At 35.0% G+C, this 72,089-nt stretch overlaps 2 protein-coding genes across 4 annotated transcripts; one reads left to right on the top strand and one right to left on the bottom strand.

Annotated features, from left to right (window-relative positions):
* Window positions 1-18,218: 18,218 nt before the first annotated feature.
* On the bottom strand, window positions 18,219-43,763 carry LOC128988913 (RRP12-like protein). Its single transcript, XM_054410691.1, has 23 exons — window positions 43,507-43,763; window positions 42,290-42,467; window positions 41,416-41,542; window positions 40,875-41,060; window positions 39,858-39,974; window positions 37,680-37,892; window positions 36,454-36,689; window positions 35,267-35,531; window positions 34,261-34,425; window positions 33,371-33,501; window positions 32,279-32,411; window positions 31,983-32,116; window positions 29,434-29,536; window positions 27,711-27,940; window positions 27,072-27,195; window positions 26,084-26,363; window positions 25,174-25,331; window positions 23,836-24,107; window positions 23,223-23,389; window positions 21,379-21,549; window positions 21,012-21,137; window positions 18,791-18,968; window positions 18,219-18,400 (listed from the first exon to the last, which is right to left on the bottom strand). Exons 1-23 carry the CDS (start codon window positions 43,637-43,639, stop codon window positions 18,283-18,285), a joined length of 3,945 nt encoding a protein of 1,314 aa, XP_054266666.1. The 5' UTR covers window positions 43,640-43,763; the 3' UTR covers window positions 18,219-18,282.
* Window positions 43,764-47,151: 3,388 nt separating this feature from the next.
* On the top strand, window positions 47,152-70,847 carry LOC128988896 (uncharacterized). 3 transcript variants are annotated; one of them, XM_054410665.1, is made up of 11 exons: window positions 47,152-47,377; window positions 49,356-49,483; window positions 51,033-51,186; window positions 53,671-53,859; window positions 54,713-59,108; window positions 61,708-61,826; window positions 61,926-62,055; window positions 67,985-68,181; window positions 68,723-68,861; window positions 69,482-69,627; window positions 70,554-70,847. In XM_054410665.1, exons 1-11 carry the CDS (start codon window positions 47,276-47,278, stop codon window positions 70,626-70,628), a joined length of 5,775 nt encoding a protein of 1,924 aa, XP_054266640.1. In that variant the 5' UTR covers window positions 47,152-47,275; the 3' UTR covers window positions 70,629-70,847. The 3 variants fall into 3 exon arrangements, 2 of the variants coding, with proteins under 2 accessions (XP_054266640.1, XP_054266652.1); XR_008490441.1 differs by lacking the exons at window positions 67,985-68,181; window positions 70,554-70,847 and having other exon boundaries at window positions 68,713-68,861; window positions 69,482-69,571; XM_054410677.1 differs by lacking the exons at window positions 67,985-68,181; window positions 69,482-69,627; window positions 70,554-70,847 and having other exon boundaries at window positions 68,723-68,855.
* The last annotated feature ends 1,242 nt before the right edge of the window (window positions 70,848-72,089 follow it).

The following is a 72,089-nucleotide window of genomic DNA, read 5'->3' as shown; positions in this document are numbered from 1 at the left end:
ACACTATAACTCAAGGCTGTAGTAACAACGTTAAATCATTAAAATAGTTATATCTTCTCATCAAGCATGCATAGAGTACGGTAAGTTAGCTTGTCTGTTTCGAATTTCAAGTCTTTTGGTATGTATAATAGGGGGCCTACTTAATTTATTCATCGAACTCAACTTTCTAAAAAAAAAACCCTTAAATATAGCAAACACTGCATACGTAAACAAGTGTTCAGGAAGATTATAATTTTTGCTAAAAACATATTCATTCTGAAAACCCACAAGAACAGTACCAAAGATAAAAGTTCAAAAAATAGGTTATTGAAATAATTAAATTTGTAAGACCCTTTCAGTCGCAGCGCAAATACAGGTTATTGCCGAATTTTGGGCTCGGACTACGATAAACCCGAGCTCGTGAACCACCTCTTAGTAGCTTTTCAAGAACTTCATGGCCATTATTAATTACATTACTGATTCTTTAAGCGAGTTTAACTTTATCTCAATTATTGGTAATGATAAAATGCAAAATTAACTAATAAATTATTGTGCATATACAGTAAAAGACATGAATGGATTAAGTTTAATTGAAACACAACCTTGTAAAACAAAATCCTGGTTAAATCTGTTTAACAACATATTACTTTTTGAAATTTTCAATTGATTCATGTATAAACCTTTAAGTGAGGTGTGACAAAGCAAAGAACATAAAATATACTAGAGAGCCTATGAAGCTCCTTAGCGTTAAAATAAAATATCCTGAGAAATAATCTTTTATTATTGAGTAATACAGTATCTTGAACTTACCTGATTCAAACTATCAATAGCTCAAAATGAAGCCTATAATTTACTGTATAGTTTGAGTCTGAAACATCTAAAAAATCCTAAACAATACTGGAGCTATTGATTTTTAATCATAAAAAACCTTATAAAACATAATTTTTATGTTGGTTGTTCACCTTGTGTTTGCTTGAAACTCGTCCGATATGAAAAATGAAAGCCGGTATATCACTGGTTCTTAGACCAAAGTATTTAGGATTATATAATTATAACTGGTGAAATACATCTTAAATTGAAGTTTGGTTACGAAAATAAATTAAAGTTATGTTTTTTGGTCGAGTAATACAGTAGAAAAATATAGTCCAATGCTTGATGTGAATTCTGTGCGTGCCTTCAATTTGAGACGTCAATCATAAAAATCGGTCGGGTAGAAGAGCCAAACGAACTCGGAAAAGAAAAACTAATTTTTTTAAATATATAAGATTTTAAAAACGTGTCAGATGGATCTTGATGCTACACGTAAACATAATTCACTTGGACGGAAACGATTATTTAGTTCAAGCTTAATTTTTAAATAGAAAGTCTTATTTGCAGTATGCATCAAATAAATCCCAGTATAATCTGTATTCCATGTTTTCTAAAGAATCCTATCTTGGGAATAAAATTCTTTTGTTATTTTAATTCAGGAAGGAATTTGAGAAAATAAGGAAAAAGTTTAATGAGAAACATTATTAAGGGAAGTTTTAGCAAACGAGTCTGTGAAGAAAGAAAAGTAAGACAGGTTTGTTTGCAGAAGTGATCCCCTTATTGTAAAGAGCAGCAGTAAAAGTTGACAAGAAAGATAAAACTTAAGATCTAATAATGAAAAAGAAGTTGTTTGAATGAGTTAATTTTCTTACATAATGTTTACTCTAATTCTAATCCATTGATGTTTATATTTGATTTGGATATTTTTCCTGATATTAAGTATATTTCTTACGTTTTATCGGCAACGAAAAAAATATTTTGCGCTAGGTAAATTTGTTTACACCATACTACACTGTTTTAACGAACTTCCCACGCAAGAATTTAGTCAGGAAAACAGCTTGTTTGCCAACAGCTTAATCAAATGGAGGCTCATTACGTACTACTGTACTGTAATGTGCTTTTACCTGACACCAACCATCTGATTACTGTAATGTAATATTCGATTTGGTGTAAGATAAAAAAATATTTTTTTTACATTTTATTTAATTTACAATCTGTTCAACAAAAAATAGAACAATAAGCAAATTTGATAAAATTTAAACACAGTAGTTAGTCTTTATCCAACAATAGAGCTAACACACAAACTTTGCATATTTGGTACGTACAAAGTTTAAAGTCTAAAAACGACTACTTAAGTCCAAAACATGGCATCTTTTCAATCTGTATTTATAGTTGCTGTTGTCCAATAAATTTAAAGCAAGGTAGTTAGGATGGTACTCTAATTACTTTAAGAATTTGGCACTTAATTTTGAAATTTCTTCTTTGACTGTTGGGGTTCAACTGTCCCTGTGAATCACTTTGTTATTGACGAACCATGGTGCCTGGAGAATGTGTCTTAGAACTTTAGATTGGAATCTTTGGATGATGTTCAGATTGGATTCAGATAAAAAATATGGCGTAAGATATATTTGGCATTGAGTCATTGTAAACAAAAATATAACCTCTCTTAGAGGATATGAGTTGTGATTGTTAGTCCTTCAGTCGGTGGGAATATATAGATAGGATTTGTACAGATTATTTATTGTTAAATAAGCTTAGAGTAGTGGCATAAAATATCGTAAGTACTGGTCCAAAATGTGTTTACCTGGCTTGTATGGTAATCCCTCTCGTCCGGTAAACACCTTTTTCAGGACTAGTAACGTAATACTGTACACTATTCCTTAACAATGTCACTTCAAATCACTTTCTTTATTATACAAAAAGTTTTCATAAAATGTAGATATTCTATAGAAATAATCTTCTTCCGCTACAAATATCTCATGATATCGTCTAGTGATTATTTTCCAACAATAAGGGTGGATGACGATCATTTCGGTGACTATGTCAATCACCTACAATAGAAAGAAATATCTAATTTGCTTTGAGGAGTCAGATTGAACATTCACAAGTGCGATGTTGGTTAGTGTAGGTAGGCTCTCTCTCGTGTTGATTTGTTAAATAATTATTTGTATTAAAACCTCCAAAGCTTGGCGATTCATTTCAATCAAGTTTGCAGCCGCAACGAACACTTAATTAACAACTTGTCAGACCAATTACAAACTGAGACCAGAGATGTTTGTTTTATTCCAGTTTGCAAAGGGTTAAACACAAATAAAGTTGAAATAAATGCTAAAATAAACACAAACTGTCTCTTTAGAGCCAAAATTTACCATCAAAAGAATTTGGAATCAAGCTAAATATTGATTGCTCGAGTTGATTAATTAAGTTGACTCTGCTTGATTTACATAACAAGCTAGATAGATTTCACTAGCTGATAAAATATTTATGTAAAGTTGTAGTTTAGTACTGTAGTAGGCCTACCTATTTTTGTAAAAACACATTAAACAGGGGTTTAATTTAACAAACTTGAACAAACTTTAGTTTTCATCATACTGCTCATAAACCAGCCATTTTTAGTTCTCTAAATCGTCAGCAAAATAGTCGTTTTCGGGTAATTTCGAATAGGAAACAGAATACCCCCGCCGCAGCAAACCTGCCGACTAAGCGAATTTCCATTTGTCTTAATTGATTTTCAATTAAATATATTTTAATAACATTAAGTTTAACGAGTACCTAGGTTTGCTGCTACAAGGAAACTAATAAAGTGTGTTTTTTTGTAAAATATTGATAGCATAGTACAAAATAAATAAATTTGATCAAAATACAAAATATATCCATAAACAAGCAAACTACAATATTTTACAATAATCTCCATAAGAATAACATGGGAATTATAAATTAAAAATTTTTTAAATTTTCTCCGTTACTGTTAACCGAACAAAAATACTTTTATATACTAAATTCATAGTTTTTTTAAGCTCTTTAAAAAGGTCTAAAGAGAAATTGGGAAATTTTGTGTTTTGAGGGTCAAAAGTGAGAAAAACCAATTTTTACCCCATAAAACCCCCCGTAAAGCCCCGTTCCCATGGTCCGATCATGCTGGTTCGCGAACTCATTCAAGTTTATCCCGCTTTACACTTTTAAACCAAATTTCATCAAAATCGGACAAAAATTACTCAAGTTATCGCGTTCACGGACGTATATATATATAAGTCTATATATATATATATATATATATATATACATATATAAAAATTTGAACGAATGGTGTTTTTGGCCTCTGGGGACATCAAAATGAAAAAGTAAATCAGTCCCGGGTCTAGGTCTTACCGTGCCACCTACGGTAATAGCTACTTCCCTATAGGGAAATTCGCTAAAAAACAAATGGTAGGTTTTTCGGTTCGCAATTAGTGTGCATTATGAAAAAGCTGATAATCACACAATATTTTTTACTAGTGCACCCGTTGCTCGAATTTAAGCAATTGCAAAATTATTACAAGCGTTATTTCAAAACGAATAACAGTCACAATTTCCGTTGACTTAAAAGAGGCAACTCAAAGATAATGTAGCAAATCACTCCACTCCAGCTACCGAAACTGAAAACGAACGCTCTTGTGTGTAGTGTATCATGTGTTGCTGTTTTAGTATGCAATAATTAATACAAATTATTCGTCTGTTTGAGTAAACAACATATTTTCTTCGTGAGGAATACATTGGGATTTTGATGGCCTGAGGGACAAAGCCCGAGGACTTATATTACAGGAATTGGTGAAAGGTGGCGTCTACACTAAAAATACTTAATTTTTACACATCGTTTGTAAAAATCCGTCCATTATAAAAGCAGAAGTAGTGTTTCGTAAACATCCCCTTCACGTATTATACTGTATATATACAGGGTGTCCCGGAACTCTCTACCAATATTTTAGGGCATCGCTCCTGTGTAAGAAACATAACTAAATATCATATTTAAACAGTCCGGAAGTCCTTAGTTACTCACACAGCCACCATTTTGTTTTTTCAGTTATTAATTTTTGTATAAAGAATGGTTAAACATACGAAATGGAAACTTTGAACAAACATTTATGACAACTAGATAAAGCTACCAAAAAATTATCACGATTTTTCAAATTCATAAAAGAAAATGGCGGTCATTTAAAATGTTTGTAAAATCAATGGTTTTTGAGTTATTTAAGAAAGAAAATTTCAAATGGCCGCCATTTTGTTTTATAAATTTGAAAAATCTGCATAATTTTTTTGTAGCTTTGTCTAGTTGTCATAAATGTTTGTGCAAAGTTTCCATTTCGTATGTTTAACCATTCTTTAGAAAAAATTAATAACTGAAAAAACAAAATGGCGGCTGTGTGGGTAACTAAGGACTTCCGGACAATTTAAATATGATATTGAGGTACGTTTCTTACCCAGGATCAATACCCTGTATATGTATTTTTGTAAACAACAGATATGTAAGATTATCTGTCATGTATATTCATAACATACATCAAAAATTAAACAACCCAGAGTAGGATAGAAAAGGATAAACTTAAACTTACCTCCTTAACCTTCTTTATTCTTTATCCTTACCTTCTTTACCTTCTTAACTTAAACTTGACCTTTAGATACAATTCATCAATATAATCAAAAATTAAAATATTTTTGTATTTATAAAATGTGTTTTATAAAGTTGTTAAAAAAGGAAGTAATGATACCACACTCTGTTGACTCGTATAATGTCACTGATGACGGATACACATTTTGATGCTGTTATTCTTTGATCAACTTGTTTCTTTTGGCAAAAAGAAACAACCGACCAATGATTATTTAAATTATCACAATGAAAAAGCACAGTACAATGTACAATTGAAATTCAGGAAAAGGGAGTGGATAAAGACAAGCAATGAATGCGAAATTCAATCAATGGAGGGATGCTTTGTTAAGTAAAGAAAAGATTTGGTTGCTTGGGACTTAACAAAAACTAATTGTACCTGAGTAGAATGGAGAGAGATAATTAGGTTTGGTTTATTGTACAGCCTGATAAACTAAACACCCTGTGAAACTGATTTCCTAAGGGATTTATTTCTTAAATTATAAGTGGGGTTACAAAATGTTATTGATCAGCAATCAAAAACCCCTTTTCTCAATAAATTAAAAAAGGCCGTTTACAAAAGCAAAAAATAAAAGCATTAGTGTTAAACTGTTTTAAAAGGTAGGTAAAAAAATGTTGCCTCAATGAAGTTTTTTTATTAAATCAAGTATCTAGAAAACAATTACCAGAAATGATAAATGTCCCTTGTAACAACCACCGCAAAATAGTTTCGGAAATGTAAAACAATAAAATCTACAATCTTACTGATGCATGCTAGTGCTCACTATTTAAGGTAAGCGCACACTGCGCCGTCACGGCCGTCACCGCCTTTTTACAGCATTTTGGACTGATGTATTTTGCAGTTGAGTTGTTTTGCTGTAAGCAGTGAGAGTGTGGGAGCTATGGATATCGACGAAGACATGGTGGTAGTTGGATTAATTTTAGGAGAAGAGGAAGAGGAGAGGAAGAGGAAGAGGAAAGCGAGATTTTGGATACATAATATAAATAGAAAACGACTAGGTTTTGGTGAATTTCACACATTATTCCCCGATCTTGTAGAGGACGATGACAAATTTTTCCAGTACTTTAGGATGACCCATGAAAAGTTCGAATGTCTACTTCGATACCTAGAGGAGAGTCTTTCTAGACATGATACAAATTTCCGTGCCGTGGGGTGCGCGCACTGGGACAGCACGAACGTCACGGACGCCGCGGAATTGTCCTGAGATTCGCTCCTCCGAACTTTCTGACAGACGTCGGTGGCGTCCGTGCCGTCCTAGTGTGCGCACCTCCATTACATTACATGGGAACGACTTTTGGAAAAGGCCGGCCGTGACGGCGCAGTGCGCCCGGGGTTCAAACATGACTGATTTAGTTTTTCTAATTTTTACATTTTTCAATAATTTTATAAGTAACATAAACTTACTATCACCAAAATTGAGATACAAACGATGAAGTAAAAAAATTTCATATTATGTTTACACTGTTGACTATGATTTCTTTACCCCAGAAAAAAAAACTCTAAATCAATGTCACCCTTGGAGGATTAAAAAAAACCCACCGCTCACGAACAAGCTGAGAATGCCACCTAATGCTATAACTAAATGTTCAAATTATAAATACCCCCACCGCAGCAAACCTGCCGACTAAGTGAATTTCCATTTGTCTGAATTGATTTTCAGTTAAATATATTTTAATTGAGCGGAGCGAGCGAAGCGAGCGTAGCTCTTTGGGATCAACTTCAATGCAACAAATAGAGAAACATCACTCAATAACGGCTGAACGCATTTCAGCCAAACTTAACAAAATTACTTAGACTAATAGTGAGATGGTTTTTAAACAAGCAAATTTCAATTAGATAATACTAATGCAATTTAAAACGAACTTAAAATTTCTAATTTTTAACATTAGGCTTATGGGACTAAAGTAGCCATATGACAGTTTTTTGTTTACAAGAAAAATGTAAACAAGAGAATCATAAGGTATTTCTTAACTTTCTATACATTTCTTTTAAACGTTTTTAAACCATTCCTATGATTTTAATAAACAAGAAAATGCCGTTAAAACATTTTTTCAAGGCGCGGAATTCACTGAAAATTGAGAAAATATACGGAACTACTTTCTCAATGCGCGGAGCATAAACAAGGAGCGGAGGGATACGGACCGCGCTGACTACTTTCTTGGGAACCTATTTGTGTTGCCAGCTGATTAGAATTTAGAAACAGTCAATGTTAGAAATCAGAATCTAATAAGCGATATATCGAACCGCATCGAAATCGATATTTAATCCGATAATACCTCACAGGTTATATTATGTTGAATTACATTGACGGTGCAGTAAGTTATTACACTTATTAATAAAACGCAGATTGAACACTGATCTAATTTCGGCATGTGGGGAAGGTAGGGGTTTATGAGTATTCGTGGTTTATGAGTATTAGTGTTTTAAAGTAAGGTTAGATTAGGAAGGTAAAGTGTAGGTTATAGGTAGGTGATCGGGTTGTTTATTTGTGTTGCACCATATAATTTTTATCTTTTGGAATAGTTGGTTAAACGGGGAAACGATTACAAAAATGCTTGCATTATGGTATTAACAAGCCATCTACGGTATTCTAGCATTGTCTTTATATAAAGTCAATGATTCTAGAAAATTACTACATAAAAACCAAATGAAAAGAACGTTTGGATTTGGACCTTTGACCATAGCAAAACTAACATGTAATTTATGAAATGTGAAAAGTTGTATATCATTAAATACCATTCTAATATAAATAATTCTAATATAATAATCTAATGTAATATTAATAATTGTTCGGCAAATCCTCATTTTAATGGTTCGGCTGAAAATTGAATCTGCATTTTGTGAAACAGTAATTTGGTAATAATTCAGTAATTTCAAATGTTGATAACAGTAGCCTATCCTGTATAAATACTGTTATTTGATTGCCAAGCCACGGGCTATACATATGTCCAGTTACAACCATAATAATAAGTAAATAAATTAATTACCTAGGCTTATAGAAGTCCACTTTTAACCACGTTATGGATAATTGTCAAGGCTTGTCCAGAAGTAGGCTACTAATTTCTAATTATATTATCTACATTGTATATTTAAGGCATTTCTTCCCTCCTTATTATTATTCTGTTTTCACTTAAATCAGCTGAATATGCGATGTTTACTTATTACCACATTACTTATGTTTAGGCCTACATTTCAGCCATTTTATGTTGCACGGTTGAATTTAAAATAAATGTCAAATTTCCCCTCCTGTTGTTATACTTTAATACTCGTTTTTTTATAGTTACTGTTTTTTGTTTTTTTTTACTTAAATACTTTAACCGATTGTAAGAGTGAAAAATGTAGCCCAATGTTTTTTTGTTGTAGGCTACAGTTGCATTTGAATGTTAAATTACCTTTCTCTTTTTTATACTTTACTTTTTGGATGTTAATATCAGATTCCAACTACTGTAATATTTTCATGGTCAAAACTACCATAATGCACTTCTGGAAGAGGTATCTGAATAACAAGATGTAGTAAAAAAATTTGAATTATTATAATTTTAATCAATAAAACCAGCATTAGTACATCTATTGACCTTTTTACATTTAATTACTTATACAAATATCAAATCACGTTTGTTCCGCTCAACTGGCTTTCACCTCTCTGAAAGCAACCCTAGTAACATTAGGTTTAACGAGTACCTAGGTTTGCTGCTACAAGGAAACTAATAAAGTGTGTTTTTGAGTAAAATATTGATAGCTTAGTACAAAATAAATAAATTTGCCAAGTTTGATCAAAATATATCCATAAACAAGCAAACTACAACATTTGACTATATTCTCCATAAGAATAACATGGGAATTTTAAATTTACAATTTTTTTTTAATTTTCTCCATTACTAATAATTGAACAAAAATACTTTTATATACTAAAAAATTTGTTTTTTTTTAAGCTCTTTAAAAAGGTCTAAAGAGAAATCGGGAAATTTTGTGTTTTGAGGGTCAAAAGTGAGAAAAACCAATTTTAACCCCATAAAACCCCCCGTAAAGCCCCGTTCCCATGGTCCGATCGTGCTGGTTCACGAACTCATTCAAGTTTATCCCGCTTTAAACCTTTAAACCAAATTTAATCAAAATTGGACAAAAATTACTCAAGTTATCGCGTTCACGGACATATATATATATGTCTATATAATATATATATACATATATAAAAATTAGAACGAATGGTGTTTTTGGCCTCTGGGGACATCAAAATGAAAAAGTAAATCGGTCCCGGGTCTAAGTCTTACCGTGCCACCTACGGTAATGTGATGGTAGGACGACTTTAATTTTTGGGGAAGAATGAAATTTAACAATAAACTTAAAAATTCATATTGTAAATGATTTTCAATCAATCAAACAATTGTAGAAGTATCAGTTACAGCAGTTGGTTGTGTAAAGTAGATTGCTGAGTGTAAGCAGTTTTGTGCTGCTTCTTGCATTCAGTAGGTTCAATACCCAACAAATTGCTGATTATGGCCTTACCCTCTCTCTTTGCAGCCAAATTGAAAGTACCATCGGTGGTAGACCTTTCACCAATAATTCACTCTTCCTTAGGAACCAGCGCCGGCTGGCCAAGGTAAGGCCGTTATACTCTTTTAATATTTTTGGACTTAGAGCACAGATAGATTTGAAATACTAATAAAAAAACACTTAATACTTGTCATATTAAATTCATATTTTTAATAACACAGAGTTATTTGAAATATTATATATAAATTTACCAATTTCTATTGCCTCTTTGGTTGAATAGTTATTTTGAGAATAATAACATAAACAATTATATTTGATTGGAAATCATATTTTGTCATTTAGTATTTGCCATTCATTGTTCTTGATATAATATCTATATTCTATTTTTCCCTTTATCTCTGTAATTATAAATAATACTTGTGTTGACAATATAATATAGAATTTTGTATAATCGAATCTCGAGTACCTTTCTTTGTGCTCACTGCCAAGCGAGCTCACCCCCCACAATATACACTATATAGTAATAAACTTTATTTAAAAGAAGTAACACATAAAAACTAAACCGTTACAACTGGTGGAGGCGCCGGGTAACGATCCCGGTACCTCTCACATATAATATAGAATTTTGTATAATCGAATCTCGAGTACCTTTCTTTGTGCTCACTGCCAAGCGAGCTCACCCCCCACAATATACACTATATAGTAATAAACTTTATTTAAAAGAAGTAACACATAAAAACTAAACCGTTACAACTGGTCGGGGCTGCCAGGATTGAGTTTTTACTCAATAATTAATTGTTTGATTTATTGTTAATTGTACTTATGACTTTATTTATTATTGGAATTAATTAATCAGATTATATAAAAAAAAGAAAACTTGTTGAATTGTAATTAGATAGATTGTGTTTAAATAGAACAGTTTTTGTATTTGGAACCTATCTGTGTAACAGGGCTTTATAGGAATTAATTAGACCTATGTTTAAGATTGTTTTAGGTGGATGAATAGAGATTTGTTTATATATGTTTAGGTAGCATGTGTGTACCAATTAGATGGATAAGATTTCATTCAGTGAATTAAGGTCGTTAAATAAAGAAGGAGTGATAGAGATATATAAAAAATTAGATACAGTTGAACCTCTATAAGACGAATTTCAAGGGGTACGGGAAAAATTCGTACTATAGAGGTATTCTTAATAAAGAGGGTCGTTTTATCGAGGTTTAATGCTGATGTTATTCTTCTTATAGAGGTTTCTCCTCGCTCCAAGGTTTTTCCAAACAATGACTGAGGAAGGAGGAGGGATGGGTGGGGGTTTCATGTTGAGACAAGCTTCTGTTTGTTTTGAAAACTACGTACTATGGAGGTTAAGATTATGATAAATTCGTCTTATAGAGGCCACGTTCGTCTTGTAGAGGTTTTGTGCTAAGAATATTCGTTGTATAGAGGTTAATCAGTCCTAGCCCATGTCACAAACAAATTCGTCTTATGGAGGTTTTTAAATTAATTACTACGTTGTATAGAGGTGTTTTTAGCATTGACCTATATGAAAGTGTCAAGGGGATTAAAAAAAATTTGTCTTATCGAGGAATTCGTTTTATCGAGGTTCGTACAAACGAGGTTTAACTGTATTCCAGTTCCACCTGAGGCTGATTTAGAATATCTTAGGTCTTATCTAAGGCTAGTTAAAATTAATTTAGATAAGGGCGAACCCTTTACTCAGAGTGCTCCGAGACAATTAAATAGTCCTTATGAAGAAGTAACTTTATACAAAAACCAAGACATTATCGCACATGAGCTCATTAAAAACTACTCTACTGAGAACATTTATGAGGAAGTAGCTGAACCAGCTACTTATGCGGATATAGGTTTAACAGTACAGCGAGCCTATCAACCGTGTCCGAGAAACGTAGTTATGGCAGAGAAAATACCGTGTTTTACCCCCCAGACATTTGGCGGTAAGCCGACTGAAAATGTAAAAAACTTTTTGGCGCATTATGAGCGAGTTTCACTAGCTAACGCTTGGAATGATGAACGGAAATTACAATTGTTAAGTTTTTACCTAAGCGACACGGCGCAATTGGTTTATGAGAACCTTGAACGTGAACATCGGGAGAATTTAACATGGGCCGTGGCTAAGCAACACCTTTTGAATACTTTTGCGTTGGAAACTAACACAGAACTTTTGGAAATGCAGTTAAATACTCGAGTTCAGATGCTAGGGGAGAGTACTGTTCAGTACATGTCAGATATTATTCGACTGTGCTCTCTTATAGATAATACAATGTCAGAGTCAAGAGTTTGTGGTCACATCTTAAAGGGGTTAAACCCTGCAATTCTTCAACAGATTGCCATGTGGGACAACTCTACTAGGGATAAGTTATTTGCTAACGTGACAAAGTATGAGACCTCTGCCTTACTTTTGCGCCACAGGCTAGGTGTAGAGGTGCCCACGACACAAACACATAAACCGGTAGATGAACTAAATTCAAAAATAGAGTTTCTGACAAAAACAGTTAACCAGTTGAAATTAGATCATAATCGTTCTCGCGGTAGATCACACTCTAGGAGCTCAGACTACAACAGGGAGTTCTCAAGAGATAGGGATAGTGGTAGTTATCATCAAGACTATCCTAGAAGGGACCGCAGCTCATCATACGGACGGAATTATGACAGGACCGACCGTCGACCTCGCTCTAGGGATCGGTATAGAAGTCGTTACGATTCACGTGAAGCAACTCCTAACCGAGTTAAATTTTTTGACACGAATCGTGATTCTAAATTCAAAAACTCAAATTTCCGAGACTCAAAAGATGAGAAGAGAAGTTTTTCTCCTCATCCTAAAAGATATAACGAAACGAAACCTTCACAACCATGCAGGCATTGCGGTAAAATGCATTGGTCTGAAGATTGCTGGTACAAGTCCACAAATCGAGATAAGCCAAGGAGTTACAATCTTAACTTTGCTGACGAAAATTCTTATGATTTTGAGGTTATCATGGTTAACACCATGAATGTTGCTACATTTCCCCCCAGTGAGGAAACTCAAAAGTTTTATCAAAATAATGTAATAGAGTTTTTCAAAAATTTACATCGTAAAAACGTTGAGTCATCAGAACCACAAGCTACATTCAATACACATTTGTGCGACACGGGCAAAGTAATTGAACACGAGACTAGCGTCAGCAAACTTGACCATTCAGGTGTTCCTGACTTAGCATTTGAGTCACACATTTTATTTCCCTATCAAACCAGAATTGTAACTAATCTAGCCACCAATGACATTTCTCCTTTAAACACAAAAGGAATCGTGGAATCTAAGGAAATTAACATATTGCTCGATTCAGGTGCTAATGTATCGTGTGTCAACAGCGAACTTTTAAGAGATAAGCAATGGGAAAAAACGGATGTACATCTATCTTCAGCGAGTAGAACTCCTTTAACTGTCCTCGGGAAAACTACTCTAACATTTCACATAGCCTTAATAGAATTCACTCAAGAAGTGTATGTAATTAAAAACCTGAATTGTTCAATGATCTTGGGAAATGATTTTCTTAAACATTATGGGGTGATACTAAATTACCAAGACGGTACCATAACTTTATCACGTGCTGGGGACAAAACAGAAATACCCATGCAGGTTAACAAAGTAGGTAAAACTCGTATATCTCAACAAGATGCAACATCAAGTACTAGTGGAAAGACTTTAACTTCGGATGAATTAAAAGTTAGGACAATGTCTTTAAAAACAAAACCTCCATGTAGTATACAGGACTTGTCAAACGGGATCTCCCCCCTAAATTCAGCAGGGGAAACAAACGCTAGTTTAAGGGAGGTCTTGGACCAAGCTGAAAACAAAATAGATATCAACCCCAAGCTGCCTCAGGCTAAATGGGAGACGGCTAAAGATCTTTTGTATGGTTATAGGGATGTTTTTGTACAAGATTATACTGATTTAGGGACCGCAAAAGTGCCTCCTTATAAAATTAAACTTGAAACACACGAACCTATATCTTTGCCACCATTCAAATTGGGACCTCAAGAACGTGATGAGTCAAACAGGCAGATTGACGCTCTAAGAACTGCAGGTGTAGTGGAAAAATTGCAAACACCATTTTGCCATCAGCATTATCACCATAATGGTAAGACTCATCACAGCCGCGAGTTTAAACCGGGCGATAAGGTTCTGATTTCAGCACCTTTTACAGCTAAGCAAGGAACGCGTAAACTGGCCTCATCCTTCAAAGGTCCATTTGAAGTAACGCGAAACGTTTCTGACCTGTGTTATGAAGTGGCGTTGCTAAAGGGTGGACAATGGACTAAAGACGTAATTAACATTAGTCGACTGAAACCTTATCATGACAGAGCATAAGCTGCTAATCACAAGACGAGTTAGATTATGTTGTATAGTAAATAGAGTGCTTGTATATAGTATAGCTTAAGTTAAAATGATTGAACAGTATGAAAATTTTTCCCCAAATTTATTTTATATATATATTGTTGCTCAGAAGTCTACATACTGTAATGCTGAAGTGTCGCTCGTTCAATCCTGGTATTCTGAACTAAGTAGGGGTATTCAGAATTGAATGAGAAAGGCTCTCGTATAGCACCCTAGGAATGGTAAGCAGAAGGCTTATTCGTCAGGATACATACCTGAGCAACATACTTTTAATCCCATTACTAGCATTAATTAGATTAGTTTTAGCTGTTGCAAATAAATGAATTGTGTAACTGTAGTGTATAGCTTGTATAAATATATAATTTCCATTTTATGTTTTTGTTATAAAAAAAAGAGAAAACTTCATGATCATCTTTTAATTTAGTCACGTTAATATAAATTGTATAGTATGTGTATATAACAGTTTAATAACAGATTCTGTTAACTTAATGAACTTATTTTATTGAAGATCTAAACAGAAAGCCGATCTGTGAAATTAAAAAAAAAAAGAAAAAAAAAAGAATAATCATGAATCTAAATCATAATCTAATTGAGTATATTTCTTTGTTTTTTTTTTTTAGGTTTGTTCAAGTAAAATATTGAGTTTAAAATTTGTGTGTATGGTTTTGTTAGTTGTAAGGGCATTGTATAAATATGTATATGATAATTGATAATTTTTTTGACAGAATATAAAGCATTTTGTTTATAAACGACGTTAAGAATATTTTTTTATAATACTTTCTTAAAAGGTGGAACTGGGTTGTTACATTTAGGTTGTGGGATACTATTTTTTGGGATAGTCATATTGAAAGTATATGTTAGATTTTAAACTTTATTTTAGATGTCAGATGTCATAATAGATCATTAATTTTTTGTAAAACTTAAAGAGGCAACAGATTATTTTCTTCCTTTTAAACAATACAAAAACGGCCTTACCAATTTTTTTTTTTATTACCTGATTTTTTCAAAATAAATTAATTCAGAAATTTGTTATATATATAGTACACTAATTCAGTTGTATTCTCTGTTGCATGCAAATACCACTGTCAGCAGACCACTTGGAGGCCTACCCAGCTGACACACGACCCTACGTGCTGAATCTCTGCAAGGTGTCAGCTTTTTCATTCAACTTCCTCACTACATCAGGTTGTTGACACGACCTTGTGAAGAATCCAGGACAGTGGCACTTAATTCAAGTTAATGGACTTTTTAGGACAATTCATCTTTTGTAAAAAATGGTGACATTTTTATTTATATTTTTTGATACACTCAGCTATTGGACACATATTTTCATTCCTCACAGATAAAAATGTTATAATTTTGGGTGATTTTTTAAAAACTTTTTCTTTAGAAATTATGTATTTATATATGTAGACATGGGGACCATGTCTCCCGAAGGAGGGGGCATGTGATGGTAGGACGACTTTAATTTTTGGGGAAGAATGAAATTTAACAATAAACTTAAAAATTCATATTGTAAATGATTTTCAATCAATCAAACAATTGTAGAAGTATCAGTTACAGCAGTTGGTTGTGTAAAGTAGATTGCTGAGTGTAAGCAGTTTTGTGCTGCTTCTTGCATTCAGTAGGTTCAATACCCAACAAATTGCTGATTATGGCCTTACCCTCTCTCTTTGCAGCCAAATTGAAAGTACCATCGGTGGTAGACCTTTCACCAATAATTCACTCTTCCTTAGGAACCAGCGCCGGCTGGCCAAGGTAAGGCCGTTATACTCTTTTAATATTTTTGGACTTAGAGCACAGATAGATTTGAAATACTAATAAAAAAACACTTAATACTTGTCATATTAAATTCATATTTTTAATAACACAGAGTTATTTGAAATATTATATATAAATTTACCAATTTCTATTGCCTCTTTGGTTGAATAGTTATTTTGAGAATAATAACATAAACAATTATATTTGATTGGAAATCATATTTTGTCATTTAGTATTTGCCATTCATTGTTCTTGATATAATATCTATATTCTATTTTTCCCTTTATCTCTGTAATTATAAATAATACTTGTGTTGACAATATAATATAGAATTTTGTATAATCGAATCTCAAGTACCTTTCTTTGTGCTCACTGCCAAGCGAGCTCACCCCCCACAATATACACTATATAGTAATAAACTTTATTTAAAAGAAGTAACACATAAAAACTAAACCGTTACAGTAACAGCTACTTCCCTATAGGGAAATTCGCTAAAACATAAACCATCCGGCTTAATTATTTTAAAAAGTATGTCATTTGTATACAACATTGAACCCCTACAGATGCTTAGTGATAAGGGTTTTAAAATTAAATTAAATTATTTTCTATGTAAAGGATCCTTCTGTTAAGAGCATCTTTGCGTAAGGGAACGTATGCATACTGATCTGGAAGGCCTTTCCTCTTAACGTCTCCTTGGGCTTTTTTGGATTTGGCTTTGGTTAACATTTATCAAGATAATGGACTGTTAAGGATTTCTGTTGAATATTATTTATTTATAAAATTGATGTGCCAATGTATTTGCATCAAATATTTTCTGGCTGAATAAAGTTCTTATTCTTATTCACGAATAGCTGGTCCTTGTAAAACAACCTTTCTCTACGGAGAGCTCCTTTTTACTCTGGCATTACCTTATTTTCTAAGCTGGAAAACCCTCACAGTGTTTCCACAACATTTGCATTACGAGCGTTATTTCAAAATGAATAATAGTCATAATTTCCGATGACTTAAAAGAGTTGACTCAAAGATAATGTAATCAATCACTCCACTCCAGTTATCGAAACTGATAACGAACTTGCTCTGAAAACGTTCTTGTATGTATCATGTGTTTACTATGAACTGCTGTGATTAATACAAATTATTCGTCTATTTAGTAAACAAAATATTCTCTTCATAAGAAATACATTGGGATTTTGACGGCCTGTGGGGCAAAGCCCGAGGACTTTTAATACAGAAATTGGTGAAAGCGGGTGTCCACACAAAAAATACTTAATTTTGAAACATCGTTTGTAAAAATTATTAATGGAGGAGTAGTGTTTCGTATAAATCACCCTCACGTATTATATTTTAAAAGGATATTTAGAGTTATATATGTGTCCGTGAACGCGATACCTTGATTAATTTTTGTCCTAATTAAATTAAATTTTGTTTGAAGGTGTAAGGCGGGATAAACTTGGATGAGTTGGCAAACCAGCATGATCGGATCATGGGAAAAGGGTTTTACGGAGGGGTTTTATGGGATAAAAATTGTTTTTTTCCCATTCTTGACCCTCAAAACACAAAATTGCCCACTTTTCTCTCTAGACCTTACTAAAGAGCTTAAAAAAAAAATCAGTCTATCAAAGCGTCTCTGTACAGTTATTAGTAACAGAGAAAATTTAAAAAATTTTAATTTTAAAATTACCTACCATGTTATTCTTACGGAGGATATTGTAAAATGTTGTACAGTAGTTAGCTTGTTTATAGATATATTTTGATCAAACTTGGCAAATTGATTTTAGGCCTATACTTAGCTATTAATATTTTACAAAAAAAACACACTTTATTAATTTCCCTGTAACAGCAAACCTAGGTACTTGTAAAACCTAATGTTATTTTATTTAAATAGATTTAATTGAAAATCAATTCAGGCAAATGGATATTCACTTAGATGGCAGGTTTGCTGTGGCAGGGGCAGGGGTATTATATATATAGACTAACTAACATTTTCCCAGATGTCACCTAGGTCAAAAATTGAAGAAATTGAAAGGTAGTTAAAAATTGATTCTCCATTATTCATAAAGTAGTATGCAAAAGTGCCTAGATTTTATAGGATTACTTTCAGAAAGGTTTAATGGGATTTAATGATACAAAACTGAACCTATTTTTTTTATCTATTATATATACAGTTCATACAAAATTACAACAAAAATAAAACATTATTATTACATTTTCTTTTTCTGTTTCATTTTCATCTTCATTTTGTTTTTGGCTCCTATCACTGCTCCTTTCTTCGCACCCTTCAGAATGTTCTTGAACTGCCCGACAGCTTTTGCTCTTTTTCTGAAAGATTAAGAAAAAGTTAAATTTGTATCAAAAATACTCAAGCTGTAATATAAAAAGATTGACCCCGCCATTGGCCACAAAATGAGCAGCATTTCATAAAGTGTATTTCCAATACAATAAAATAACTTGAGATTTTGATCACTTGTTCTTGTTATAAAAAAAAATTGTAACTGATTCAACCTTTACTTAAGCTGATTAAATAATTTAGTGGAAATTCCTTTGGATCACTAAATTTGTAACATTTGCCACTGTAAATGAAATATTAATTAATTTCTTGTTTTCTAGTATTCAGGAAACGAAATATTATGATTAAATATAAAAATATGAAACATAGTAATAATAGTTACTAGATTAGATTGTAAATCAATCATTTATATAAAAACTAACCTTCTGTTAAGAGCATCTTTGCGTAAGGGAACGTATGCATACGGATCTGGAAGGCCTTTCCTCTTAACGTCTCCTTGGGCTTTTTTGGATTTGTATTCAGATCCGAGAGATCCTTTCAGATTTTGTTTGGTACCAGGCTTTGTCTTCTTGATTGGTCTATGAATACCGACACCTCCAGCTGAAAATTAAACCAAGTAAATGAATCCACAAGTTATAAGCAAATTATCAGAGTACCCGTCCTTCATACGGAGTTGGCGTATAAGTATAAAATGCTTATTGCAGTTATACTCGTGCTTTTCGATTGCAATGGAAGAACACGGTATAAGGCCTGCCATACACGTTCCGTCCCGGCCTGGCTTTGAGTCCGGAACTGCACAGTTTGGAGTTTTTGAGACGATTTTAATTTTTTCAACTCTTTTCTAAACACACTTCTTAATTTTTTTTTTTTTTTTTTAACCACCGTGTCCTTTGTGGCTTTTAGGTCCGCCTTCTTCACAAAATCCCTCATTCCCCTGTTGTGGTAGGCTATTCTTTACTTTTTATTTTCCAGATGCATTCATGACCTCGACATTTCTCTATGAATTCGAGTGTCAAGTCTCTTGACCAGGTAGACATGATTAATGTGAAGTACTTAACAAAATCACCACACAACACTACAAAGCCAAAATGCGAAAACTATACTATAGGTCGGCCGCTTAGAAAACGACCTCCTCCAGCATTGGTTTAGCATTAGCGCGCAGGTCGTTTTCTAAGCGGCCGAACTATAACAAATCAACAAACAACACAGCTCCGATTATGCTTTTCACCAGTAGTTGACTCATAATGAAGAAAGGATGCGAATGCGATAATGCTTAAAATGTATAGGGGGAGGGGGAAGCAGCACTGTCTTGGACTGCGGGATTCACCATACATGTTCAATTCGGCCTTGAGGCCCGGCCGGATGGGAAACACTGCTGGACCAATGCTGTTTCCCATCCGGCCGTCCGGCCAACGATCTGCCTGAAGGAATCGACACACACGTTCAGTTTTTCCTTCAGTCCAGAACTGTACAGTCCGGGACTGAAGGAAAACCGGAACGTGTATGGTAGGCCTAAGAAAATTTGGTTCTTTTAATTTACAGTATGCTATAGTACAGCACAACTACCATAGCCATAATCGTTCTACCACTGCACCTAAGCAATAAAGAAAAGTGAAATTCTTGTTTTTCACAGCTTTTTGTTGCTAATTGGTTCAAATTAGATATTGTCATAAATGCAAAAAACAATAGTCCTCCACCCGGTTGTTAAACCTTATAGATTTTAATGTTATTTAATATCATAGAACCAACTTGTGTAGTTGAAACAGCTGACAAAATTACTTTATTCCTTTTAAATTTTAACTAGATAACCTGTTGCTCGAAATCGAGCAAAACTGCAACTTGTAATAAAATAATGAAGAACAAAAACATAAACAGCGAAACCTCAATCATAGAGTCGCTCTAAAGTAATTGCTATGACTGATTATAGAAATGTGAAAAATATTATGTTGAAAAAAATTATAAAAGTAATCTATGGTACAATATTTAAATATAGATCCGTTCTCATACTGCTTTGGTTATCTCTTATGCACTGTAGGCGGGTGCCCTTAATGAGAACGTAGAAGTCAACCGCACACTGTTGTTCACATGTCTGTCAGTGCGAGCGGTACACTAGAGATTGCAACTTCTCTCAATACGGACTCGGCAATTCTTGCAATCAGGAGATTTGCAGCAAGACGGGGTTGTCCTTCGGAATTGATATCTGACAATGGTACCAACTTTAAGGGCGCAGAGAAGGAATTAAGAAAAGGACTTGAGTCTTTTGATAACAAACAAATTAAAGCGTTCTGCGTGGGGAAGATGATGAAGTGGACTTTTCTACCGCCGGCGAGCCCTCACATGGCTGGTACGCACGAACGTCTTATACAATCTGTGAAGAAATGTTTAAGAGTGATTTTAAATACCCAAGCTCCTAAAGAAGAAACGTTGACTACTATCACACCAAATTTCAGCCCAATCCAACCAGTATTTTTCGTGTTTACTTGTCACAAACATACATCCATCCAAACTGCCTCACTTATAATATTATAGTAGGATAATGTATTTACACGTTAAATATGAGAAATGCAAATTTCTAATGATTACTCGTCATATGATAAACTGTAAGCACGAGAGCGTAAGGGGCAACAAGAACAACTCACTAACCTTGATACTTCATGGCGGGCATGGTGGATGATGTGGCGACACTGCTTGTGCTCAAGTGCCTTTTGCGGTTCTGCGCTACTGAAGAAACAGTGCTGCGGGCTTCATTGAACTCATCATCTTCGTCTTCTGTGAGATGTAACACAACCAAACAGTGTTAGGATCATAAATTAGTATAACTACTAGGATTGTACAAACCAAGAGTGCTAGAGACTAAAATGTCTAATAAAATAAAGCTTTTTTTCCATAACCCCCTAGAGGCTTAGAGTACGCTTCTGATGTAGGCTACTTTGTTTACTTAAGTTTTCATCGTTCTTATTCAACTTTGATCATACTGATGTTTTTTATATAGTAGCATGAATGTAAACACCTGAGTCGGAGAGTCCAGGGATGTGTCCTGGCTTCTTGCGAGGTTCATCGTCCGAGTCACTGTGGTCCTTGATGATCAACCTCCCATCAGGAGCTGTCTTAAAAGAACTTTCCTTCTTTTTCTTCTTTTGCAATTCTGACTGCCCAAAGCCAACCTGGTCTGGTCTTGATGCTAAAATTTACAAAATTCGAACCTTTTATTAAGTTGGCAATCCTAAACCATCTATTTTTTTACATGATGTCAATATATTATAAAAATTGATTTCGATAGTTTTCAACATAGCATAGTGATAATTCATTTATATTAATGAATGATTTATATTAGAACACAGTGTCTAATCCGCCTTAGTCACTAACAAGCTACAAGATCGCGACATCTCGTCACTCATCATACACTCATCTCCATTCAAACTTGGCTTAAAATACCTACTTTGTATGGTCACCATTTGATTGAAAAGTATAAAGTATATTCACTAACAGATGACTAATGACATTGAAGAATATTCAAAGGAACAAAATTGTTGTGTAATAAAAGTATAAAATACAACTTTTAGGCTAACAAGAAATAAAGTTAATTCATAATTCACTGATATATTGTAGTTCCACGTATCCCAGCATACTCGCCATCTCGAGAAGGTGAAGTTTGGTACAACTGAACGTCTAACACTGATCTTGAGTAAGATTCGTCACCTACTATAAAATGTTTGTATGTTTCCCACTCATTAGCAATTATACGTACAACTTGCAAGCGGATTTCCCCATGATTATTCTGGTGGCCGTAGTATAAATTATATTAATCAAAACAATAAGTTTCCGTTCCCTACTATGGGTATTATTTCACATTCCATACTCAAACTTAAACTCAATTACCACTTTCCTTCAGATCACTTTGCAGGAAAACTAAAACATTTCAAAAATAAGTTAACAAACACACTTTCCTTGATCAAAATCGTGTGTTTATAAACAGAAACTCCAAGTTTAATAATTGCATACTGAAAGTGAGGTTATAAAAATAATAACAAATGTCTGACAAACATTAAACAGCTGATGAATAATTTATAAACTGTGTATTATATTCTTCAATAAGAATTGTATTGACTCGACCTTTAAAGGGCTGTAGGTCGTAGCCCTTAGACAATACGTAAATTCTAAGGAAGTTCGGCAAATCTACACACTATCCCCTTTAATTTGAGACATAAATCTTGTAGATCGGTCCAGTAATTACTGAGAAAACAGTGTTACAACTGTGTATTAAATATATAGATTCATAATATAAAAAATAAGAGTAAGAATAATAAAAAAAATTAAACTTTGCCTTTGGATTTACAGTAGGCATAATTTAAATTAGGCTAACTCAACATCAAAAATAGATAGTTAGAATAAGATGATAATTAGTTAATTATACATAGGCCTAGCGTTTATTTCAGAATTTATAGGGAGGATAGCACGCTTACCTGAATGGGAAAGTGCCCGATATGGCTGAAAAACATCAAAACTTAACACCATACAAAAACATTAGAATATTTCACTGTCAATAACAACATTTTCCACATATACCTTCTTCAGTTGAAAATGTGAAAAATTAATGTACGTATTTGTGTATTTTGTACTGTTGGCCTAAAGAGTAAAGTTGTGTTTTTCTACCAGATTGGACTCTTTCCCATCCTTGTGAGCTAGCTGTCTGTCCTCATACAAAACAATCCTAAACCTAGGCTCTTGTGCTTTATGTTACCTACATCTTTAGATTTATATCATTGGTTTCATAGTTATTAAATTTTCTTTTTAATTTATCAGGTCTACGTAAATTAAGGTATAAATAAGGAAAAATACTCATCTCATACTTACAAGAAATTTTCTTGGTTGTCGAGATATCAGTAAAATCAACAATATCATCGGCCCCCTCCCTGATGTACACATTGCTCTTCTTCTTGGTTTTGGTTTTTGGTTTATCATCCACCATTTCATCTAATTCCATATCTGAATCGTCCAAATCAGCCAAAATGTCATCAATACTGAAACAGTTAAATTTAAAATCAATATCTCAAGTCAGACTTAAAAGAATTAGGCCTAACTATATTGGACCAACATTTTTTGTGCAGTTATATACAAAAAAGCTACAGACTTTTTTATTAAAAAAAAAATGTAATTGATTACTAACAGTTTGTTTCCTACAAATTATTACATGTTTGTTGAATTCCCACAATGTGCTTTTATTTGTATGAAATAAAATCAACTTATAGGGTCCGAATAAAAACATACAGTAGGTAAAAAATGTTAAGAGTCAGAATTAATTGTGATATAAACAGCTACAATTATTGAAAGACATGTTTTACTACACATATAGCGAAACTTAACTATGCATCTTTCTATAACAAAGAATATTATTGTTTTTCATGCAGAAAATGCTATCACTGAAAAAATAAGAGGGATGTGTAAAAGAATTTATATTAATTTTCACCTCTTCAATTTACTCTTGACAGAGAACTGGTCATCTTCTTCGTCGTCCTTGTTGTTTGCCTTTGCTTCACGTAACTCCGCCCATTTGCGTGTTTTGCGAGCCTGAATTTTGCGCATATTGCGCAACCTCGCACGCATCACTTTCTCTGTCTCCGGCATCAGAGCTATCACATTGTCTGCGCCATACCACCGCACTAGCCGAGCCAGCAAGTCTCTTGTCTTGGTACGGAAATGGCGCTTACAGTCTTCTGTCATGCCCACCATCACTTTCATCTGAGAAAATTGTCAATGGATTACAAACGTGTTGTAGCTTAGTTCCATAATAGTAAAATTGACAAATAAAAAAATATATACCAATGATCAGTCAGTGATTTCATGTCACTGTAGTAATGTAAACTCATACTGGGGAAAAACCAGTGAGTCATCTATCTTAAGGTCCAATTCCTACAGCCACGCGGCCATAGAAAGTGACTGCTTCCACGCAAAGTCAATGCAACCCATTCCTATTGAGCGTCTATCGCCGTGGGACTGCAGCGACTAGCAGTCAAGCCATAAAGACTCTAACCGCGCGGCTATAGTCGCTCCAGTCTCCCGGCTGTAATAAATTTATAGTTTGTACATACAGAGTTTCAGGTGTATACCTTTATGGATGATTCAAATTTCAATTTGATTGAATTGGTTTGTCACCACCTATCCGTTTTCAACCCCAAGCGGAGTCAATACTTGATGTTGTCTCTCATAGAGAATACTCTGAAACCTCTCTTTTCGCCATACCATGAAAATGGATTAGGTTGTTCATTGTTTTTCACCATGCACATTAATATTTCTTCTTCCTCCTCTTCTTCAAGTAATATATACGCTGCCAACTGTGTTTATTCCATGATGTTAAAAACACAACGCAACTGATCTAGTCAATAGGCCCGGGCATCGCAGCATAGGAATTAAGACAAGCGTCTCGGGCCGTACGGCTGTGATCGTGCGGCTGTGGTACAACTACAGCCATATCAGTCACCGCATAGGAATTGGACCTTTATGATGAAAATTTATGTGTAGTTGTGGCTGTTTTATGTAGTTTTCAAATACAGTTATTGTGCCAATTCTATGATTTTATCAAAGATTTCAAGCTGATTCAATCAAACTAAACTTTACTATAAAATTAGAGCTGAGAACTTCACCAGTGCAAAATGTATACAATGTTGTCTTTTTGTAATACAAAAAAAAAAATATTTTGTATGTATAAAAAAGTGGAATCTACTGACTCTAAAAGTTGTAAAAGGTGTGAATGCCAGTTCATGGAAACTTATACGCAAATATTTAACAATTTATCATCTTTACTTACAATGTTTGGCACAGACTGAGCGACCAGTTCATTGTCCATTGAAGTGATGAAGACTTTGAGATAGCTCAGAGCAGAGCCAACGATCTCCCTGGAGGCAGAACAACACAGCAGACAAACGTTGCTGAACACCAGCCTCACCAGATCCTCCGGCATGGTCTCTGTCAAACATTACACACACCACTGTAGCACTAACACCAATATTCTGAAACTCCTGTAGTACTTACAATTAAAAATCATAGGTTTGTTTATTTAACCCCCTAAATATAAGCTTCAACCAAATAAAACTTTATAATTTTTCACGAGACAAGTTCTTAAGGTTTTTCATCCATGGATGGCTATTTTATTCAGAGTCAATCAGTAGTTGTGAGTAATTTGACAAAAAATAAAGGTTAAAAATTAAAATGAATTAGTGATAGTTCAGAGTATAATGGTTTACTACTACAAGTTACAGGGTAAAAATTATTTGGGATATTATTAGCATGGTTTAATGTCTCATATTGTGAAATTTGAATAAAAGTTAACTATTTCCTTGGGCCTCAAAAATATAACTAAATTAGTTGACAATTTTTGCCAAGATTACAGATGTTTTAGATATCACTGTGACCTCTAAAGATGTTTGATTTTGCCATGACCACAAATTTGACCACAATTTTCCGTGACTGCGGAAGATTTTCACGATTTTAGTGTGTTATGGTGGAGATCATTTGTACAATATTATGTACAATTATAATATGATTATCGCATTAAGACTAGTATTTTACAAAATGAACACCAATTTTAGCCGAACCCTATTTTTACCCCACACACAAGGGCAAACATTTTTTACCCAACATGAAGTAAAAAGGCCTGACACGCTGACATTCTTTAGACCCTGTAAACTCTCCAAGTGTACCGATGACAATTGGCTCACCTCTACTGTGATGTGTTATGGCAGCCAGAGCCAGCAAGGTGGCACTAGTCAGCTGTTGTGAGCCAACCAGACCAGCCATGATCATCTCCAGGTATCTGTCCAGCAGACCTCGGTCTGCCATCACGTCAGCCATCTTGTGTAGTAGCTCATATGCGGTCTGGCGACACTTGGCGTTGTTGTCTTTGCAGCACAGCACGGCCTCGGGCACCACAGACGCTATCAGATCCTGTGTGGATGTGCGTGCGTGGTCGAGCAGCAGTAGCAGGCAGCGTAGTCTAGGCTGAATATACACAGATTGAGTACAATAATCTAATTGTTGGTGATCTAGGTTTTGAACACAACTTAGAACTTACTAATAGTAATGTGAGATAAAACTTTGAATAAACTATTGAGGAAATTTAGGTTGTCCAATTTTTTAGCCTAAATTGTTTATAGATTTACTTGAAACAATAGTGAATAGAATGTTAAACATTCAACAAAGTTACCATATCCACTTCTAGATTATTTTAAACACACCATCACCAACTACATTTTGGACGGTACTAAAATGTTTTAGAGTATCCTGGTTTCCTTGGTTTGCTTCATCACTTCTTTCATCAACTTCCACATATGAGACAAGCATCAAGGAATACGGCCAGCACATATAAAGAAGAAGTTTGTTACCTAATTATCACAGTGGTTCAAACTCAAGATATAAACCTTATCTTTGAATGAGTTAGCAATTAGGCTATTGACACCTTATTGATAAGGCAAAAATTCAATTCACACTTCCACCTTCACATATCCAAGGATGCCATACTCGTTGATCCATTTTCACGCTAGGCTTAGAGGGTTGCGGCGTTATTACTTAAGTTGGTGTGATAACTGGGATCTGATCCCAGCACCTTGGAGACAAGTCACACATCCTATAGCGAGTAGTGCCAGCTTGCTCCCCGAGAAGTCATTGTTGGAAAGGATGCTATATCAGTTTCAATTTCAGAATGCTTACCCCTTTACTGTTGACGGCTGATTTTGACAGTGACTCTAGTAATATTCCCTTTATATCTTCAATGTGGTCATCAAAAAACTGCTTGCATCCCTCACTATCACCTGCACACAAATCTTCCAAAATCCTACAACCAAATGAAAATCGTTAATTTCTTCTGACAATGACAAGATGGCCTAGAAAATCTCAGATATAAATAAAATTAAACAGAATTATTTTTCATTTGACTACCAAAGTTTCACTTTTTCAATAGCCATCATGGATAATAGTTACCTGCACATTAGAGAAGAAGTTTTAGGGTACAGACAAACTCATATTGAACTTATTAACAATTTTTAATAATTATAAGAAGCATTGTGTCTAATTGAACTTATAACAGAGTAAACTACCATTTGAGGAACATTGCCTCTAAGAGTGTGCAGCGTCAAAGGACTCTTTCCTTGCTGGAATTTAACAAAGAAGCTAATAAACAATCATAATTATATTTCAAACAATTTAAATCAAAGGTTAATTTTACTTGTTGTAACTGCCAAGTGGGTGATCAACAACGCTCAGCAATTACAAGATAATTTTTACCTTTTTATATAATCAATAATTTCCACAGTATAAAAATATGACAGATATTGAGATTCAGCTATATACCTGTAGTATTTTTTCTGCTCCTTGTGGTCGGAGACTTCCTTCAGTTTGGCGACAGTGCGAGAGTAGAGTTCAGCGACCTTGTGTTTCTTCTGATGTACAGACAATGTCCTGAGCAAGTCCAGCACACTCTCTCTCACAAAGTTATCACCTTTAGCAAGTGAGTCTAGCTTGGCCAGAGCTCTGTCAAACAGCTCACACGTCAGTTCCTCATTGGAGATTGATAAGTAAACCTACAGAAAAAACACACTATTACAATTCTCAGACAATAAACCGAGTCGAAAATGGCAGCCGTTCAAAGATATCTTGAATCTGCCATTTTGAATCTTTGAACGGCTTCCATTTTCGGTTTGGTATTTGGTTTTCAAAAAGTCTGAATTATAATAACGTTGTCCCTGGTTTTAATAGTGTACAGTAAGAGTAAATTGCGGAGTTAACTGTCTAAGAATGAAGTAAACCAACTGCGTGTATTAAATACTGGCTTGGAGTTATAGCGTGATCACCTATATTAAAGTAAACAAAAATCAGCTGTGTATGACTTCCAATGCTATTCTTATGGAGAACATTTTACGTAATATATAATTTTGTGTTAACATTTTCAAAAATCTTGAGATTCTTACTGTTCCTTGCATAATCATTTACCAAGTCGAGTTTTCATATATTTCAAATATCTTTAAAACAACAAATGAACAATTTCACTCATACGACACTAGAGGTAAAAGTAAAATCCATATCAGTAGGCATGACATAAGGCGACAAGCATTGGCAAGTCTTTTTTTGCTCCGACTTTGGAACCATCTACCAAATCATTTTAAAAATTTCCTCTTAATTAATTTAAAAAGAAGTTGATGAAAATTTTAATTAAGCTCTGTTTGTTCACATTAGATCAGTTTTCACTAGTGACTATGAGATGAATTTATTTAATTTACTAATTATAGAATGTTAGAAAATGTTATAAGGTGAAGAAGTTAAATTTTGTTAAATTATGTTTATGTTTAGGTTTAGGATTGATGGACGAGTTAGGGAGATACTAATGTAACACATTATTTATTTTACTAACAATAAAGTTCTTGTATCTTGTATCTTGTGATACTAACAAAATGTATACAAATTTTATCTGCAAGTAAGTTTTTGGACAGATTTTCAGTACTAAAAGTAGAATTTCCATCGTCAGTATTACATGTGATGCTGTCCACTAAATTTTTATTTATTGTATAGTTATGGATTTCACAGATCGAGGTGTTTATTGGCAAGACTATCAGTAGACAAGTTATATTGCACAGTGTATAGGCTCAGTCCCTGTGCCACAAACCTTGATCGTCTCCAGTGTAGCCAGCCGAATGCCTTCCTCATCTGTGCCTAAATGTTATAAGGTGAAGAAGTTAAATTTTGTTAAATTATGTTTATGTTTAGGTTTAGGATTGATGGACGAGTTAGGGAGATACTAATGTAACACATTATTTATTTTACTAACAATAAAGTTCTTGTATCTTGTATCTTGTGATACTAACAAAATGTATACAAATTTTATCTGCAAGTAAGTTTTTGGACAGATTTTCAGTACTAAAAGTAGAATTTCCATCGTCAGTATTACATGTGATGCTGTCCACTAAATTTTTATTTATTGTATAGTTATGGATTTCACAGATCGAGGTGTTTATTGGCAAGACTATCAGTAGACAAGTTATATTGCACAGTGTATAGGCTCAGTCCCTGTGCCACAAACCTTGATCGTCTCCAGTGTAGCCAGCCGAATGCCTTCCTCATCTGTGCCTTTGGCCGGGGTGGTGTACTGGTTAAACAGGATCGGAAGGTAATTCTTGGCAAACCTAAACAAACAATTAGCCTTCAATCAAGCTTCTGTACACTACTTCACTTGCTTGATGCAGTGCAACAGATCACCAAAAAAAATTTCATTTGTACATGTAATATTTAATTCTGTACGGTGTTTGGTAATTCAGATACTATGTTATTTACATTTTTAAGGAGAGCCAATTGGCTGGTTAGGAACTTTTTGAAAAGGAATAGAGTTTAGCTAGCTTACCTGAGTCTAGGAACTGATGAGGTCCCTAACTGGGACGGAATATTAAGTTTTTTTTCTGTGTTGTGTCATGTGTGTTACCAAGGCTAATCCGGACTCTGTCTACCAGGTAAGCTATCTGATCCCTATCCTTGTACATAATAATCCTAATCAGCCAATTGGCCTTTCCTTATCTTCTAAGACATAACACTGATACTTCGTCCACTATTATAGAATCTACTCTCTAAAGTCCTACATTAAAAGAAATAAACCCATTAAGACAGGAAATTCTAGTTTTAAAAACTTGGTTGTAGACCTGAACTGATTAGCTACATATCCTGAAGTCGTCACTATACGTGATTCAATTCCTTTGATATCACGGACGATTAATATCAAACATTAGAAATGACAAAATACATTTTAACAAAAACTAGGTGACATCTACGTTCTCATAGTGGGGACCCACCTACAATACATAAGAGATGACCAAAGCAGTATGAGAACGGATCTATATTAAACACTAGCTGTGTACCCGTTCTACGCACGGGGATCTTATAATATTCAGTTGAAACCTTCTTATATAACGAACAGCAGTTGGTTTGCATATTTTAAGATATGCTGGCCAAACTATTATACATAGCTTCATTTTATGTTGTTTTTTGTTGTTCCGGATCGGTATGACAATCAATAAAAGGTTAAATTACCTCTGTGTCTGCCGGTCGATCCTATAACGGTAGGCTTACTTTTATTTTTACTATCTGATCTCGTTTGCATGGCTCAATCACGTCCTGGTTGAAGTTCGTTCGCTACGCTCACTCACCTGTATGTTGGAGCTCGTTCGCTGCGCTCACTTTCCTTCAGGTTAGCTCGTTCGCTACGCTCACTTGCCTTCAGGTTAGCTCGTTCGCTACGTTCACTCGCCTCCAGGTTGCAAATTAGCTGTTGTCATAAATGTAAAAGAAATAATAGTGCTAGTGCTGCACCCTGTTGGTAATCCTTGTAACTTTAATGCTATTGAACATCACAGAACAGAACCAACTTGTTTAATTGAAACAGCTGTTAAGATTCAATAATTTCATTTCTCATAAGGTTAACATGGGCTTCCAGAAATTCCACGTCAAAAATCGACAAAAACTTGATTTTCAAGGGTTTACTGTTAAATATCTAACTGTCTCATATTCGATGAAATACGTCTAAAACCATCTCATATATGTATAGTATTTGGAAAATAAGTTTCAGGCGGGACAGTGCTATAGTTATTGAGGAGTAGTTGTAATAAAGTGCGTATTTTAGCGTTACCAAGAGAATGACAGATAGACAGACAGACAGACAGACAGACAGACAGACAGACAGAAATTGAGATAAGGTTTGATTCGGTTTCTCTGACCTATGAAATGTAAAAATAACCAAAAAGTTCATTATTCTAAGCAATGTACAGACAAAACTCTAATTTTATTTATATAGATTGTAGGTTAGTTTTATAATTTGTTACAACATAATATTTTTCGTATTTCTATAATCAGTCATAGACTTTAGAATCACTCTTTGATTGAGGTCTTGCTGCTTATGGTTTTGTTGTTTATCATTTTTATTACAAGTTGCAATTTTGCTCAATTTCGAGCAACAGGTTATCTAGTAGATATTAATCATCGTACGTCAATCCTTCAATACAATATAAACATTGCAAACAATAAGCTACCTAGCCAACTCTGCAACATCCTGCTGGCGTTGGTTGTCCCTTGCATAGGTGATAAGTCGGCGCAGAGCAGACATCACCGACAGTCTCTGATCCTTCTGGTTACTCAGCATACTTCCCAGTGGCTTGGCTATTCCCTGTACAATACACAATAATCAACAATACAATATAAACAATGCAAACAATAAGCTACCTAGCCAACTCTGCGACATCCTGCTGGCGTTGGTTGTCCCTTGCATAGGTGATAAGTCGGCGCAGAGCAGACATCACCGACAGTCTCTGATCCTTCTGGTTACTCAGCATACTTCCCAGTGGCTTGGCTATTCCCTGTACAATACACAATAATCAACAATACAATATAAACAATGCAAACAATAAGCTACCTAGCCAACTCTGCGACATCCTGCTGGTGTTGGTTGTCCCTTGCATAGGTGATAAGTCGGCGCAGAGCAGACATCACCGACAGTCTCTGATCCTTCTGGTTACTCAGCATACTTCCCAGTGGCTTGGCTATTCCCTGTACAATACACAATGATCAACAATACAAACAATAAGCTACCTAGCCAACTCTGCAACATCCTGCTGACGTTGGTTGTCCCTTGCATAGGTGATGAGTCGGCGCAGAGCAGACATCACTGACAGTCTCTGATCCTTCTGGTTACTCAGCATACTTCCCAGTGGCTTGGCTATTCCCTGTACAATACACAATGATCAACAATATAGGCCTATGCTACTCTAGAAAAGTTATTTATGTAGTAGATTCCGTCAGATTAAGTACAAAATATACTATATACTAGCTTTGAACATAGAACAGTAAGTGTTTAAGTCATTAAGTGTAGTTTATAGTTGGTTTACCGAGAAGAAGGTGGCAATGTCCGCAGGCTGGCTACAGAAGCTGGGCAGTAAGGCCCACAGCTGAGTCTGCATCAGGTCGTAGCTCAGTGACCGCACTTGGTTGTTCTCGGCTGCAAACTTGGCTGACTGGTTCCTACACAACAACACGTGTTACACAAATATATATAATTATATACAGTAGTTGAGAACACTAAAATAATAAAGCAATGTCCAAAATTTTCATCTTATAATAAAGATTCAACAACAATAAAAGTCTAGAGTGAAGGGGTACAGTGGACCCTCTCTTAACTGGCTCTGAATCATTTGCTGCCTAAATTAATCGCCTTTGCCCAAGCAACATTTGTTGGTTTATCTGCCTCCAATTTTAATATTGGTTGGTTCAACCAATCTTTTCTAGGAATCGTTAGACTAACCTCCCCATCCTTATTATTATAATAAAATCAAAACATGTCAATTCAATTTATTACTAATCCACAAATAAATTATCCCTCTTTTCAAAAGTAAAATTGGCAGTACTATAGTATAGGAGAGAAAATTAGTTTTGTATACTAGTTATCAGTAATAACTGACTAATTCAGATTAAATTACGTTAGTGTTTCTTGTTATCCAACATTAAATTTGGTACATGACTGGCCTAAGTTAAGCTTGCTTAAGATCAACAGTGAGTTTATCAAGACCAATTATCAAAATGACTAATATTTTTGTAATTTTATTAATTTCAAACTGGCATTGAGACAACAGATAGTTGCAGCCCAGAGTTTAGGAGGTTAAAAATCATGACCATAGTCAACCTCTTCATACTACGAACTCTTGCCATTATTGACTCTTCCTGGGCCTGTCGTCACCAGGAAGTGCACTCATACAACACAAGGCGAAGAAATTATTACAATCTTCCTGCTCACAACACAAGGCTCTATGAAGAGAAACCCCCATACACGCGTGCCAAGTTTTTTAACGTCATAAATCATGTCTACACTGCAAGAACTCTAATCAGCTATTTTTTTTTTACAACTTGTATTGACTTCCTTTTAATCTTAAAGATTGCAAATAAAGTATTCTTGTATTGACATATATGTGTAGCTAAATGCTTACCTGCACATAACAGCAAGTGGCATGAATTGGTCGATGAAACATTTCAAAGTTGACTTCTGGATGTTCTCTTTCAGGATGGGTAATATCCAGGATCTTTTGAACTCCTGGGCAGTATCCATGCTCCCCTTCAGCTGAAACAGCAGATTATAAATCTTACTAATATTATAAATGTGAAAGTTTGTGTGTTTGTTTGTTTGTTTGTTTGTTTGTTTGTTTGTTTGTTTGTTTGTGTGTGTGTTTGGAGTTCAATCACGCATAAACCACTGGACGGATTGGGCTGAAATTTGGCATAGCTTAAGCTTACATTCCCGATTAACATATAGACATATTCTTATCTCAAAAATCCTTTCGGGCTCCGCCCCAGTGGCTCTGTAATTCCCAAAGTAAGAAAGAGTATCTTGTTTCATTAACTAGGAAAGAAATATAAATACAGTTGTCCCGCCAAATGTTACTTTTTTTCAACAAAGGCAGTTTAAACCCTTTGAGTGCCAACGTCCGGGGAACCGGACGTTTTTAAAACGAGCCAAAAGTGCCAACGTCCGGCTGACCGGACGTTTCGTAATGATCGAACAGTTGTCATAACAACCGAATGGATACTCGGATTCTTTTAACCCATATATTAACATTGAGTCGAAAGTTACTAGATGCGATACATCGATTTTCGTTGGTCAAAATATCGAAAATTCGATTTTTACGAAATTTTAACCTAAAAATCGCCAGATCGCGCTCGGCATTTTTAGCGCGACCTTCGGGAAAAATCATCGGCATTTTTTGAGCATTACTTTTATTTCTCGCCTGGCACTCTAAGGGTTAAAAGAAATCACAATAATTGTTCATGTATGTTAAAACATAAAAAATTAAATACTGCAAGTATTTTGCAGTTTACTGACCTGTAGTGGAATCGCCCTGATAACAACGTCTGGGCCCATAGAGCGAACTGCTTGTCCAACAGCATGGTCCAACTCACTGGTGAAACAGAACTGGTGGGAGTCTCTTAGATCTGCCAGTTCTTGTAGGCAAGGTGTCAGCCTGTCTACACAGTGCTCCCCACACACCTAGATAGACCAATCAAACACAACTCATTGCCTACAAATTATAAATAGTAATATTTTCATGCTAAGTGATACCAACATATGAAAAATTGCACAAAATTTAAAAGAGAAGCGTAAACTAACTGTTGCATTGAGGTGGAAACCGGCTACAACAGTAGTGAATGAGTAAAGAACAGGAAATTGGTCTAAAATTTAAACCAGCTTTTGATTGTGACAGGAGCTTTATGGAGGCCTTAATTGAAGAACCCTCGTCATTTTGTAATTTGTCACTTTACGGTGCTTACTCCCCAAGCTTTACAGCCAACGATTACTGTCTCAAAAAACCAGCTTTACCAGTTAGCGGATTACAGTGATACACCACTTCCACGAAGGGGGATTTTAACATGAGGTAAGGGAATTCCCAATTTAGTTTGCTCGATGTTCTGCTGTTCTCACAAAAAATGAATATAACAGCTTATTGAGAAAAGATTCAGAAAATATTTAAGATTAAGACGTCTTGGTCCTTTAACCTGTACACATACATAAGGAGCTTTCAGTGTTCCAACAACCATGAACTGAGAAATAAGGGGAACAATATTATTTGCTGTGTTCATTATTGCAAAGGATAGGGTACTTAATTTATTGTATAATAATAATAAAATAACTTAGTTGGACTTATCCTATTGCTATATACAGCTAAGGTAGCTAGATAGATATGTAGGGTTTTGTTTTAGGATACAAGCTAACTTGAAAATAGAGGTTTCCTATCCTCCCGAAACATTGTGTAGTGAAAAACTACAGATATAGGAAAATTCCAATATTTGACCTTAAAATATATTATTAATTGTTTGCATTTGTCAGTGACCTTGAACAGAACTCCGATAACGTGAAGCACGTGTGTCCAGGCAGCATGGTACTGATACTTGAGGCCGGCTTGTACAGTGGCTATGACGTTGGCTACAGCTGTGCGGTGTTGAGGCAGAGCTGCCGCAGGTCCTACCACCTCCTCTACTAGAGCTCTCATAGTGAGTGTAGTGGCAGTCAACACCTCTGGCTTGTCTGACAGCCACAGTGTCGTCAGTAGCAGGAACAGGTGGGGGAGATTAGCCACACTCTCACCTTGGTCCAGCCTATACAATGTACAGTAATAACTATTATACCAACACCGCGGCCGGAGGCTATGATCGTGCATGTATTTTTAAGTTATAAAAAAATGAGTTCATCTTTTTTTTAGACCAGGAGTACTGCTCTTACAAAAGTTATCAATAATTATTCTAAGAGAAACCCCCATCGCAATCATTAAATCAATATGCAAACATACATAAGAAACAATTTTTAAATATTTTATTTCAGGAACACCAAGACTAATAAGTACAGCAGTTTAAGACTTATTTCTTACTAGCTGTAACCCGCGGGCTTTGCCCCGTTTAACTTCTTAATTTTCAAGATTATCTCGTTCGCATGGCTCAATCACGTTCTGGTTGAAGTTTGTTCGCTACGCTCACTCACCTTTAGGTTGGAGCTCGTTCGCTACGCTCACTCACCTTTAGGTTGGAGCTCGTTCGCTGCGCTCACTTGCCTTCAGGTTAGCTCGTTCGCTACGCTAACTCGCCTCCAGGTTCACTCACCTTTTGGTTGCAAATTAGCTGTTGTCATAAATGTAAAAGAAATAATAGTGCTGCACCCTGTTGGTAATCCTTGTAACTTTAATGCTATTGAACATCATAGAACAGAACCAACTTGTTTAATTGAAACAGCTGTTAAGATTCAATAATTCCATTTCTCATAAGGTTAACATGGGAAACTCCAGAGCCACTGGGGCGGAGCCCGAAAGGATTTTTGAAATAAGAATATGCCTATATGTTAATCGGGAATGTGAGCTATCATCATGCCAAATTTCAGCCCAATCCGACCAGTATTTTTCGAGTTTACTTTTCCCATGCACACATACAGCAACCACCTCTTTTTTATAATAGTATAGATAGATAGGGAGATTTCCATACAAACATATCAAGTCTAAAGAATGTTCCCATGAGAGGTGAAATGTCATACTTGTTCAGGTTGATGAATGCCTCCTGCATGACGGCCAGCCAAGCCTGGGTGGGCTGAGCATCAACAGCTGACGGTTGGTAGTCGTACAACGCTGCGATCAGTTTAGCGTTTAGTTCAGCTGGCAGCACTGCTGGGGACGGGCGAGACACAAACAGTCCGTGTAGAGCTTGCAGTCCACAGCTGTTGATCAGAATGTTACCCAGAGTCATCACTTTCAGGATAGTCTCACAACTTGTCTGAAAAATAAAATTTGATTGTTATAGCCAAAAGGTAAATTGATGCATTTTGGTCCATTTATTTCTTGTTCCCCTTACGTTTTTACATGCTGATCTTGAATGCATCCATCAGTCCACCAGAACTACATACACAAGGCTATTTGATATACCATAGACACCTGCTAATACAGCATGAGCATATTCAAGACAATGGCAGTGATCGATTGTTAATCTAAAGATTGGTTTTCTTACATGAATAATAGAAATATAGTTAAAGTAGAGAGTAAAATTGTTATTAAATGGTATGTAGCCACATTTCTGAGTTCTGTTGTGATTTTTCAATACCTCTGACCTAACACGATTTCATTCATGCAAATTAATCGTGTCAAACATACCTGTAAGTGTAAGTGTAATTCAGGGTAAAAACGAACGTTTACACTGAAAGTTGGTTATCAAATGTGCCATATAACCGAATATCAGATCAGCAGAGTTTAACTGTAAAAAAAACAATGTAAATACAGGTATGTACTGAAACCTGTAACCTTACTCTAATTATTTTATACCAAAGTTGAGATTATAATCATTGACTATTGATACAACTAAACATTACATCCCCATGTTAAAGTTGTTGCCAGATTTTTAATCAAATTGTCATAGTTGATGTGAGCCACCGAGAGATAGTGATAATGTACATTACTAATTTCTGTCGAATACACAAACTTTTTTACCAAGTCAAATTGATGGAACGACTTACTGTGAACTTTTTCATGACCCATCAATTATGTTAGCAACAAAAAAAAGGTAGAAAAAAAATGTTGAAAACAGGGCATTCTTGTAACTGGACACAACTATGTTCTTTTTGGTACAAAAATAATTGGCTGCAGCTGGTCCATATTCATGGGATGTCTACTTCAGTATCAAATAGTCAATGTTTTAATCTACCAAATCCCTTCTTTCAATTGATTGTACAATGCCCTTGCCCTTGGATACATTTTTACAGAGTTTGGTTACCTTGAGGTGGCTTCGAGGGAATGTAGCCAGTATCTCCTTGAGCATGCCCAGGACATGCAGGGTAGTCGTGCCAGCACCATGCTTCTCCATCTGCCTCACACAGAAGTCAGCGACGATGGTGGCCGCAGGGTGGTGGGGTGGCGGGTTATCTCCCTGCATCATTGAGCTCTTCTTCAGCACGGAACCGACAGCTTTCTGAGCAGCTTTCCTCACCTACACAAGTCACAACTGTGATATTTTATGTCACTTTAAGTGTGACTTGCTTTAAAAGTTAGCAGAAATCAGTGGGCCTTATTTATATCGACGGACTGGGCAGAATGAATCAATTCAACTACCAGAACTTATTTTTTAATTCATAAAACTGGCAACAGCTTTGACATGGGAATTAAAACTCTAATTCTATCCATATTAGAACTTACCACTCACCAGTATGTGGTTTTTGAGTGTTAACAACATTTTTGGTGACCTTAATCTAAGCTTATACGAAACAAAACTACAGGACAATCTACACATGATCATACATCATAATTATGTATCCAGTATCGCCATAAGTATGATGTAATAAAATGAATTTTCTAACTGTTAACAGATCATACCGCTTAGTACTGATAAGGTCTGTTTAATGAATTATGAAAATTATGGAATAACAAAAATAAATTTAAGAAATTGAGCCGTGACTACTTTCCACCGGCAAATGTCACGACTTATAATCAACAGTCAAATTGTTTTTTGTATAGTAGGTTAGTTTGTGTTTCAACTTTTACTGTTCCAACGACCCTCAACAAGGCTGTGTCTTGTTCTTCTTACTCCCACCGCCGACGTTTCATAGGTTGTGCGACTGTTGTAAGCACTGCATCGGCATAATTTTGCATCCTTTGGCATCTTAATTTTGTGGCATGTTTATGTTTTCCATGTACTTTTGCCTTTTTATTATCTCTGTGAAGATATTGTCAACTATGCTGTAGATTAAGAGCGTCCAGCGCGCTTGATGGGGCCCGTGAGGAGTGCTTTGGACTGACACTTCAACCTTGGCGGAGAGGGTTTTCCATCTTGGCTAACTTTGAACTATGGCCGCCTCTCCGTCCTGCTTTGTCGCCCCCCCCTCCCCCTCCGGTGCTGTCGGCCCAGGAGTTGGACCATCCGCCTGTGGCGGAGAAGCATACGAAGTCCTGGCCTACATGGGACCTTGGCCCTCTTCTCCGCCCAGATTCATGGCCCTCTGTACCGGCATACTACTGACACCGCAAGTTACCGCAAATCCTGTTACCATTGTTATTTGTTATTTATTTTGCTACAGTTTATTTGTTGTTAATTGTTGCTGTTGCCGTATGGACTTGAGAAGTTTTATTTAACGTTAAATTTTTCTGAGCACAGCATTTAAATTATTGTTGTTATTCCTTCAAATTCTTTTTACTAGCCTACTTTTATTGTTATTGCTCTCTTTTAAATTTTTATTTCAGTTAGACTTCTTTAAAAGTTTTTATTCTATCCAATTTAATTTCTGGGGCCCCTAAATAATTCTAGTGACAATTTCATATGCTTTCATTAAAAGAAAATTTGGATGGTTATTGTTATAATTGTTAATTACTATTTTTGGAATTAGCCTAATGTTTCTTGAAATTGTTATTACAGCTCGTTTCTCTCAAATGGCGTGTTGTTCTTGAGCCTTCCTCCACGGTTTTTCCTCTTGTTGGTAAAGTTTTGTGTGCCGCTCCTCGGGACTGCACATGGAGTCATGCTTCCAAGTCGTTCGCCTGGGTGCAGGTACGAGGGTGCGGTTCAAAATAGAGCTTCTAAAATATTTAAATTTAAAATTGTTGTACATCCGAGCCAGGCCTACTTTATAAGTTATAGTTATTTTGTATTTTAATTATTAATTGCAGTTTAGTTTGAGATGTTGCAAGGATAACATGAAAAACTTTAGTTTAAAAAAAAGGCATAACCAAAAATCATTATAAAAAAGTTCATTTGTAGATCCTTCATAGTTTTAGCACATTGTTATTATTGGCTAGTGGCAACTTTCATTAGTTTAAGCTTAGCTTTTAAAAGCAAATATTTTAAAATTAGTATTGGCACTAGTAAGTTAAGCTGGTAAAAAGTCTTGTATTGATTTTTAGTTGCTAGAAACCATAAGGACTATTCTGTTACACCACTTAAAACATGAATTATTCTACCTACTTTGGGTTTTGAATGCACAGTGAAGATTAGCATCGATTCCAATATTTTCTTGGTGGAATGATCTTTCCACACGCCCAACTCTTGCGCCCTCAATAAAACTGATATGCAGCTGAATAGCTGGAAAATACAAACACAGGAGATAAGTAACACATTGAGACAACAGAGAATTTGTCTCTAAGAAATTTTACAGCGGTTGCTTTTCTAAAGAACAAAGGCTTCATCAATAGAGAATTAAAACCTGTAATTTTTTAAACCTATGGGCTCAGGATATCAGCTCCTAAACAAAAAATAAATCCAACAACAGTAACTCCAGTGTAGCTTAGCAGGAAAATTAAATGTTGCGAATGTAGCATCTTTAGCAATATCGCTACTAAGTAGACCATGCCATGTCCCACGATCGTGGCAAAATATTGAATATTCTCTGCCATTGCATGATTATCGTTTCGTTTGAATGACATTCCATAACATTGACAGCATCTTTCGGCATTGCAAAGACTTCAATATCGTCTTCCGCTACCGTAATCACCATTGTCTCACGAGGTTGTAGCGAAATTATTGCTTGACATCCGATAACATCTTGAATCTTAACAGACTTTTTCCATCAATTATCAATTTGGTGGTTTTGCTACAAATACTATAGACAAATACTACAGGAATTTTGCCAACCGACCCATCCATACCTTTTATTTAGTTTACCTAACCTTTTTTTACACTTTTTACCTACTTATTATAAATTGAATAATATGTTATTTTAAATACCGCATAAGTCAGTTTTTCACCCAATTGCATTTAAGTGTTTTAGGTCGTCTACATGCTAAATACATTATTTAACACAGAACAAGCATAAGTCATATAACCCCAATGGGTATTCTTACATTGACCTGAAAATTGGTAAAGAAACCTTTATTCAGCATTGCCTCCAGGATTGATTTAAGACGGTTTTTTTCTGAGTTTTTTTTTAACTATGTCGTTTTTGAAACAACCTGTTCAATTATTGTGGACTAACATGAAACTTACTCCTCTCATGATGACATTGTTTTCATTTTCTGCATATTTTGAAAGAATGTCTAGGAATATTTTGCTGCACTGGGAGAACCTGGATTGCAAGACGCCAGTGGGCACACCTCTGATACCCATCTGTAGTAGGTACAAGGTAGCGGCTAGAGGGGTCTCTTCCAACTCTACATCGGACAGTGTCGTCATCTGCAACAATTCGGATCATATACTTGTTTGAACTTTTTAGTAAAAAAGACAATATTACCCCAGCGTGTGGCTGGATAAATAAGATCTACTTTAGTGAAAAGTGGCTGCTTCTTATAAATTTGTATAATGAAGAGAATGCTTGACATGAATACAATAAAACAAGAGCGAAAATTTGCTTTTCCAGCGCATCAGAAACCTCTAAAGTCTAATGATCTTCAATGCCAATTTATTTTTAGGCATTTCACCTCCATAATTATTTAGTAGGTATTAGTTTATGATATCTGATATCACAATATTTTAATGTCCATTAACCTACTTAACCATTAACCTAGGCTAAAAATATAAGATCGCATACCAGAGCTCCAAAGTATTCAGTGTTGGATTCCTTCCCTCCTTGTGACTTGATAACTTCGGTTACAGCTGCCAGTATTGCTAACATCTCCTTGTGTATTTCAGAGTCTGGCCGGAACTGTGTCAGGAGCCTTCAACAAATTTACATTTAACAGTTTTTTTTACATAGGCCTGCTAGTTAAAAAATCCATACAGCTTAGCAATCAATTCTCTCATTTTGGTTTAAATATAAGCATATGTCAGTGATTAAGTAGGCTACTTTTCAAATTAACTCAACAGCAAATGTGCCCAAATTGATTGATTGGCAAACACAATATGCAGTGACAATATTAACAATAGGCCTACTAACTTACAAGACTCTGAATAAAATAGGTGAATAAGTGAACCAGTTCACGGATCTTCCCTTGCTTAAATTACGAAGATAGAGTAAGTTAAGTTTAATGACAATAGGGCCTAACTAAGTTAATGACTTGATGATTGACATGAACCTATGTTGTCAGTTTTAGGACATCTAGCATCACATTACAAATCTAAACTGTGGATGTGATGACTTATAATGTATCACTATTGTTTTATATGTGTGTCTGACGAGGTCTATTGTAATCTATGATTATTTAACGACCAATCAAATACTTGGGTACTTGATTACACGAACGCCACTCATCCTACACAGATCTACTTAATCATACTTGGCTTAAAATACCTAAATCTGTATGGTAGCCACTCCATAAGAAAGTATTAAAGTAGGTAATATTAAGTTTTTAACAAACGCAGCTGGCGATATAGAAGAGTTACTCGTATAAGGCCTACTCAGTGGTTTATTCCACCATTAACTTAACGTACAGATGTACAGCTTAGGCCAACTTCACTTAGCCTACATGTTGAAGGATTTGTTTGAGCAGGCACTCCAGTCACTTGCAAATGTGTCTACTGTTTTAAATGTGCTTGCACTCTGTGCATCATCTTCCACCTCCATTTCATCAGTTTTCTTCTTAGCACCAAATGTAAAGGCATTGTGCTTTTTCAAGGCTTCGGTTGTAAGACTTGAAGGGAGACCTGAAATTTAAATACCGGTTAATCTAAATTTAACTAATGCTACAGTATACCTAATTTTATTAACACCCACTGCTGAAAACCTTTACAATGGCACTCCCTAAACTGCGGGCAGAGCCCCGGCGCGCTACTGAATCAGCGATCACTATTGGCATTGATATATCTCAGTAAGACAAATCACTTAGTCCCCAGGTACATATTTTGATCCTTTCGTGTCCGTTAATATATCCTCTATCAGTTGACATTATCTGTAATAACCTAATCGAATGTATTTTTCCGCAAAATGGCCAGTAATAGATTTTATAAGGCGCGCATACCACTTATTGGTGACTTTACCCCCCCCCCCCTAACTTAGTCCCCAGGTACATCATATTGATAGTGCCGTGTTCGATAAATGTGTCCTCCTCTATCAGGTGGCACTATCGGTAATAACTTAACCTATTCGGCCGTATTTTTCCACAAAACGGCCAGCAATAGATTTTATAAGGCGCGCGTACTACTTACTGCTGACTTTACCCCCCTAACTTAGTCTCCAGGTACATGATATTGATACTGTCGTGTCCGGTAGTGTGTCCTCTGTCAGGTGACATTATCGGTAATAACCTACTCGGATGTTTTTTTCCGCAAAACGGCCAGCAATAGATTTTATACAACGTGTGCACTACTTATTGCTGCATTTACCCCCCATACCTTAGTACCCAGGTACCTACATGATACTGATACTGTCGTGTCCGTTAATGTGTCCTCTATCTGTTGACATTGTCAGTAATAACCTACTCGGGTGTATTTTTCTGCAAAACGGCCAGCAATAGCTTTTATGAGGTGCATGCACTACTTATTGCTGAGTTATTGCCAGGTTCACACAAGTCAGAATCACATGTAAGTTATCAAGTACAACCATCAACATAACAAAAGCCAAGCCTAAATTAATGGGTTAACCATTGACCGCTGCATGTTCGTGGACCGTATTCATATGGATAAAAATATAAAACTAAGTAGGGCCTATGTTTATCCTATTATTAATAAAAGCAAATATACTAACTCAAGTTTTCTTGAAAGAATCTTGACTTGGCGGCATCACGATGTTTAGTAGTCTGAGGGTTTGAACTAGAACTGTGCCCCTTCGCCCATCTTTTACCTTTAGCACCTTTAAGCCGTATTCGTGTTTTCCCCATTTACAGGCCTATTTCTCTGAAAATTTGAATCTAAATATGGAATTAAAGTTAGAATTTAACCCAAGGAAGGAAGGCCCGAACAAGACATAACCTATGATACAATGCAAAAGCATGCATGCAATATAAACACTGAGCTAAAATTATAACTGGAGGTAGCACTGCCATGGCAGAAGTCTGTCAAGAGCGTGTCGCTGATTTTGTTAGGTTGGTATAGCAGTGAGTTTTTTTTAACCAATAACATGGCTTCTATAACTAGGTTGGTATAGCAGTGAGCTTTCTTAACCAATAACATGGCTTCTTATAACTCACACCTCACGCAAACATGGCGGCTGACGACACGCATCTTTGACATTCAGTGCTACCTCCAGTTAGAATTATAGCTCAGTGAATACAAACAACAAACAATAGAAAGAAATTTTAGTAGAATAAGCAATAAGCAAGCAGAGCGGAGCATTGAGATATAGATTATAACTGGAGTCACTACTCTCTGGTTAAAGATTAGAGAAAAACGTGCCACTGTTTTTGCTTGTTTGTTTTCGGCGTTTCGTGTTGTTAGGTTGGCCGTGTGATCGGTTGGTGGGATGCTGTCAAATTCCAATTCATTCTAACATAACCATACTATTCATTTGAGGTTAGGCCTATCCGTTATTTCAAGGACTTGTATCAAAAACTTATTTAGGTTATTGCACGTTAAAACCTGTGCATTTAAAGTTATTTTGAAACATATAAATTGTTTTTGATGGTAAATAAATAGGCTACTAACTTATTTACCTCTTTTCAAGCTATGTGGTGAAAATAGGCTAGTCAAGTTTCCTGGTTTAGAGATATTGCCGATATTGGTTTAGTCTTGGGTTTATCCTATGGCATTTGATAAAGAACGACCATTGGTTTATGATCTTGTTAAAATGGGTTGCTCTTGCTCGTAAAATAAATAATTAAACTTATATTGCAATCATAATGTTGACATATTTTTGTTTGCTATCAACAAGACAATAGGATGACGCCATCTTGATCTTGCCTCTAATTTGACAAATCCCACCAACCGATCGCCTGGCCAGCCTTATTTAACAACACGAAACTCTGAAACAAAACCATCAAAAACAGTGGTACGTTTTTAAAACACAGAGTGGTTACTCCAGTTATTATTATAGCTCAGTGGAGCGGAGTCCACTGCGAACAGCTGGTTTCCTTTTTCTGCAATCGGCTGCATGCTAAAGAACCAACACGTGATTCTTCCATAGAGTTCATATTCATTTCCAGATTTTTGCTATGAATCTTTGGTTTTCTTATAGGCCTTATTCTTACAGACCATTTCATATAATTAGATTAATGTTAGCCTACAGTATGTTTTAAAATGTATCAATGCAATTGTTATAGTTTAGTTTTTAAAATGTCTTCTTGTTCATGACAAATAATACCCCCGCCGCAGCAAACCTGCCGACTAAGCGAATTTCCATTTGTCTGTTCGAATTGATTTTCAGTTAAATATATTTTAATAACATTAGGTTTAACGAGTACCTAGGTTTGCTGCTACAAGGAAACTAATAAAGTGTGTTTTTGAGTATAATATTGATAGCTTAGTACAAAATAAATAAATTTGCCAAGTTTGATCAAACTATATCCATAAACAAGCAAACTACAACATTTGACAATATTCTCCATAAGAATAACATGGGAATTTTAAATTTACAATTTTTTTAATTTTCTCCGTTACTAATAATCGAACAAAAATACTTTTATATACTAAATTATTTGTTTTTTTAAGCTCTTTAAAAAGGTTTAGAGAGAAATCGGGAAATTTTGTGTTTTGAGGGTCAAAAGTGAGAAAAACAAATTTTTACCCCATAAAACCCCCCGTAAAGCCCCGTTCCCATGGTCCGATCGTGCTGGTTCGCGAACTCATTCAAGTTTATTCCGCTTTACACCTTTAAACCAAATTTCATCAAAATCAGACAAAAATTACTCAAGCTATCGCGTTCACGGACGTATATATATATAAGTCTATATATATAATTATATATATATATATATATATAAATTTGAACGAATGGTGTTTTTGGCCTCTGGGGACATCAAAATGAAAAAGTAAATCGGTCCCGGGTCTAGGTCTTACCGTGCCACCTACGGTAATAGCTACTTCCCTATAGGGAAATTCGCTAAAAGGTGAAATGCGAGGTTTTTGGACACAGTTCTAGACCATGGTGGAAGGAAAAAACATAGGTGTGCTATTCCCACATATTCTGACGTCACTCGGATTGCAAACAAAAGATCACCTGATTGTAACTGTCAAATTAGTATATGTATTTGTTTTGATTTGGTTGTTATTGTTTTTATTATTATAAAAACAATAACAATCAAATCAAAAGAAATACATACTAATTTGGCAGTTACAATCAGGTGATCTTTTGTTTGCAATCCGAGTGACGTCAGAATATGTGGGAATAGCACACCTATGTTTTTTCCTTCCACCATGGTTCTAGACGTTAAACACGGATTTAGAAAAAGTCGCCAAGACAATATTTAACTCCTTTTAGGAGGATATGGCCAATATCTACTTGCTCATGACAAACAACAGGTGAAATGGTTGTTTTTGGAGAATTGGACAAACTTTTAGGCGACTTCTTTAAAAAGTCACCAAAGGGCTTTAAAAATATAAAATTTTCCTGGGGGAGGACCCACAGACCGCTTTCTTTTTGGGGGTGCTCCACACAGGTGTGGATTGTAGCTCTATACACACACGGCCATCTTTACACATCCACACATACATCACTTCGAAAACCACTTTTATTGTTCAGGGGGATCCAAAATGGATATATCCACTCAAAATTCAAACCCGAAAATTTGGATGAAAACAATACTTTCTCCATAGGGGGAGAAAGTAAAACTGGAGGTGAGTGAGCGTATCAAACTAGCTAGACCCGAAGGGGAGTGAGTGCAGCGAACGAGCCCCAACGAAAAGGTGAGAGAGCGTAGCGAACGAACTTCAACCAGGACGTGATTGAGCGATGCGAACGAACTTCAACCGTCAGTGAGCGATGCGACGAGCTTATCTTGAAAAATGAAAATGAACGAGCATTTGACATAAAACCACATTAGGTAGGACAGGACGATGGCTGTCGGGCCTGCTAGTGATACAGTACCTAAAAGCCTTTCCAAACGTCTTACATAATATTACTTGATCTTGAATAAAGTAATAATTTTGTTTCTTGTATGTTATTATACAACCAAAACTCAAGTGGTTTTGCATTACAAGTGTATGGTTTCATACGAGTCTGGAAATCTTTCTACAAAAAAATTGTTTTTTTCTAGAATTTGCTGTTTTGCTGTATGATAGTATTCTTTATTTTTGTTTTTTATGATGTCGTCTGGTTTTGGTGGTAACAATCCATTTTTAAAATACATGTGAGATTGACATTTTAATTGACCAAACCAATAAACCAAAAGCCAACAACATTTCAAATTTCAACGCCAGCCACCAAGCCAAGATCAAGATCAAACAAACATCATGAATGAACATGAACGATGTTTATTGAACCAACTTGTCGAACTGTGAGATAACTTACTGTTACTTTTTATCGTCATGGAGCATTTAACTTATTTTTATTGATATTAAAAATATGTAATGTAAATAATGTAATGTCAAATATGACGAGGATTAAAAAGCTTTCATTAGAAGTGCAATCAACTTTGAGAAGTGGAATATCTATTGTTGATGTAACTCATTGTGTTAGTGAGCTGGTGAGTGACTTATTGACATGTTAATTTTAATTTTAGGTTACTTTTAAAATATTACCTAGCCTATTTGATTGTTAATTTTAGATTACTTTGAAAGTATACCTTGTTTGCTTGTTTGATATTGCTGTTAAGGTTTTAAGAGTGTTTAATAGTAGCTAGCCTAGTTTTCCTTATATCAAACCAACTAATAGGCTAACCTAAGTTCAACCTAGGTCTACCTAGTTTAAATTAGACAGAATCTTGATTTGTGTGAGTTGGGCTCATACTTTTCGCTTTATCTGTGCTTAAGCCGCAATTACAAGAAGCCAGATAAGTTTGTAAGGCATGGTTTTTTGAGACTAAATTGAGTAATTTATATACGCTAACTGAGGCAGGTGCTGCCTACTGGTCTTGTGTAAACGCAGCTGTAGGTCTACTGCAAGGTTGACCATCTTATTAATAAAACTACTATTTTATAGCCAGTGTATTAAACCTATACACCATAGCAATGTGACACACATAATCCAAAAGCAGTATTTTTTTAACTCCGAACAAGAATCAAGAATTTGATTCTATTTCAAAACAATTTGTTATCATCATCGATATATAATAACTCCCTGGATTGCGCGCTCAGGTTGAAGTAGGGCTCGAAAAACGGTCCGTCGCTACCTCGCTCTGTCCGCGAGGAGTGGGGATAAAGGCATGACTCACCCTAGTGCCGAGCGTCGCGCCCGCTCTCGCCGTGTATTGCTATGTTAGTTTTGTGGAAATATTCCGGGGATAATTGATTGTAACGAACTTAAGGAGGTTTTATAAGCAGATATAATTAATCTACGTACTTGCTCACACTTTATGGACTATGTGTCAAAAGTAAATCTCATGAGAAATGTAGTGGTGATACTAAAGAGTTAGATTTATTTATATTTGAACATTAACCAGAGCAAAGTATATCACAATAATTATTTGATCGCATATGCATGTCATCATTTGCTTCGGTGAGGCCCAATTATTATTGAGATACTTGCATTTAAGAATATATATTTTGTTTAGGCCTATATTATAGTATGTTTCTTTGTCATACTGTGATTAACGTGTTTGGAAAACATATTATATTGCTAAATAAAATGAGTGTATAATATTTAATGCCAATATCTCAAATGTATTCATTATTCTCACTGAAGTAAAATAATAACAAAATATTTTCTTAGGTATTAAATAGGCTACTAGTGTGAAATCCAACATTTATTCTTTGATTCAAAGAATTTTGTTAACTATAGACTACCGGTAAGCATTAAAATGCATAAACATATGCCTGTAAATTTAGTTACCATTCTTCGTAATGTAATGACATATTTGATGTAATATAATGATAATTAAAAGCTAGAAACTCGGGTTCTATATCCCGTACACTGATGCTGCGCCGGCCGAGCTCCTAGCGCCAATGCCGTGCCAAGCGATTTTATGCCTATTTTAATCGCTTAAAAATGATACAAGCAGGCTCCGTATAAAAAAAAGCTTAAAATAAAAAATAAAATTCATAACTTTGATCTAAAGCTTAGCCGCAGGAATTTTTTTCCTGACCAAAAAATAAAAAAGTTCCTCGCTTACTACATTTTTCATGTTTTTAATGGTGTTAAAAAACAATCATCTGTTTTAATTTGCCTAAATAAATTATAAAAAATATGTTAATGTAAAAACTAGCTACATAGTAATGAGCACTGGTTTTTCCAGAAAAATAATATATCAATTTGAAATTTTTATGTTAACAAATAAATGTAGCAGAGCAGGTTGAGTGAATGTATGTTTGTGTAAAACAGAGAGGTTCATTCGGCCCGTCCGCCTCGGTATCCCGCCAATTCGATTGGCGGGCACGGACCGTTTTTCCACCACCTAGCGCGCTATCCAGTAGAGTTATTATACATCGATGGTTATCATAACTCGTACACTTTCAGCCTAAAATCAGTTGGGCTAGCCTAAAAAGTAAAATCTGTTTACTTTTTAGGTTCAGAACTCTTTAGATGCAAAAGCAACCTCAATTGCCATTCGTATTGATTTGGAAAATTTCATTCTTCAAGTTATTGACAATGGACAGGGGCTGACAAAAGAAGAGCTTGACGTGCTTGGAGAAAGGTAAGTAATAAAATCAGAAGAACATATGAAACTCATATGGGAAAATTACTAGCATAACTTATGTTTGGTGTTATCACTATCAGTCCGTATATTTTTTTATAGAAAACATCACAGTCCCATGATCTCATGCTAGTGGGAGAGTACGGTACCTAGCTATATAGTCAATGCTAGCTCTTGCAACCTCATAATGTAAACATACCAAATACTATGGGCCCCCACCAAATACCGAACGCACCGCGTTTCGTCTCAACCAATAAGCATATGCTTCATCTAATCAACACCAACTTAAGATTAAATGCATTCGTTGGCTTTTAACCTGTCTGCAGTCAAATGAGTTTGTAGATCGGGAGTATTTCATTTGGTCCAAAATCGTTTGGTCCAACAGTTGTAAAACAGTTCATTTGGTCAAAAATCGTTTGGTCCAACAGTTGTAAAACAGTTCGTTTGGTCCAAAATCGTTTTATCATCCAGTTGGGGAGTATTTCATTTGGTCCAAAATCGTTTGGTCCAACAGTATGAACTATTGCGTCCCTCTCATTGAAGGTGTTCAAATAATCGCCGTCACGTCGTCAACCCAACCGCCTGCCTTCCGAGGCCTATTTGTTGTTTTGTGTTATGTTTCTAAATAATTGATATGTTTGCATTTATATACACGTACATATACATATATTTATTTATATATAGGCCTAATGTGCTTGTGTCCTGTTTACTTTTCATCCCCAGTCAATCTTAAAACAACGCATTTTAATTCCCTAGATTTGTGGATAAATATTGACTTTGCTTTGAGTTTGCATTTAATGTCAAACAGTTGGTTTATTTAATTTATCTATATATTAATTTCAATCTATATTTGTTGTGTGTTTGTCATGGTATTTGTAACAATCATGTAGTTAATAATACCATAGATAAAACATACTCCCTTAGTAGATTTCTCATCCTTATGGAACAGCTGAAGACAATTTTATTGTTAGTTCATGTACGGTTTATGTAGAGGTCGTGGTTTGTTAACAATTTGTTTCCCGTTATTACAGCCATTTAAAACCTCGTTTAAACAAATAATACCATCTAATCATACACAATAACTTGTCCCCTAGTTATATAACCAAACAGTAAAGCACAAATCAAGAAATTAACCCTAAAATAATGGAAACAAAGTTTCATCGACACTAGCGCCTTTGTGTCACGTACATGAACTAGATACGAAAAACGTGCTTCAAAATTTACAATGGGATGAGAAGTCTACTTGTGTTGGTTAGTCTATGATAATACAAATATATAGGCCTAAAGTGAATTTCTCAGTGAAGATCCTATTCTATTTGTAAAACTTCCCAAAATGTTATGTTTACTCCCCATGAGAACCAAGAATAAATGATTGAAAAGAAAAGAGTTATTTAGAGGAATATTAAATTATATTTCATATAGGCATGAATAAATTTGCATTTGAGAAGAGAATCAATAAATAATAGTAAAAGGTTTTTTTTTTCCTTTACAAAGTCCAATAACTTAATCCAAATCCAAATAATTTAGACAACTATGTTAATTTTTCCAGGTATATGACAAGTAAATGCCGTTCAATCAAAGATTTGAAGAAAAATCTCCCTTATTATGGTTTTCGTGGAGAGTCAATTGCCAGTATAATAGAAGCTTGTAGTGTCCTATTGATTGTATCCAAACCTGAAGGATGTGAACAAACCTATTCAAAGGTAATTCAATTAATTTGGATAGTTAGAATGAACACGATAAGTAACACTTTTTATGAATATTATTACACTTATGCTTTTTTTATAGTTTTGTTTCTTTTTATTTGTTAAATTTTTACTTCAGTATCACCCACTGATAGTTTTTATTAGACTGCGACCAAGGCGTTCTCCTGTAATCCAGCATACTTGGAGGTCACAAATTGTGCCATACTCCCTGGTGTGGATTAACATCCGCACTAGTGAGTACTACGACTATTCGGATGACTATCCTAGATAATTAGACCAATTCGTAAATTACACGATAAATGTGGTTCGGATTCCACTATAAACTGTAGGTCCCTTAGTTGCCATTGGCTGTACGGGCTATTAAAAAATTAACAGTCCTGTCTAAGGAACATGTCGGCCGTAGTCTCCGTAGTCGGCGAGCGTCGGGCAATACGATCAGAAACTGTACAATGTACAACATAACCACTATGTCCGCGTCAGTTCCGTGCTGAATTGTGCGAATGAGTTGGTAGTTTTTTTTTATTTCAGCTCTTATTAAAATGCGTCTTTACGAAATTAGTAAATTTAGCAGTATATTTTCATCTGTTGGTATGAAAATAGGACTTCAATACGCCCTGGAATTCCTTGAAAAATACCCGGGAAAACCGGGAAAAAACCGGGAATAAAAAAATCTGTTTTGAGTGGCCACCCTGAGTCAGTACCAAGCCAGTCTCATCTCCATTCATACTTGGCTTAAAATACCTACCATCGTATGGTCGCCATTTTAGTTTAAAGTATTAAAGTAAAGTATTAAGTACCTATATTAACATTTCCTAAAAATTTAAGCTTATTTCTTAGGAAAATCATCCATTAGGTATAAAAGTTACTGTATGACTAAGCTTCACCCTGAACTATATCTCTCTAGCTATCTTCTATATATATATATATATATATAATACGCTAAGCCGATTTTTGTAAACAGATCTCCTCCCTCATTTTTAGACCGATTTTGATGATTGAAGTGTAAAAAAAAAATGGCCCTGATCTGTAGTTTTGCAAAGTGGTTCTCATTTTTTAAGTCCATTAGTTTGGGCAGAATCTTCCACCAAAGTTGGGTTTTCTCCCATAAGGTTAATATAGAGGAATCTATTTATTTATTGGAAACTTTATCTCCACTAATTTGAGAGAACTGCTGGGCGTAGAAGCTTGGTAGGGATGTCTAAAGAAAGGTCATGGTCTGTAGATGAACCACTAAAAGGAAAACAAAGTAAATTCCCTTGGGGCTCTGCCCCAGTAACCTTTAAAATTCCCTCCCCAGATTTGTTTACATTATAGCCATATGGATAATTTTTTACTACTTTTTAATGAAACAGCAGTTAATATTTAAAATGTATTTATAACCACACACATTTAGTGAGTTGAATTAGTCAAAAAGAAGTACTGTATTTGCAATGTTATTTTCTGATTTTAAAATTGATTTTCTTTTGCATCATGTCATGTTTTGCAATATACCCATTACGAAATCAGTGGGAAATCTTAATATCATAGTACATCTTGAAATGATTTTTTATTGAATTATCTTATCTCTATTTCTATTGAACGCGTTGGTGTATACCTTTTTGACCACTTTTGCCTATATTTTATCAAATTATTCTAGGTTGATCACCTTAGGTTCATGAGATTATCGTCATAAATATTTCAATCATTGGGAAACACTTCTATTGTGTAATCCAATACAAAATAATACAAGTGCAGAAGAGCACGTTGCCCATATGAGCCGTGCCCATATTTTGACAATTTTGTTAAATTAATAGTGGTTAAAACTGGATTAAAATTCCAATAACTTGTATGTAGAAATAATATGTGCATGATTTAGAAAGAAGGATGGAAAATTGATGCAGAGTTTTCAGAGAGGTTCCTTCGATGTTTTCATTCAGCTTAATGGAAACATAATATATATATGTACGGTATACAAATAAGAGCTTGAACTCATAGAGAGCCTTTGAATGTTATTAGACTAACAAAAAGGGTTGTGCATGTTTACTCATGTGGTCAGCAACAAAAACCATTTAATTTATATCTAAAGAAATATTTACAGATATTTGTCCTCAAATAAAGCATAGATTTAATCTACATTACACTGATGAATCGCGGAAGTGTTTACCACAAAAGATCCACCAATACGTAATACGTAATAACATAGTATAAATAATTCCATTGACGTACGGTATAGGAAATAATTTATTCATTGAATGATCAACCATATTTTGAAACTAACGCAATACTGTAGTGCCAATAGTCTCTAATGTTTTTACACTTATTACTCACTAAACAATGCTTAAAATTTGTATAATTTCACTCTATTTATAGCAGTTAGATGAATTAGCTAAGCCTCGAAGTAACTGTCAATTTCGACGGGTTTCACCTAGTAAACCATAAAACGGCAACTGGTGATGTTAGGTAACCATATTTTAAATGTTCATTATGTTTGTTGTCATTTAGGTGTTCAGAGGCAATAAAGAGAGAAACAATGCAGTGGTCTCTACACACAACAGGTTGTGTACTGGAACCACAATCGTTGTTAAGGGATTCCTTCACAATTTGCCTGTGAGAAGAGCAAGAATACAGCCTGCCATGGAGATGGAATCTGTCAGGCATTGCTTGATTGCTCTTTCCATCATAAATCACAAGGTAATTGTGTTATTTGCTCATTAGTCAAGCAGCAAAGAGTTAAGGGATGTAAACTATTGTGAATGTTGAATTCATGGAAGATAAAAAAATTACTATCTTGATGATTTTCATTTAAAATTGTTATGGCAAGTTTTAGTTGTAAATAAAAAGTAAATGGTATCAGCAATCTGACACGCGCTTTCTCCCATTAGCTTGTCAACAACGCCTTTTGAACGAGCGGTGGGAGTAACTATATTTTATGGGGAAAATCACTAAAGTTGCATTAACTTTTGAACCTTAATTTTTACAGCAATTGGGTTGTACGACTTTGTTTAGAGTTGAAAGTACTAAAACATTAAAATAAATTTTATTAAAAATAGTTTGAGCTGTTTTTGTACAAATCCAATTTCTCTGTTATTTATGGATTTTTGAGAAAAACATTGGCAATACAAATTTCCAAAAAACAATAAAAAATATAGAATAACAAGAAACTTTGAGTTATAGATAAGTGTTATAACTCAAAGTTTCTTGTTATTCTAATTCAAATTAATCATACTAATATCATAAGTGTTATATTGATTGCAAAATGGTTAAATTAGACTTATTAAGGTTAAATATTTAAAATATTTTACTAACAAAGGTACTTTACACAGTTGTGAGTTATCGGGATTTCAAGGGAACTGTAAAAGATTTCAGATATCAAGGAATTCCAGATATCATGGTTCTAGTTATTGTTGTCCTATTGTACCACAATTAGTTTTTTAAGTATACTTCAGGTTGGCTCTCTAAATTCAAAATAAAATAATAAGTATATATTAATATGAATTAAGTTTGTTAATGGAATACTTGTTATTTTTCTTATTATACATTTCAGGTATCGTTTACTCTAAGAAACGATGTTACAAAGCTTGTGATTTTACAAACTCAAGAGTTCAGTAGCTGTGAAGACGCTGTTAATTATCATTGTAATTTGAAAGAAATTCATGGCCTGATAACTGTCACATTGGAAGAATATCCATTTACAGTAACTCTTCATATTAGCAAAGAAACTGAGCCAACTGGTAATTTCAAATTTATTTATGTAAATGGAAGACTGGTAAAAAACAAGAGAATTTACGAAGTAGCAAACAAACACCTAGCTAAGAGCTTTTCAATGAGGAATATTGGGAAAGAAGTTAAAGGAAATGATGATAAACCAAGAGAGAAATCCTTTCCAGTGTTTGTTATTCACATTCAATGTCCTTTTTCTGAGTATGACATTGTCGGTGATCCAAGGAAAGTTAAAGTTGAATTTAAAAAATGGGATGTTGTTGACAAGAGTCTAGAAAATGTCATAAGGAAATTTGTAGTTTCCGATAATGCCTTATATGCCATGCCAGAAGAAGGCGTTGATACAGAACAGAAAACAGAACATAATCTAGAAGCTGCTAACATTGCAAGTCATGATGATCATGTCGTCAAATCAAATGTTTTGTGTGGCAAATCCGTCTCTAGACCATGTCCTCTAGAAGACACTATTGAAACAAACAACGATGAAACCATTAGAAACCCCGTGGTACCTGAAGAGTTAGAAAATAAAACCATGGGAAATAAAGAACTTGCTGATATGTGTGAAATCAAATTGAACAGAGTGAAAATGGTGTCTGACAGCAATAATCCTTCTTGTTGTCTTCAACTAGAGAATAGTTGTAGAAAGGAAAACACTTCATATAAGGAAACCATGGTAAATTGTAATGAAAGGAATACAAATTATATTAGTTTTGCCTCTGCTGAGACAGAATTAGCTGTGTATAACAAATCAAAGGTCAAACAAAGACTTAATGATCAAGATGCACACATTAATACAAATACAAGTCATACTACTAACGAGTCCAATAACTACTGTATAGAGTCAAAGGTCAAAAGTCGTGTTCATTTTAAAGCTCCTAAAGCATTTGGTGTCCGTATTAAAAGAAAACATTTAACAGACCATATTTTAACAGAATCGGAAACAGATGTTACTGTTGTAAAAAAGAAACGCCGCAAAGATACTTTAGAAGGTAACCCAAGTGTATTTAATAATGTTAGCCAAAAATCAATTGTACATACATCAGTCAATAATCGTTCAGTAAAAAAATATCTTACTGAGCACATTCTGACAGAATCTGAAAGTAATTCATTTTACAAAGCTCCAAGAGCAAAACCTACTTTCTTGAAGAAAAGTAAATTAACTGAGCATATTTTAACAACTGAGCAGTCAGAGTCAGAAATATCTTCTGCAGTGAAAATTACTTCCTCATTCCCTTCAGAAGAACAAAAAGATGTTCACAATAAAAATTCAATTTTACCTATTGTATCACATGACTTTTATAATGATGCACTTAGGAATATGTGTCAAATTCAAAACATATACGATAGCTTGATCAAACACTCTTGTATAGAAACACCAAGAAAAACTCTGCAAGTCAAGTTATCTAGATCTCTAAAGAAAATACCCAAAACAAATGCCTTAAAGCTAACTCAAAAGCACACCTTAGAATATATAGACAACCCCAAATTCACTTGCAGTAAAGGAATGAACTCTAACCTTCATTCTAAAGAGTTATCATCTATATTCAAATCAGACAATCAAATTAATGATCCAACGTCAAAATTAGATCCAGAAAGAGTTTGTAAACCAGAAGAAAAAATATCTCCAAATAAAACATTTCACTTTAAATTAAAGGGCCGCAAAGATACTTTAGAAGGTAACCCAAGTGTATTTAATAATGTTAGCCAAAAATCAATTGTACATACATCAGTCAATAATCGTTCAGTAAAAAAATATCTTACTGAGCACATTCTGACAGAATCTGAAAGTAATTCATTTTACAAAGCTCCAAGAGCAAAACCTACTTTCTTGAAGAAAAGTAAATTAACTGAGCATATTTTAACAACTGAGCAGTCAGAGTCAGAAATATCTTCTGCAGTGAAAATTACTTCCTCATTCCCTTCAGAAGAACAAAAAGATGTTCACAATAAAAATTCAATTTTACCTATTGTATCACATGACTTTTATAATGATGCACTTAGGAATATGTGTCAAATTCAAAACATATACGATAGCTTGATCAAACACTCTCGTATAGAAACACCAAGAAAAACTCTGCAAGTCAAGTTATCTAGATCTCTAAAGAAAATACCCAAAACAAATGCCTTAAAGCTAACTCAAAAGCACACCTTAGAATATATAGACAACCACAAATTCACTTGCAGTAAAGGAATGAACTCTAACCTTCATTCTAAAGAGTTATCATCTATATTCAAATCAGACAATCAAATTAATGATCCAACGTCAAAATTAGATCCAGAAAGAGTTTTTAAACCAGAAGAAAAAATATCTCCAAATAAAACATTTTACTTAAAGGGCGCTAACAACAAATATGTGACATCAGACAGAAATAAACGTGGTTGGAATTGGTTTAGCCAAACATTTGGAAATGTCAAAACTACTACAACAAGGAAAAAAATAAGTGGCTTAAACTCCATGAAAGCCCCGGCTAAGCCATGCCTTCAAATTAAACGTGTGAAAGCTTCCTCGAATATAGAAGGGGACAGTTTGACTAACAAAGTTAAGTTTTCAAAAACAACTAGACACCTGCCCATGCCAAAGAAAAACATTGATATTTCTACTTTGAATCAATGTATCAAAGGTAAAAGCGAGAAACCTAAAAATAAAACAGAAGAAGTGAAGAAGGCCTATAAGAGCCTACATGCAGAAACTCTTGTATCCAACATGCCGCATCACAATGACACTTATACTGAAATAAAACCTGATTCAATCAACTGTTGTTCCAAGAAAGGTAAGCTTGGTTCTAATTACAACTATTTGTCAAATAAAAAACACCATGAGCAATTTGAAGAACTTCCTTTTGTTAGTAAAAAGAGCCAAACTTATCACACAGTGAATGAATTTCCATCCCCTGATACATTGTATTCTACACCAACCATAGCTTACAATACGGGAAAGAATGTACACTTCACAAGTGATACTAAAAATGAAACTCAGAGATCAGGATATCTCAATGAACCGCTGGAGTATTTAGACACTTCAACAAATATTCCATGCACAGTTGACAAACAAACTGATTTTTCTCTGATTCCAACAGTATTTAACAGTTATTCCCAAAAGTCTTTCAATCCAAACCATAGTTTTTGGACCAAATCAACCCCTATTATGAAATCCAATGAAAGTTTTAATTGCAAACCTACAGATAAAGATGGCTTTGCTCCTAGTTCCTGGAAAACCAGTTATAGGTCTGAAATTGCAAATAAATGTTTAAAATCAAACCATAAATTTAAGTACAATTTTTTCCAACCAGTCAAAGACTTTGCAGCAGAAGAATCGATTGAAAGCACACCCTTTAAAAGACCTATTAACAATATAACTGCATCACATCATGATTTATCAAATGGTTTGAAATACCATGAAGAAAAATATCATTGGTTTGCTCCAGAACAATTTGGAAAGTCGCAACACAACAAAAACTACAGTGAATCCAACCCCTTTGAAGTTGATGGTAACAGAATAATTGAACATTCAAAATATCAGTCTGCTGAAACTTTTGATTCAATTATTAAACCTTCTATTCATTCTCAGAAAAACTTAAAATCTTGTCCATACAATAGTAAGAGCATCGACAGAAATATAGATTGCGATGAACAAAAATCATTTAATTCCAATACCAAGCCAACATGTGATAAGCAGCACATTTTTGAGACTAAACTAAACCAAAGTCTCGATAACACCAAGACCAACTGTACTACAGCGAGTAACAAAACAATTCTTGATGTCCCTCTGTTACACCAACAAACCATGTTGGAATCAGACAATGTTTTTCATTCAGATAGTTTAAGGGAGGAAAGTAAAAATATTACCTCACCTATTGACAAAACAACAGGAAAATCCCCTTTATGTGAAAATGTTGAGAACAACAAACAGATAAATACCACAAACTGGAACAAGGAAATTACATCAAGTGGAAAAGTATTCTACATTAATCACTTCACCGGAATGTCTTCTTTTACAACTCCATTGTTTAAGGATTCGGATAAGGCATTCAATATGGAAAACCGACATTGGTTCATGCCAAAAGGTGTATCCCCAATGCTAATTGCTAATGAAAATTTGAAGAAAAGTAAAAAACCTCTATCAGAAGCTGAAAAAAGGGTTGTAGACAGCATTATTCATGCTAACAATGTTGAATTGGCATCCATAAAATGGAGGGATGGTTCTTCAAATACAAACAAAGGTATGAACAATATGTTATGTTACACCCATATTAATGTGCTCATGAAATATAAGGAGACAGTTGGTAAATTCATCCTACACTCATCTCCCTTCATACTTGGCTTAAAAAAATGTCTACCTTAGTATGGTTGCTATTTCAATGTATTTAGTATTAAAGTCAGGTTTATCCTAAAATTGAGTGTAAATGGAAGGTATTTTCAAAATTAGTATAGTGATGATTGTAGAATGAGAATGACTATACTGTTGTCCAAAATCGGCGTATTTTTCCATTCCACTGGGGATGAACTCATCTTGAAGGTTAAAATGACAGGTGCTCTGTCATGTACTGTAAGGGGAATAACATAATAGAAATACGTTATTAATATGTCAAATATTCCCACAGTACAAAATAAATTTTATTTGCCTCGGATAAACCCACAGAGAAAGGTTCGACCCTTTTGGTAATACTAAAATTTGTCTGGAGGCAAGGAAATATCTCAGGAGATGAAAATTGTAACCACATCTAGTAAACAATCGATATTTATTACGTTATCATTACAACTACGGATATATAATAATTGAAAGGTGTTTCAAACAATAGGTACTTAATCAGAACGATATACAGTTTGTCGGGACGTGCTCCTTTCTCGCACCAAACCTACACTACACACTTCACGCCTCAGGGTGAATCGTAACACTTTATTATATGTAAAGCGGTATCTCAACGTCACCGATACACACTGAATCGTCACGTTTACAAGGTGAATGATAAATTAGATTTCGTGAAGAGACAGATGCCCCTCCCGATATTCTATAAAACATATATTTACAAATCGTGTCGTACGAGACAAATGCCCCATACGACTTGACACGTCAATTAATCTGAAGGCGGGTGTAATTAATTTGAATAGACTACCGACGCGCGAGACATGTGCCTCACGCGGATTAACACGCAAGAAATACCCAAAGGTCACCGCACTTCGGAGACAAAATATTGAGGAAAATTAGCTAAATCTTACGACTAAACGCCTAGTAAACTGACTGCGTTAAACCAGATTAATCTCAAACGCACGGTAATATTCCTATGCGAGATATATACCCCACACGGAATATTATACGTAAGACAACATTTCATCTAAACTCTTCGTGGGCCTTTAAAATACACAAATAAGATCAAAATCAAAAGGGGCTTTAAATTAGAGAATAATCGATAACCTAACACTCTCTATAAACGTGTCGCCATGCGAGATAATTACCTCACACGGAACACAACCTGCAACTTAATAAATTACACACTTTTTAGGTTTTTAGAATACTACTAATATTGAATAGTAATTCTAAAGGGGACTTCAAATTAATGGATACAGGATACAATAACACTCTCTGAAAATAAAATTAAACTTTATCCTCGCTTAACCTACGGAAAAACAAAATGGAATACTCTGAAATAAAATTTCACTGACTTTTCATTTTACAAAAACTAAATCAAAATGACTTCTTGCTTGAAATTTAGGGGGTCTTTTATAATCGAACCGACGAGACAGATGCCTCCGCTCGATTATAGATATAAAACTTCTAAAAGAATCTAGAGTCTCGAGGTGAAACATTTGCCTCTAACCGAGGGTTAGAACGTTCGATACTTTATGGACTCGATACTGGAAAATTAAAATCGAGACAACTTGGAGAAAATTGACATTAAAATCTGAGTTTGTCAAAGAATTAAAACTTACGACTTTTGGAGGAACACTTACCCATATAGAAATATGTCCCCGTCGGCAATCGGCGACACTACACTCACTTCCTCCATCAACGAAAACTTACAACCTGATTACTAGACGGTATGGCACTGAATGTCCACTGGTCACCTCCTAGAGCTCCTTCCCTCTCAAGGTCGTGGTGGGGAGGCAGCTAAATGACGGTGGCGCCTGACGTACTCCACGGCAGATATGCGATTTACTTAACTCGCGGGAAATTTTAAATTCACTGTCACAGTACAGATGTGGTGGAATGTTTCAGACTGAATCAAATAGTTCACAAGAGCCCTTTGACGGACAAATCTTGCTAGTGGTTTATTGTCCACTTTAGTCTTCATACTAAGAGTGAAACTAAACTTCAATGGTTATGTAGAATTTAAGACCTACATTAGATTTATGGTTTTAAGTGGGCAAAGTTTTTTGTTTTATTTCGAGGGAAATTAATACTTATGTTTTCAAGTAAACCATCATTATACTTAATTTAGTTGGTTCAATTTTTAAATGTTGAAATTCTAGAAGGGGTAAAAAATCATTACTCAAATCCCTGTGGGTTTTTTCTTTTGTTTTTTTTCTTTAATGTGATGAAGAATAGATAGTCCTCTTAAAGGATAATAGTTTTGGGCTGCATGTTAAACAAGAAAACATATTGTTTTTCAGACTTTTTGTGAGGATAAGCAGGCTTGACTGAAATAGGGAAGAGCCCAAACTGGCACAAGAGACGCAAAACTTTACACTACATACAAAACATTAAAATATTTCAATGTCACTGTCAGCATTTTCAACTAAGGAAGAAAGAGTTAATTTTTATTTTTTTACTATTAAAATATCAAGATAATATATTAATTCAATTACAATTAATTGTTTCAGGTTCCAATGGAGTTTTCAACATCATGAATGAAAATGAAAATTTAGCGAATCAAATATTACCATCAATAGAGTTTAAAAAGCCTTGTGTGTTTTCATCTGAATCCCTCTCAGAAGCTGAGGTAAACTTAATTTTAAAATTATGTTATTGGTTGTCTTTTAATTTGATTTACAAGTGTAAAGGTAGTTTTATAAATTAAATCTATTTTTGTTGCTTTCAGGTGTTGGGACAGGTGGATAAAAAATTTATAGCTGCCCTCTTGCGGCCTAATGGTAAAAACAACTTGGTTTTGGTATTATTCGATCAACATGCTGTGGATGAGAGAATAAATTTAGAATCTTTGATATCAGGTAAATTGTATATCTTGTCTTCAGCCAACCCTAAGATTTTACATATTTTCTATTTTTAACCCTGGAAAATAATTTTTAAGGTTTTACTATTGAGTTGATAGAACTAGGCATTCCTTCCCCATTTTAAAGGGGCTCACAGAACGTTGTTTTATTATAAAAAGTTGGTGACAGCTGGTCCATATAGATGGGATGTCTACTTCACTATCCAAAATTCAATGTTAATTTAAAACTATTCAGTGCAATTGCTTACATTTTCTGCTGTTCATTAGTTTTTATTTTTAGTGCTAAAAACACAAATAATACAGTTGAACCTCTATAAGACGAATTTCAAGGGGTACGGGAAAAATTCGTACTATAGAGGTATTCTTAATAAAGAGGGTCGTTTTATCGAGGTTTAATGCTGCTGTTATTCTTCTTATAGAGGTTTCTCCTCGCTCCAAGGTTTCTCCAAACAATGACTGAGGAAGGAGGAGGGATGGGTGGGGGTTTCATGTTGAGACAAGCTTCTGTTTGTTTTGAAAACTACGTACTATGGAGGTTAAGATTATGATAAATTTGTCTTATAGAGGTCACGTTCGTCTTTTAGAGGTTTTGTGCTGAGAAACAAATTCGTCTTATGGAGGTTTTTAACTTAATTACTACGTTGTATAGAGGTGTTTTTAGCATTGACCTATATGAAAGTGTCAAGGGGATTAAAAAAAATTTGTCTTATCGAGGAATTCGGTTTATCGAGGTTCGTACAAACGAGGTTCAACTGTATATATACAGGGTGAATAAAAAGTCAAGACCCCCCCCTCTAATATTTTTCCAAGTAAATATACAGAGATATCCTTTTGGTGGTCGAGCAATCTTAGCAGGAAGTTTCATTTTATCATTTTAAAATTTTTGAGTGTCTCCCCAAAAGGGGGGATTTGGGGGGCAACTCAAATATTTTAAATGTAAACCCCTTTCAAGTGACACCTCATTTTGAAGTGTTTACAAAAACTTAAAGAATGGTGAAAACTAGAGGTCACTATCTCTTCTCTATCCAAAATGGTAGCCCGTCAAATGTTGTGGAAAATCAATGGTAAAATTGTTAATATTGGCTGCCATTTTGGATAGAGAAGAGATAGCGAGCTCTGGTTTTCACCATTCTTTAAGTTTTTTTTAAACACTTCAAAATGAGGTGTCACTTGATAGGGGTTTCAATTGAAACATTTTTAGTTGTCCTCCGAATCCCCCCCTTTTGGGGGACACTCAAACAATTTTAATGTAAACCCCCTTCAAGTAACACATCATTTTGAAGTGTTTACCAAAACTTAAAGAATGGTGAAAACCAGAGCTCGCTATCTCTTCTCTATCCAAAATGGCAGCCAAAATTAACATTTTTACCGTTGATTTTCCACAACATTTGACGGGCTACCATTTTGGATAGAGAAGAGATAGCGAGCTATAGTTTTCACCATTCTTTAAGTTTTTGTAAACACTTCAAAATGAGGTGTCACTTGAAGGGGGTTTACATTTAAAATATTTGAGTTGCCCCCCAAATCCCCCCTTTTGGGGGACACTCAAAAATTTCAAAATGATAAAATGATACTTTTTGCTAAGATTGCTCAACCACCAAAAGGATATCTCTGTATACTGTATTTACTTATAAAAATAATAGAGGGGGGGGGTCTTGACTTTTTATTCACCCTGTATATAGGGGATTTATATTTGTTAAAAAGAAAAAAATATTAAAATTTTGTTTGTTAAATTTTTGTGAATCAATTGGACCTCGCCGACAAGTTTTGCAAACTTGGCGAGGCCAAGATTTTGTATGATCACAAATAAATATATTTGAATTTTGAATTTTTGACTTATTATCTTATCTTACTAATATTATAAATGTGAAAGTTTGTGTGTTTGTTTGAAGTTCAATCACGCATTAAATACTGGTTGGATTGTGCTGAAATTTGGTATGATGTTAACTCACGTTCCCGATTAACATATAGACATGTTCTTTATCTTAAAAATTCGGGATCTGCCCCAATAGCTCTGCAGTTTCCCATGTTAAACTTATGAGTATTCATATTTACTAGGTGGCGTTTGCAGAGGCATCCACAAAATTGAGCGGGATCATCAAGGGTTCATATTATATTGTTTTTTTTCATACTCATACTGCAGTAAAAACAGGTGTTTTTATTGCATGCGTTGCGGGTCTAAAGTAGCATTTTTACTCTTTAGGGAGTATAAAATCGTTTTTAGCCTCTATGGAGTAAAAATCAGCTGTTGTCAACTCAGTTGTAAATTTCTATTGTAAACGATTGCATGTTAGATACTATGTATTGATAATATGTTTGATAATATGTTTCGATTCATGCTTTGTAATCATGTTAACCTACAGTCTACAGTCTCTTCCCATAGCATTTTAGCATTGCAGTTACATTAATCCATTCCCACACTCAACACTCACCTTTGCTACTTCCTTCACCACCCCTTACTGTTTCTGTTGTTCATGTGGAACTGTTTCTCTCTCTTCCCATAGCATTTTAGGATTGCAGATACATTAATATAATTGCCAAAACAGTTCCCACACTCTGCAATGCAAGCCTTACTACTTCCTTCACCATTTCCTACGTCATAGACCTGTTTCCTTCCCTTCTCATAGCATTTAAGTATTAGATACATTTATCTAACTGCCACAGACGGTTCCCCCACTATGCTCATACTTTACTAAGTACTTCCTAAGTCACTTCCTACATCGTGGACCTGTTTAGTATTTTAGATACGTTAATCTAATTGCACAAACATTGCCCACACTCCGCACTGCTAGCCTTTACTAATTCTTTCATCATTTTCTATGTCGTGGGCATGCATCCATGTTCCATGCCTTCTCATAGCATTTCAGCATTGCAGATACATTAATCTTACTGCTACAAACTGTTTTCAGTTACTCTACACTGCTCACCTTACTACTTCCTTTACCTCTTCTTACGTCGCGGACCTGTTTCCCTCTCTTCCCATAGAATTTTAAGATTGTAGATTCCTTAATCTAATCATCATAAACAGATCCCACACTCCGAACAACTCGCCTTTACTACTTCCTTCACCACTTCCTACGTCACCGACATGATTCCCTCCATTTCCATAGCATTTTAGGATTGCAGATACCTTAATCTAATCGTCATAAAAAGTTCCCATACTCCGGACAGCTCGCCTTTACTACTTCCTTCACCATTTCCTACATCACGGACCTGTTTTCCTCCCTTCCCATAGCATTTAAGGATTGCAGATACCTTAATCTAATCGTCATAAACAGTTCCCACACTCCGGACAACTCGCCTTTACTACTTTCTTCACCACTTCCTACGTTACGGACTTGTTTTCCTCCCTTCCCATAGCATTTAAGGTTTGTAGATACCTTAATCTAATCGTCATAAACAGTTTCCACACTCCGGACAGCTCGCCTTCACTACTTCCTTCACCACTTCCTACGTCACGGACCTGTTTTCCTCCCTTCCCATAGCATTTTAGGAATGCAAAAACCTTAATCTAATGGTCATAAACAGGTCCCATACCGCGAACAGCTCACATTCAACTCACGGCCTGCTTCTCTATTGTTTAGGTGAATAGCACAAACTTGGGTCCAAACAGGGTTCGGCTTGAGGTGATTTGCGTCATAGTACTGGGAAAGTTCATTTAGAGTCATGGTCAGCTTCTGTTCCACCTCTTCAAAACTCTTACCTTGTGCCGCCACCGCCGTATCACCGGCGTATATATACTGACGTGTAGCGTTTGGCAACGGTTGGTCGTTAGTGTAAATGTTATAAAGAGCTGGGGCTAAGACGTTACCCTGAGGAAATCCATTTCTTTGATTCCTCCATCTACTTTTCCTTTTTACCCAATACAGTAGACTCTTGATAATTCGAAATTGGTGGGCCAAGCATATAAATTTGAATTATCAAGAGTTTTGAATTATCAAGAGTTCGATTTATCGGGAGAAAAATAAACCATTTGAATTACAGAGAGTTCATTTGTTTAATACATACAAAGGTAATACCAACATAATACCTTCTTTGACCATTCCACATGCATTTGTAATGTCTTTTGGAAAATAAAACTTTGATTTGATTTGATTTGATTTGGTACAGCACATTACAATAAAACATCATACCGTATTTTTGTACACAATCAACGGCTTATTTTTCAGTTACTGTAGTTGCAAAGAAATTTGTTATTTAGCGCTATATATTTCGCCAATAGCTGAACTATCAGCTGTCGACAACTACATTTGTGCTCAAGGAGATGTCGGGCAATCTAGAGATCGGATTGCCAACTTAGAAAAACAAGTCAGCGAACTAACTCATACTACTGCTCTAACTAAACAAACATCAAAACGTCCAACACTAGCCTACCATGGGAACAGGATGTAGGCCTACTGTACTGTATAGTTTCCTGTTATAACAGGAAGAGATCACTTCGAATTATAGAGTGTTTTGCCGACTAAACTTCGAATTACTGCGTGACTTTGATTTATAGAGTGTTTTTTTCGGCGAAACTTCGAATTACAGCATGACTTCGAATTATAGAGTGTTAACCGACGAAACTTCGAATTACTGAGTTACTTCGAATTATAGAGTGTTTTTCCGACGAAACTTCGAATTACTGCGTGTTACAAATTGACCTGCCCTCTATTTGGACTTTGAAATACCGAGTGTATCAAAATGCATGGTAAAAATTTGAATTATTGAGAGATTCTCTAGGGACTGAGCCTTCATTTTGAATTATCGAAAGTTTTGAATTATCAAGTGTTTGAATTACCAAGAGTGGACTGTAAAACCCCATATAAAACCACGTTCCCCTAGTCCGATCATACTGGTTCGCGAACTTGTTCGAATAAATGTAGGTTTACACGTTTATAACAAATTTCATCAAAATCGGATCATTTTTGCTCGAGTTATCGCCCTAAACGGACACACACACATATATATATATATATATATATGTGAATTTAAACGGATGGTGTTTTTGGCCTTTAGGGACCTCAAAACGAAAAAGTAAATCCGTACCGGGTCCAGGTCTTACCATGAGTATTACGGTAATAGCTTATTCCCTATAGGCTATGGGAAATTCGCTAAAATGCTTATTGCAGTCTTACTCGTGCTTTGCGTTTGCAATGGGAGAGGACACGTACGTTATAAGACAATTTGGTTTACTATAATTTACTGTATACTATAGCATAGCACATCTACTATAGCCATAATGTTCTAGTACCGCACTTGAACAATAGATCAAAGCATTTAAGTTCTCACAGCTGTTTGTTGCTGCTTGGTTCAAATTAGCTGTTCTCAAATGCAAAAAGAATTAATAGTGCTGCACCCTGTTCGTAAACCTTATAACCTTAGAATACAATGGAATTCATGGAACTAACTTGTGTAGTTGAAACAGCTGGAAAAATTCTTTAATTCCTTTTAAATATGAATACTCATAAGGTTAACATGAGAAATTTTAGAGCCACTGGGGCGGAGCCCGAAAGGGTTTTTGAGGTAAGAGTATGTCTATATCTTAATCAGGAGTTGTAATTAATGACAACAGCTAATTTGAACCAAGCAGCAACAAAAAGCTGTGATACACAATGAGAACTTAACTTTTTTCTATTGTTTAGGTGCAGTGGTAGAACAATATAGCTATGGTAGATGTGCTATACTATAGTATACCGTAGATTAAAAGAACCAAATTTTCTTAAGCCGTGTCCTCTCCCATTGCAAACGCAAAGCACGAGTATAACTGCAATAATAATTTTATTATTATACGCCAACCCCGTACGTAAGACGGGTACTCTTCTAGTTTTAATATTTAAATTGGTATGAAATTAACTATAAGGGTTGCAAGTTGGATTTTTGAATTTTTATGATTGGCCAAACCAGGTACAGTTGTGAAAACGTTAAAAAATACTTTTACTTTATAGGATACAAGTCAGAAGATGGACTGGCTAGTCATCCCGTAAACTATAGCATTGAAATAAATCTATCTGTAACAGAAACCACAATACTAAGAGATCATCTTACAAGAATATCAAAACTAGGACTGAACTTTATGATACAAGACATTAAAGTGGTGGTGATTAACATACCATTATGTCTGGTCAATCGCCTTAAAAGAGAGGTAAAATGTTTTAGTTTTTTTACTGTCATGGGTCAGTTTTGTGTACTTCTGATATGTAGATTATTCAGCAACATAAATTTGTCTAGTGTTTTATATTGATTTTATACCATTTAATAGTCTTTTTTTATTAAAATTTACTTTATTACTTAGTATTTCTATTTTTTAAATTTTATATTTGTATTCATTGATGTTCATATGGGGGAAAACAAAGTGTGATTAGCGCCAGACAATGCGTTTGTAATATGGCCTTTGGGGACAGTCTGGACTCTACAAACGCCTCTACTGCTGGATGCCAGGGCTCAACACAGTGGCTGCGTAGCACTGTGACTGCCCTGGAGAAACAGCTGTTGTCGTCAGTGCAGGACGGCTGCGGAGTGTTGCTACTAACATCTAATATGCTGTTTTCATCAGTGCACGACGGCTGCAGAGTGTTGCCTTCAATGCCTCCACTGTCGTACGATATCATCGGCACTGAGGCCTGCCGAGGTAACCTTTTACTATTACTGTCTAATATGTACAAAACAGCAGCAGAATGTTACAGAATGCCAACCAGGAGTGGCTGTGTAGCACTGTGACTGCCCTGGTGAAGCAGCTGTTGTCATCAGTGCAGGACGGCTGCGGAGTGTTGCCTTCAATGCCTCCACTCTTGTATGATATCATCAGCACTGAGGCCTGCCGAGGTAACCAATCACTACTCCCGGTACTGACTAATATCTCATACAAGCTATCATTTTACTTTTGTTTTGAGCTGTGGATTTCATCACTAGGGCCAAAAGTGACACTTTTCATTACCAGCATTAATCTGAAAAATAGAACAGCGCTTGGGCAAAAATCAAAGATAATACAGAAACAGTTACTGGACTTGCAATGCAAATTTTGTATGCTGGTATGACAAATTATGAAATAATCTACTCGTATGACATCTGAGATGCCATTAATGCATAGAGACTTTCTTTTTGAAGCCACCTTTACAGGAGGCTAGTTGGTGGGCAGGCTACTTGCCTCAGGTAACTTGAAATACACCAGAGGCAGGTCACTTGCTCTGTAACCTGCCTGATCTACTGGCCTCGTGTATTTATTTAAGCACTATAACATAACCACCTGACTACCAAGACAAATAATTTTATTTGATAATTCCCATGAGAGACTTGATTGCTCATGGTTCTACTGTAGTAATGTGTTCTATACTACTCATAATCAATCATATGAAGCATGGGGGTTCACTAACCCTTAACTTCTACATTATACCTTATTTTGTTCAGTTTTAAATCTAACTTTCAATCTATAATGTGTTTGACAGGGTCAATAAAGTTTGGAGATGTTTTGAGCCTGGATCGCTGCAGGCTTCTCATTTCAAAGTTGGCTCTTTGCGAGACTCCATTCCAGTGTGCTCATGGTCGGCCTGTGCTCGCACCACTGGTTGAGGTGAAACAAGCAGGACCTGCGGTTAGTATGTTATGAGATACAAGACTCGTAATGCTAATAATTAATAACAGAGGAGGTATCCGCAAGCATATTTAGATTGGGTGTCTACAACTAGTTCCAAAGATTACTCTTGCCTTCCCCTCCCCAAATTAGGGGTGATGGGTGTGGTACTCCATTCTACACTCATCCTTCACTCATATTTGGGTTAAAATATGCACATAGGTGGTGTCCCCATCTCAAATGGTAATTATTAATAATAATACTGTAATTGAGGGTATGTGTATTAAAACTAAGGCACGCGCTGCTGTGACAAGGAAGTTTTATCCAGTACCTCCTTTTTTCTATGTAATTTATAATAAACAAGGTAAAGATGAATATAATATTGTATAGAAATTCAAGCTACACTCTTGACTGTAATTTTATAAATTGTACTTATTTTACTAAATTAATATTAGATAGCGACAAATGTATACAGTTTAGTTACTGTTATTTCCTAGACAAATAATACTTAGAAAATAAGGCATTACTAAATCACAGTCTATATTTTCATTTTTGTGTTAGCTAAAAAACTTTAAAGAAGTATACATTCAAATAGTTTACTTTATTTTTTGTTTAGTTTTGATGGACAAGTATTTTTTTAAATCAATTTTATAAACTGAACAATTAGACTCTCTCAGTATAAACAATCATGCCTCAAATTATGGATAATACCAAAATGCAAAAAAAGCAAAATTACCTACTAAAACCTGATTACTTAAGCAAAACCAATAAATTCTCAATGTAGAAATAATAGATACTTGGCTTAAAATACCTACATTCGTATGGTCGCAATTTCAATGTAAAGTATTACTTGAGGAATAATTATATTATAAGTGGAGAAAGTAAAATAGTCGTGTCTACATAGTTCCAATTATTATTAACTATTGATGATTTTATGTTTCATGTAGGTTGAAGCAACGAATCTGAAGACACTCACTGAAAGGATCCATTTAAAAGAAAATGACACATCTATCAAGTTCTAGTAATAAGGAAGACTTATCATTTAATGTTTCTATGTAGACTAGTGGCATTATATTTAAGTTAGGTTCTACAAGTTTATTTTAAGGTTAAGTCAAAAACTATGTATCAGTTTCAGTTTTATTTTTAATAGTGGAATATTTTTGTGTTTAGTGTAAAATCTAGTAGGCTATGATTTTGTGCAAACCTCAGTGATTCTTTGACAAATTAATTAAAGTTTGAGTTATAACTAAAGAGAACAATATATTATAATTTCTTTTCTTCCCATTTACCCTTAACACCACTACCTACCACCATATCTCAGATATTGCATTTGAGAAAATATTTAGCAAAACTAGGTAACATAACAAACACTTTTTATAAAAAAAAGTATTTGACCAAAATAACATTTCCTGGACTATAGGCGGATTCATCCACTATAATTTTATGCATAGTGTACAGTAGGTGAATATAATATCCTGGTAAAATATGCTGGTAATCATGCCTCAATTAAATTAAATAAAATTTTGGCTTGCTAGAAACCAATATGGCGGTCCTGGCATATTAGGTATTCTCGTAAATAATAATTGTTTGCCATGATGTAGCGCTGGTCAAATGAACAAGCGACCAGCGCTACTAATTGTGACCAGCTACTTTTGTAACTAATTTGACTGTAAGTGGGCTGTCATACAATAAATTAAATAAATAAATCATTCTTTATTGTCACATATAACGTTTTGAATCATAGCATATCTAAAAAAAACAGATGACATTGTCAAGATAACCTAAAACACTAACCTAAAATGTACAATAATATGCCTAACTAGCTGTGTACCCGTTCTACGCACGGGGATCTTATAGTAGTCAGTTGAAACCTTCTTATATAAAGAACAGCAGTTGGTTTGCATCTTTTCAGATATGCTGGCCAAACTATTTATTATACATAACTTCATTTTATGTTGTTTGTTGTTGTTCCGGATCGGTATGACAATCAATAAAAGGCTAAATTACCTGTGTCCGCTGGTCGATCCTAATGTATCCTATTACAGGAGATGCATTTCGGTGAAATTAAATCGCCATCATCAGTCCTAAAGGTCTTGAGCTTCCCCATTAGGTGCGTCTTGGAGATTTTGAAACACATACACGAACTGTACACTTATACACATGACGAATAAAACATAAATGCACAGTAGGCCTACTTTTATTTTTACTACAGACAAGTAGACGCGCGTCGGTCGTGTGCTGAGTCTCGACTGAAAACGCTCATTTAAAAAATGTAAGTTTCCCAGCAATATACAACACTGATTTAAGGTCTATTTCCCGGTTATCAAAACTCAAGAACAATTTTATACACAAAGATCTCTATTTTCATTTACTGTTAAGCTGGGTTTTCCTAGGCGCGGAGTCGGCCAGCGGAGAGCGGACAACGGAGAGCGGACTCAGCTTGTCTTAGGTAATTTAATGTTACTGTTTTCCTAGCAGCGGAG

The sequence above is a fragment of the Macrosteles quadrilineatus genome, unplaced genomic scaffold (genome assembly GCF_028750875.1).
Source record: "Macrosteles quadrilineatus isolate MER2022 unplaced genomic scaffold, UCM_ALF_1.0 Scaffold_1__1_contigs__length_201487025, whole genome shotgun sequence".
NCBI classification, from domain to species: domain Eukaryota; kingdom Metazoa; phylum Arthropoda; class Insecta; order Hemiptera; family Cicadellidae; genus Macrosteles; species Macrosteles quadrilineatus.
This window is presented reverse-complemented; position numbering and strand designations above follow the sequence as displayed.

Bases quoted from the DNA above. Each gene is read 5' to 3' on its own strand.
- LOC128988913 (XM_054410691.1), bottom strand. From the start codon at position 43,639: ATGGGGAAAACACGAATACGGCTTAAAGGTGCTAAAGGTAAAAGATGG. The intron at 39,975-40,874 runs GTAAGTTTCATG...TGTATTTTCCAG, and splicing joins ACAATGTCATCATGAGAGGA to CTATTCAGCTGCATATCAGT. The intron at 33,502-34,260 runs GTCAGTAAACTG...CTGCTGTTTCAG, and splicing joins TCAGGGCGATTCCACTACAG to CTGAAGGGGAGCATGGATAC.
- LOC128988896 (XM_054410665.1), top strand. From the start codon at position 47,276: ATGTCAAATATGACGAGGATTAAAAAGCTTTCATTAGAAGTGCAATCA. The intron at 51,187-53,670 runs GTAATTCAATTA...GTTGTCATTTAG, and splicing joins GTGAACAAACCTATTCAAAG to GTGTTCAGAGGCAATAAAGA. The intron at 53,860-54,712 runs GTAATTGTGTTA...TATACATTTCAG, and splicing joins TTTCCATCATAAATCACAAG to GTATCGTTTACTCTAAGAAA.